This window comes from Colias philodice, chromosome 5 (genome assembly GCF_061535455.1).
Source record: "Colias philodice isolate Cphi_HAF_F1 chromosome 5, ilColPhil1 Martin Lab GWU primary, whole genome shotgun sequence".
NCBI classification, from domain to species: Eukaryota; Metazoa; Arthropoda; class Insecta; order Lepidoptera; family Pieridae; genus Colias; species Colias philodice.
In genome coordinates, this window is record NC_143090.1 from 5,017,175 (window position 1) to 5,089,263 (window position 72,089).

Genomic DNA, 72,089 nt, shown 5'->3' on the forward strand with positions numbered 1-72,089 from the left:
AAGAAAATGGGAAAACGTTTTTTCCATCTAAGCCTCTTGTGTTCACAGAAATATGTTAAACAAATACAATTTAATTAAACCTCCACTATATTATTACTGAAAGATTCAATTAAATAGGTATACTAGGACGATGTTATAGTTTGGCAAAGTTTCAGCTAAATTTGGGTCAGTCAATCGCCACCATTCAAACTATGAGACACTCAGGGCTCTCATAAACCGTGATTGCATATTTAGAGTATATCTGGTAGTGTACATTATTAATGTGTTTATTAAAACAGAAATATAACTCTCTTAAAAACACATTACAAGCGAAGACTTTCTTAGATTATTATAATTTGGAGAGATTATTAAGTACCTAAGCATTCAAATCCAATTTTCTTTAATAAGTAATAATATTATTTTATAAATACACCTAGATGCAGAAAAGAAAATATCAAAGAAAGCATTAGGTGAATAACGCGGTGGTGATATAAAAAAATAAAAAACGATTGCTCATTGTGGCGTGATTGTTTTAATTGAACTGCATCTAGATATACTGAGAAGAGAGAATATTAGCTCTGAATATTGTACTAATTAATAATTTCTAAATATAATTGAAGTAGGTGCAAGAAATGGAGAGACTTTTATGAGTCAATTATTAAATAAATCGTCTGTGTGTTGCAGACCGGAAAATTTATTCTTAGAAGTATTGAACAAGTAGAAAACAGTGAAAATAGTGTTTATCAAAACCAATACACAATTATTATAGTTTGACTTAAAACTTTCTACAGTATCGCAGTTTGATAATGACTTAGGTAATATATAAAGCTGAGAATAATATTATTTGAGATGTTATGTTTTATATAAGCCCTTACAAGCTTTCATAAGTGTGTACAAAAGCAAAAATTAATTATGAAACCTGAAACCGTGCTGGATTTTTTGAAAACGATAAAACCTGTGACCTCTTTGAGATGGTAGGTACATAAGTAGGTATACCTACAACAAATGTAGCATGTTTGTGAAGATATAAATGGTAAGTTGTCACGCATCCATAAATTCTAAGTCTGCTATGATATTAATGGACTGAATAATGTTGGATTACCTATTAACAAGTCCTCTATACACTTGACTGATTTTTAGACTTTCCTTTTCCTTTCTGAGGTCCGGATCCGTCTAAAAGTAAGTACCTATCTATGTAAGAAGTACCTAGGTATAAAGATAATTTAATTTTGAATTTGTTTTTTTTTATCATCCATTACAAATGGAGTAAATATTGTTTTTTTTTCTTTTAGAGAGAACTTTGCTTCAGAAATTAAATCTTTTTTGTTATAAAATAAATAGGTAGGTATATAATAAGCTACTACTCTCTAACTCACTACTTATTCTTACATCACTTCCTAGTTAGAACCGAATAAGAAATTTTCTTATCTAATAAGCTTATTTGCTGAAGAAAATTGCCAAAAATGGTAAAAATGTTTTTACTATTTTACTATTATACACGCCTCTTATATTCACAGAAATATGTGTACAATAACAATTTAATTAAACCTCCACTATACCTACAACTGAAAGATTCAATTATATAGGTATACCACGATGATGTTATAGTTTGGCTACGTTTCAGCTAAATTGTGGTCAGTCAATCGCCACCATTGAAACTATAAGACACCTAGGGCTCCCATAAATTACTACCTAGGTACTTGAAAATATATGACAAGAAGAAACTGGCCTTCTCTTGCTCTACGAAGCTTCAATATCGGATTGTAAATAAAAATAATACCTATAGCATTTTATAATTTCTAACTAGGTATCAGTATAACATAATATAAGTATATTTAAATGAGATGTAAAATAATTTGGAGAGACACGAGAAGACGATTCTTTAAGATTCTGTCATTTTCGCAATAAATTTGCAAAAGTAATCACTCGAATCAAAATTACCATAAAAAGACGAAGCATAATTTATTTAAGCAGATTTTACAGAATGTGCATAGATAAAAAATATATTTTAAGATTAGTGCTAATTAAGACGTTATTGAACAATTAACATAATCATTTATTATCTTAATATAATATATTAAAAGATAAAATTCTTTATATTATAAAAAACTCTACCTTAACGTTATTTTCTATGACTGGGATAATATATGTATTATTGTTGCTGAATACCGGTTATAATCAAAATTATTACTACTCATATACCTAATTATATAATAGTCAAATAACAGATCGTTAATTTTATGTAGGTCATTATTCTACAAAAATTTATTCTATAATTATTATAGAGTAAGATCCCAGAGCCGTAAGACACAACTTATTTTCTACTTGTTATGTTTGGTCATTGCAAGTTGTCTGACTGATTAAATATAACATTGTAATAATTATCTTAGTAACATATCAAAAAATCAGACATTTAAAAATAAATTAAGTTCATTTATTTGAGCTTTAAAGCGTCTGATAAAAGTTTTGGCTCAGGTGGCACAGGTGTCACTGGGAGAGCTCCACAAATATTCAGATATTAAAAAGTACCTACACTAGAGACTACTGTGAACCGAAACTTACATGCTTTAGAAAATAAGTTGTATCTTACGGCTCTGGAAACTTGGACCATTACAAGCAATATATCATTGACAATACGCCAAACGAATTAATAGATACCTATAAACAATAAGTTGTAACATAAGTACGAGTAACGTTTTAGTAATAATAGGTAGGTATATATAGGTTGTATAATCTATATATTGTACCTAATGCTGTTTAATAGTTCAATTACTAAAGATAAGTAGGTCTGTAGAGCTGATTTCCGATTGATTCTGAGTAATCAACTAATCAGTCTTTGACATTACCTTTCTTAAAAAAAATAGTGGCAAATTTATCTAGCTACATCATTAATTATTTTATTTTCAGTAGATATTGTCAGAGATGATGCTTGTTTGTGGGAACAACAAAAAAGGGATGAAAATACGTATAGGTAAATAAAACATATAGGTAAGTACTTTTAATAAGATTTTTAAATAGTATATGACATTTCCACAATTAATGTAGGTAATGAAATCCACCAAAAATATCAATGACAGAAGGTTTGTAGGTACCTATGTATTTTATTTTCATTTCCTAAAGGAGTAGGTAATTAAACTTATTCAGGCAAGGGTACTACGTAAGGCATATTAAAATTTTCGCTGTTTAAGGTAGTCTTAGTTTAAAATTTTACCCTTCAGTCTGTTTACTACATCTTTGAATTCCAGTAAGAACACATTGTTTAATATCTATAAATACAGATGATCTTAAAATTATAATTAGTCGGGTAATTATAATTTAATTGGAATCTTACGAGAATATAGAGTTTCAATTTTTTTAAAGGATAATTTTTTGTTCATACTCTTTGCGATTCACTAAAACTCGTCTTTTTAATATTATGAGTTATAATACCTATTCATATTATAAATAGTATAAGTATGTAAAGGTAATTGAGGTAAGATTACCTACCTACATACCTACCTCTAGTTATACAAAGAAGTTAAAATTACTCAATGGTAGGTTTAACTAATAATAAATATAATTTAGGTATATCAATTTCATACTCTACAAATACTTATCATTGAAAACAGATCTACCACAAATGATTGGCATTAACTTTGATTGAATGAAAAATTATATTTTTATATGAATAAACTACCATTTAGCTACGTTATGATCAAATACAATATAACATTTCAATTTTTCAATAACATAATGGCGATTACATAATTATGAAAAAATATGAAATTAAAATTCTACTTAAAACCTATACCTACCTAAGTTACATTAAGAGCAGATGTTAAGATCTTAAATACCAAAACTAAGTAGGAACGTTATCTTAGATACCTACCTATTGCTTATATTTTAATATACCTACCTATGGGAAAGATAGAGCAAAATCGTTGTTTTTTTAGACTGTTTTATTGGTGAAGGTTCCAAAAAAGTATTGAAAAATAATAAAGAAATCCTAACTGAATTGTAGGTAGGTAACTACCTATATAATCATGGAAGTTATTCAGAAAATTAATTAATATCTGAGAACAATACTGAGAAATATAACAATGATTGAATAAAAATGTAGAGCTCGTACATTTTATCTGTAGAACATTTGTGTAATAATTTATTTATTAACATACCTATAAGTAGATTTTATAAGTCATGTGACTAAGAAGTTAGCCTATTATTGCTTAAATAAAGAAATATATTATTACTATAGCTTTCCGCCCGCGGCTCCTCGTCCGCTTTTTCAAAGACAAACCCGCATAGTTCCCTTTCCTGAGGGATTTCCAGGATAAAACCTATCCTATGTGTTAATCCAAGTTACCTTCTATACAGGGTGTACCAAAAAGTAGTGATGAACGGAAGCTGAGAGGTAGAGGACCTAAAGGGCTATCCGAATCACCCCCATGTATGTTATGCGATTTTTCGTATTTTCGGAGTTATGACGTTTTTTTCAATTTTTCACCTATCGCCGAGTACGATGATATTTTCACTCATGCTGACGTCAATGATTGCGGAAGATGCTTGATTTTTTTTGTGTGCTAAGCTGAAAGATAGGCCAATTCAGTATGGTAACATTTACTATCGTTAGATCTTTGAATGGAATAAAAAAAAGAATTAAATGGCAAGAAAGATAAAATTACCCAGTATGTTCACCACTTCAAGGGCCCGTAAAAAAATAAAATCACATAAAAAAAGTTTTCCGTTTGACTTTTAAAAACTTGCTCTATCTATCAGATAGCTACCCCGAAAATTTCATTTAATTATTCAGAAGGCTTCAATCGAAAAATTTAAATCTAAATGTGGTAAGTGCAAAAATTGAATTAACTTGATGATCATTAAAACCAATAAATAGGTGTTTAATTACCAGAAATTTTTAAAATAACCCCGCTGTTGCTCAATGCAAGTGCGACATCACCGTAAAAAGTTGTCTTTTAAATGTCTGAATGCCCTTTTATCATTTTTAATGGTTTCTTCTGCTACTATGAATTTCCGGGTTATTTCGTCCAAATTGTGACATTTTCTCAAGTAGCCGAGGTCTTTTTAGTATTCTCATTGAAACAAATCAATGGGGTTTAGGTCGAGGGACCGTGGAGGCCAGGCTTTAAGGCAGGCATCACCGGCGCATGCGCAGGCTGCAACGACCAATCCATCTTTCAGGGTATCTTTGCCCTTTAGCCTGGCCTGCACGGTCCCCGGACATAAACCCTATTGATTTTTTTCCTTGGGGATACTACAAAGACGAGAGACTGCCACAATTTGGACGAAATAACCCGGAAATTCATAGTAGCAGAAGAAACCATTAAAAATGATAAAAGGGCATTCAGACATTCAAAAGACAACTTTTTACGGTGATGTCGCACTTGCATTGAGCAACAGCGGGGTTATTTTAAAAATTTCTGGTAATTAAACACCTATTTATTGGTTTTAATGATCATCAAGTTAATTCAATTTTTGCACTTACCACATTTAGATTTAAATTTTTCGATTGAAGCCTTCTGAATAATTAAATGAAATTTTCAGGGTAGCTATCTGATAGATAGAGCAAGTTTTTAAAAGTCAAACGGAAAACTTTTTTTATGTGATTTTATTTTTTTACGGGCCCTTGAAGTGGTGAACATACTGGGTAATTTTATCTTTCTTGCCATTTAATTCTTTTTTTTATTCCATTCAAAGATCTAACGATAGTAAATGTTACCATACTGAATTGGCCTATCTTTCAGCTTAGCACACAAAAAAAATCAAGCATCTTCCGCAATCATTGACGTCAGCATGAGTGAAAATATCATCGTACTCGGCGATAGGTGAAAAATTGAAAAAAACGTCATAACTCCGAAAATACGAAAAATCGCATAACATACATGGGGGTGATTCGGATAGCCCTTTAGGTCCTCTACCTCTCAGCTTCCGTTCATCACTACTTTTTGGTACACCCTGTATGTGTGCTTAATTTTATTGTAATTGTTTAGTAGTATTTGCGTGAAAGAGTAACAAACACACACACACATCCTCACATACTTTCGCATTTATAATATTACATATTAGTAGGATAGGATTTACCTAGGTTAAGCAAAATATGTCACCTACCTAGACCTGACCTTACTAATAAGAAAATATGTTTTTAATAATAAAATTACCACCATAGATAATATTTATCAAAAATAATGCACTGACTCTAGAAATAAAAAATCTGGGTATAATATATGCCTAGTAGATAAAGTACCTAGGCTGTCCCAAAATAATGCGCCCGGTGCCTGAATAAAAAATGTACCTAGTTTTTTTTAATTAGGTACTTAAACCTCTTATCTTTAAGATACATAACAGTACCTACCTACTGTACCTTTTATTACATAAACTGATACAGACATTATTTTATCAAAACAAGAATATTATAAAAATGTGCGTCTCCCAGGTTATAAAAGTACGAAATGATCAACTTAACTGCACGCTCCGCCTTTTTCATCATGGTGGTACTACTACCTTTTTAACATATTATCATACAAACTGACAAAACTAACAAACATACCTTTATCGGCTACAGAACGAGATATCTATATGAAATCTTACATGTATCAAACAGAGATACGGTATAATGCTAGAAAGAGACAGTTATATTTCTTAGTGCATTTCACTGGATGAGATATTCTAAACTCGGCGTGACGCATTTTCAATGCAACTGCACCTCTATTACCTGAGCAAAAGAGTTGTATTTAGATTGTGTTTTGACGTTTGCTTGACATGTAAGGGCTGAAGAGAAAAGATTGGATATATGATTTACGTTGAAGTTAAATAAGGATGGAATACGAGGAGACTACACGGCCAGTCCATATAATATTTCAGATGCATATAAAAAGATGGCGCTAGATGTGCCGTTTGAAGGAAAGTTTTGGGAGAGCTGAGATGTAGAGTTTTAATATAGGTATTTCAATACTAGACAGTAGGTTTAATAAATATAAAATTCATATTCTAAGAGTTACATATAAATATTTTACCTATATTATATACCTACTTACTTTCAAGTAATAAAATTGGTATCCGACATCCGTTATGATATTGATTGAAGTAGGTATCTACTAAGCAGGAAGTTTTATTTAATTATGACTTTTCCTTTCTGAAAGTAAATTTTATAAACAGCCGCATCTGAACTTTAAAAAATTGACCCTTTTAGTAGCTCATAATTAGCTTTGTATGTATTTTTTATCACCTACTTCTATCAGATATTTACCTACTAAGATATTATTATTAGTAAAGTATAATAGAGATTAATGTTGAACTATGGATCTATGAATGAAATAATGTTAGTAATCGCCAAATAGTTTACTATGTACCTATCAAGTTCTAATCTATATGTAAAGTTACATTTACCTATAGGTAAATCATTTTTGACTAGGTATACCTATCAAACGGTATACCTAGTCAAAAATGATTAGCCTAGGTACATTTAAAGCATGCATGGATGTCAGAGCTTTTCAAGTTGTAAAAGAATTATTAAATGTGATTTACATGAATGAAAACATGGAACCAATAAATAATCTAGAAAGCCTGCAGTATATGATAGAGCTGAAGATTCAATAGATTTATCTAGGAAATGATTGTTGATTTTGTGATGCTTGGAACTTCTTAGGATTTTAAATCAACGCTTGCAAAGTTGACGTTTAGTTTAAGTTGTTGAATAGGTATCTACATAATGAGCTTATCTAGATTGCAGAATCATGCCAACACGTAAAGCTGTATCAGGTTCCGTAGCGGAATGAAAGAGATAATGAGATTCAATGTCATTTCAATGTAAAATATATTCAAATTCACCACTTACTTTGAACGGCGCGGGCGTGGAAACGTCAAATCGGTGACATCGCGTGAGCGGGCACGGCGGCGCGGGAACTCGAACGCGCGAAAATGAAAAACCGCGGGTTTTCCGACGAAAAACACATAGTTTCACACAAAAAAAACAACGCCATATTTCGGTAAAAGTACGGAGCGATCTGAGATGTGTCGTCCGTGGCCGCGTTCGCATCTAAACGGCCCGAGTTTTATGTTAGATTACAGACGTAACTTTTATAGATCCTCGGTGCTATATAACGCGGTGGGCGTGTTTAGGGGACAGTGGACCTTACGTGGTAATGTTAAGGAGTAGATTGGTGTGGGGGTTGTAGTGCACGGGTGTCATTAAATGTCGCGCGACGAGGGGCGAGGCGGGTGGAGGTGTGTGGGTAAAGTTTTGGGTATTGATTGAATATATGAGACGGATTAGTCACTAATGATCAACAATTGGCTGGCGCGAGTCTTAATTGATACGGTGTGCGGTGTGACGGAGGGATCGTTGCTCTCGGTTATTTATATTTACATAATTTTTGTGAGGGTGCCTATATTTAAACTCTGTTTCATCAATTTACACTATTGAAAAGGCACCTATGCTAGTAAATTGTAGTAATATGCATGTTTATAATTATCATACTTAAAGTACTTCTGTATGGTTCTTTTAACAAAACAAAACTAAACTTTAATTTTTACAGTTTTATAGGTTAGGTATCTATTATTTTATCAAATATCTCATAGCTATATAATTTCTATTGATGTTTTGATATATTTTGATGTATGAAGAGACTACTTAGTTCAACTGAATTGATATTTTGCTCCTAGCTATTTAAAAGTATATTAGCCATTAGGTAAACAATTATAAGCATCTTCTTCTTTCTATTTCAACCCGGTTTAACCCAAAGTTGAGTAAAGCAAAGAGGACCTTCACCTTTAAAAGCATAGGTACCTACTTATATTGGTATACCTAGATTGAGTAGGTAAATGAAATGAAAAAGCTTAAAGATATTGATATTATTCTTGTTATCATTATAACTAAGTACATAACTAGTAACTACCTACCTACTTGCAACTTGTGACTACAAATTACAATAGAAGAAAAAACTAAAGCATGTCTTGATATAAATATTGTGAATAAGGATAGGTAAACACAATAGATATGTACCTACACACATCTAAAAGGTAAGTACATCATTTCTATAAGACTTCTGACACTAAAACTACAAAATACCTAGGTACCAAATCCATTGTTGTCTAGATGTCCCGAGGCACCCAGGCGCATTTTACTATCGCATTACAATGACAGCTTTTTGTCATAACCAAAAAGCTTACGAAAAGTTGGTAAAAAATTAGTTAAACCAGTTATAAAAATAAGTTATAATAAATAAACAGTTGGGTCAATATCATTATTTATATCAGTAATTTAGAAAAAAATATGTAACATATTACGTCACTATTACCACTTAGGTACCCTTACTGCACTTACAAAAAGAACATGATATTATTAAATTTTGGATGTTGGTACATATATTATATTTAAAAAATAGCTGATCAATATTGGATTTAGTTTTATTTACGTATTTTTACACGCATTTACATAAGTAGTAACCCAGGGCGGGCGGAATAAATTTAAGTATAGGTAGGTAAACTATATGGTTTATTTAATATGTCCGGCTAGTTTTAAATGTTATAAGACGAAGCTTTCTCAATACAAGCTTGATATCTTATTACAACTGACCACACGCATTTTTACCTCTTGTATTCGATATTTCCGCCTCACAAAAAATAAATAAACTTTAATCGCAGTACAAGACCAGTTTTAGAAGATATTTATTTTCAAATCTCATGTGTCTCTTACATACAAGACATTAATTGAACAAAAAAAAGGTAAAAGTCTGATGTCTATATGTTAAGTCTATGTTATGTAGACATTTTACCTTCTTGGCAATTGGCAGGTTCGAGTATCTCTGCACAGCCCCCCCTAGTCAAGTGGCTTTCTGTTAGCGTAGCGTTCAATAGAATAGACTACGAATGTACGAGATTGACGTAGGCTGTAGATAAACGTATCTACAGGTTACGTCAATCTCATACATTCGTAGTCTATTCCATTGAACGCTACGCTAACAGAAAGCCACTTGACTAGGGGGGCTGCGCTATTTTGATTTTATAAACAAAATTGCTTAAGATCTGCATTTAAAAAGTAATGCACTAATTCAGAAAATGCAATCCACATAATCATTTCGATGTCTTTGATTTAGGTATGCATTCTTCATTTGTTTCAATGATCGAGTTTAAGAAAATATAGAGGAATTTATTTTTTGGAAATAATAGTTAACAAAAGATATTCAAATTTGATGCCTTATTCTATCAAAACATATCTCTCGTCTATAAGCTTGTCTAATTCTGAGCATTAATTTAATCACGGTCTTAGGAATGTTCAAACTTAACCCTTGCAAGACAAAGGGAAGTTACCGCAGAGTATTAAAAGGTCTTAAGGTTTGCGCAGTTTCCCGGCTTTTGCCAAAAACAAAGCCAGTCGGGAGGCATGGGAGGTAGTAACAGTTTTACGATCGGATGTTCAGCGGGCGCATGCGTGCTGCAAGCGAGCTAGATATTTGCATTGGGTAATTGATACATTACCGTCTGATATTGGACAGGAATTTTGGAGAGGTATGAACTATGTAGTATAAGTATGCTATATGTAAAAATATGTATATTGCATCTATACCTATGAGTTAACGACATAAACAAACATAGGTAATACATAATATAGTGAAGAAAACAACTATAAATATTCAATTCCCCTTTCAATAAATTAATTATGCCATCCCCTTTTGTTTGATTTACAAAGTTCGTGTATTTAGAGAGCACTTTAATAAAACATTCGATTATAGTTTGCTATAACTCATAATAAAAACAATTGAGGAACGCCGCATAGAGCAATGCCGCGTTACTATTACTATGCTCTAGGGGGCAATTATATGGAGGTTGAATCAATGCTATAAATAATATCACGCATGAATGTTTATGTAAAGTAATAACGCGTATCAATGTAGATTCATAAACGTATAGTTCATTTCGAAAATTAACGTAGAGTCTTGTCTCTACTAAAGTTTAGAGGCGCTATCAGAGTTAAAATCATAGTATAAATGGCATAATGTAGTTAGGCCAAAAGCTAAACCATGTATTGTGTAAGTAAGTCAAACCAACCTACAATATAAAACAGAACATAGGCAAGTGGGCGATGCACTCCAAACAACATTGTAGCTACGAGAGTGCGTGGTAAATTCTCAACTTTATTTTAATTTAAACCGATCATTTGACATAAAACCGATACAGAGTGGGCATTCGATTATCTATATGTACTTACAAAGAATATTAAACTACAATTTATCACAGTGAAGCAACCGAATACATTGACAAAACGAGGAAAGAGATTCAACTGACCTTAAGTTAGGTATAAACATTGAATGCGACTCGACTTATAAAGACAATTTAAGAGACAACTCAGATACAGTCAGCCATACATGCAACAATCTTGCAAACATCGATATAGATTTTATATTCCCGTTGATATTAAAAATTTTAATATAAAAACTGTTTACACGCTTCTTTAATCGCGCCGTGTGTTTAAATAAGAGGTTTTATTGGGCTGAGTTTATCTGTGTTAAATTTAACCCTTAAATTGATTTCGTCCGTTTTAAAGGACATAGTATTTACACACATGCTGGCGCTGTTATAGCAGACCTAAGCTTTGCTAATCGGTATATTGGGAAGGTACTAGCTATGTCCATCGCATACATGCAGGTTTTTTTACCAAAGCGAAGTACAGTCGCGAATGGTGACCATTTGCAAATTGCAAAAAACGGATCTCTTGACTCTCCTGATAAAATTGATAATAACTGTAAGTATTTTGGCTATTTTGCTTATAATGTTATATTATTAGTTAGAATACGATTGTAAGTATAGTATTTTGACATAATTTTTACATATTTTACAATATTTGGAATACAAATCTTAGTTTATATACGATGTCCCATAAAACGGACGTTGACAACTTGGAGTATATACTAGGGTATTCTTCACATGTCCTATGTAACGGACGTTGCCAATAAGGCCATCCATTTTCAACGTCATCATTTTGATATATTTTTCTCTATTTTTAATATGTTTTAGAGGAGCATGACTTGGCAATCAATAAAAAATTCCCTACCTATCTCTGGCGGAAGCTGAAGAGTCTGGCGTTGAGTTGAGATGACGATTTTGAAGGAAATGTAGACCTACGGGAGTGATTTCACTATGATAACAGTGTCAATCATTTACCCCCAGCACCATACCTTCGGAATTATACGACATATTGATTTGAGACACAATGAAGACCCAAAAAGTCAGAATTTTTACCATCAACAAAATATTATTGCTGCAGAATTACAGCCATTACATGCGGTGCGAGATGAATCTTCCCTACTTCTCAGTAGTTCTTCAGCCACAGCATCATGTTACTTACCAGAAATACCACCCAATGTTTGAAAATTTAAATAATAATACCTTACAAATTAAAAAACTGGCAGAAAATGGATTTAATATATGCCAGAGAATAAAAAAAAAGCGATTTAAATTTCCTGTTTGTTTTGGTACTTCAGGCAAGGTATACGACTTCTTTGCATACGATGAAGCAAACACATTTCAATCTGTACAATATAAGGAATGGGAAGAGGACTTTCTTGGTGTATTAGATAAGTTCTCAGGCTATGTAATACTATTTATATTCCAATTCTTAGCATATTCTTTGGCTGTGATTTTTGGTAGTGTCGTTTTTTAAAATCCATTTTTTTAACGATATCGTTAAAGTTTTAACCAACATTTTAAGACAGATGTTTGAAAAGCTTATTCTAGATCGTCCATAATTATAATTTGATAATAATTTTGAATTACAGAGTTGAAAATGTGCATTGTATTCATGTACCACGGTTGCAGGAATTATGTGCAATGTCCGTTATATGTGACGGTTCGAACATGTACATATAATTGGCAGTGTCCGTTTTATGTGACATAGTGAAAACAATAGAAAAAATTAAAATTTTTAATTTTTTTTTTCATTTTCCTCTTTTCTATCCTAATTCCAACACATCCTCCAAATTTGGACATTATAAACACAAGTTATCTAGGGGTGACAATTTAAGGGTTAAATGTATGTATTTAGGTATCTACCCACTTAGGGAAAATGAATAAATTCCTTAAGATTGTATTAAAGATCTTACGCCTCTGTAATATAAGCAATTTGAATAATTTTACAGACATTAAAAGCAAAATGATATTCAATATAGCATTACATAGATACCGATTTCATACACAAATATCTTACCTACGTCCAACTCTTTACCCAGTAGAGATTATGACACAAGATTAAAAAATTTAGTTAAAATTTATCGGTAGGTAGCTGTAATTTACATAATATTTAAATGTAAATCATGATTTAATTAACTGATTAACTTCAATTAATATGCAAATTGCACTCGGAGTCTTATATATCTACCTACATACTCAATCGCAATGCAACTTTGTAAGAAATAAATGAAATAAAATATTTATGAAGCTTGCAGGTGTACGTGTTATCTTACGTGTATCTTAAGGTTCTACTTTGCTTTTCTTGGCTGTATATACGAGAATATATGTAAATGAATAATCCGAATACCTACACGTTTACAAGATAAATTTTATAGTCAAAGTACCTACTTATACAAAATATAAACCTAAGGTTTGTAAAATTGTATTTCACAATACCTAGCTGCTCCCCATATTTATCTAAGTAGCTTATCAAGACCAATCCCATTGGCAATGGGTTTTAAAAATATATAAGGGTTAAATTAGATATCCATGTCCTATTGTTTCAATTCCAATCAGTCTGATAAGGAATTAAAAAATCTTACCAAAGTTCAGCCTTTACACAACTGTAAACTCAAAAATCACTGAACTTGTAAACTATGTATAACACTTTCATTTCAAACTTCATATTTTGCACAAAACTACACGAATACTTCACAAAACATGCCACCGGTGTTACGTACAAACAACAAATACGATGATTGTTGAAACTCCAGTATTGTTAGCCCAAGTCAGTCTATTTGCATGAAAATGACAGCGAACCCTGCGACGTGAAACAAAAACAACAGCGTGCGACTTTCCAAACTCTTTGTGTATTGTACAATTTGCATATTTATCGTCGACTTGAAAGTTTAGGATTACTGCGCTTTGTCAGTCAACCGTAGGTAGGTACTCCTACGCTTTAACAATACTAAACCCGTGATTTATCTGCTTTATTAAGTGCTCTATACTGCAACAAGACTGCAACACATTTACTAGTTAATAGATACGTAAGTGATGAAATTCGTTTTATTTCACAATTTCAGTTGAGTATGGGTTAGTTACAATGTAAATAAGGGGCCTTTTTAAATCTGTAATAAAATAGATTTTTTATTTTGAACGTAGTAGGTAAATGGTATAGACACCTATATGGGGTGCCAAATTTCGGGTTCTATTTCAGCTAAATATTTTACAGTATTAATTAGTGAGAGAATTTATTCTAGATATAATTTGAAAATAAATGTAGCTATAGTGATAACACTATAGCTACATATTTACACTACTACATATGAATATTGAATAGGTTTTTAAAAAATTATTTGAAGTAAACATAGGTAGTCTAATAATTATTTTCATTACATATAATCATTAAAAAGGATGTTTGAACAGGTAAACAAACAAAGTATTTTGTGGACTACGGAATAATTAAATTACCGATCATATACCTACCTAGTTCGACCTATCTATAAGCGGATATATTTATCATTCATATACCTACTTAATCATTTAATCATAATAATTTGTCTGACCTTATAACGTAATAAATAAATTATAAACAGTTTACTCTTGATAAATACCTAAAATACCGGTAAATGTGTGAAATGTAAATAAGTAAAAGTAAGTATTTATTTTTTTTCTTCTTTTCTTTCATTACAAATATTTATTCAAATAAAAATTGATCAGACCTCGATACGAATTCGAATTTATATGACTTTATAATTTTACGAACCTAGATAAATTTTATGTCCCAGCATTGCAGCATAGTCAAATCTATTGTTGTAGGCATGACTGTTATTATTTAAAATATTTTGTATCTTTTTATCTTAAAATTTTAACTTTAGATTATTAATTTATTGAGATAGCACAGAACTGTTTACTTTTAAGTAAGAAAATAGTTTAATAAATTATTAAATTCAATCCATTTCTCGATTATTATTATCACAAGCTTTACGATAATCAACAAGTTTTATATAAAAATAGGTGGGTGAAATATTAGAACCCGCCTTTCGATGGTCAATACCCTTTGTTATGTTAATAAGAGAAACTCGAAATTCATTCCTTGGCCTGTCGATATTTATCAATACAGAGACAATCTTGTAAGATTATCGGCTTCGGATCGTTTGACTCGATACAACATCCCAATGTATTGTTGAAGATCAAGTTTATATAATGAGCTTAAAATTCCGATCCTAAAATTTATAGACGTCTATTTTATATACTTACACATACTTTATACTCAGAGAAGAACAGTAAATATGTATAAATATATTGTAAGGAAACTGTGATTTCATGAAAAGCTTCCAAAGCTCAAGCTATTTTTTTTGTTATTGAAAAGGAATAATTCGCAAAGGAATACTATAGAGAAATACCTATTACCGTCTATTTTATGTGTGTATAGGTATCCTAAATCCTAACACACTGAACGGTATACTGCAATCTATTCATTCCAAAATTTCATTTACAAAATTGTATCAATTATTATTGATATACCTACTCGCTACGATTTATTGGGAAATTTTCTAATAGTAGTATCCATTTCTTACATTCAGGTATCATACTATGATACTTGTATTATAACTATAGCTTATATAATTATTCATACATTCATTAACTTAATAATTATGTATTACTAAATAAATTTGTTTACAGAGCTTTTTCGGTTAGATATAGGCATTTAGCGTCGATTATCTAGCTCTACATAATATTCGGAAGCTTCCTGACTATAAATCCAAAGAAATCTTGTTGCTTTATCAATCTTCAATTCATAAATTCTTAATTCAGTCAATTAAATCTATAAACAATCCATTGAGTAATTAATTCTCATTGCAAAACCTGTGCTTGATTTATGATAGTTATTAAACTACAAGGTAAGTAAGGTCTCTGGTTATTTTATACATTATTACATTTTATAGGAATTCGAATTATGCCTATAGTATTGGAACTTTAGTATCTACATAATTTATCTACTTGGTTTGGGACAAATATGCTAATGAGATCTCAATAAGGAAAGCATTGTGTGACTACAAAAGGGATTTGGAATCTGTCAATGGCCTGTTGTGATACTTGGTCCTTGTTATGTTAATTTAGTGAAAGCTTGTCTGATTCTTTAGGAAAGGAAGGACTGATTTTATCTTTCGGTTATTTGAGAATGAAAAAAAAGCTGTGCCAGCAATAACCTATACCTACCTATTTATAAGATACTTAATATACCTAACAATTTTAACTATTAGTAGATATTCGATAGTATCGATGACACAATTATTGAAAAAGCTTTAAAATATAATATTATTCAGTTACGTAGGTTATACTTCACGTTAATTATAATCACAAAATATGTCATTTAATTCTAAGATTTTGATAAACATAGCTGCCGTTATTAGATATTAATTGTTTTGTAAACACTAAACATGCTTATAATGAATAGCTATATGTATCTATAGGTATATGATGCGTCAACGGTTTAGAATAAAGTCTGGCAGGGCTAAAAGTTACCTAACCAGTCCCCAAAGTGCACTCGTCTTCATAACTTCAGTATCAGTTAGTCACGCTTGCTGATATGACGTACGACTCTACATACGACAAAGTTTATTAAAGTCGACTTATTCAAGATTAAATAACCGTCAAATATACATAACATAATTAAGTACCTACAAATCGTAATTTAAATAAAATAAAAAAAATCGAATCAAATAGAAGCCGTTTATCTTTAACAAAGAGTTAAATTACGTAAAAATTTATAGATGAATAGTTTACTCTGAAAAACACACAAAAACGGTTGACAACTAAAGCTTAGGTATATGGCATTCTATGCATTTGAATACATGTAGTTGCGCTTCACTTTCGATTTGTAGAGCCTCTTCAATGACAGCTAACGGATTTACAATAGTAGGTACAACTAGTAAAGTTTACTTACGTAGCTCGAACGATGCATTGTATCAACAAGTAGCGTGCACGTCACGGAATACCGGTACCACAACACAACAGCTTACAAATATCCTTCCGTCTTGTCACTATCACTTGCGTATCTACGCTCGCGAATGCGAACTGATTTTTTCTCACGTAACAGCCCATTAAAGTCGGCGATTTCTATCTCGCTCGACACCGCGTCGATATTAAGACGCGAGACAAAGAAAGGTTGCGGTTTATAGGTTGTTGATAGAATTGGTATCCGCTTCGTAACGTACCGACGGACGGCGTGATGCATATTTTCGCGATGTGACCTTGTATGTGCATCTATATTCAGACTATTTCCTAATAGCTGTAACCTTTTACCTTACGCATACATTGGATTTAGGTCATATACCTAATGATATTTTTAAAAATTTTGACTTATTGGCATAATTGCTAAAATTAAATGGAAAATATGATTATGATTTTAAAGTTTAGGTACGAAAACTTACACAAAACTAAGTATGAATATGTCCAAGTATGAATAAGTCGATTACTTATACAGGGTGTCCCACTATTGGTATACTAAGCGCGAAGGAACTTGTAGTTTTGCATACACTGATCACGTAAAAAATACTTAAAAAAAAAATTACGTCCAAAATTTTTTGCTAAATTTTTCCTGAAAATCCATGTTTTCTTCTCTAGCTTCGCGTAGCCGGCATATACCGCTTCTCTAATATGAGCATTTTATCTATGAAAACATAATCTTAAACGATAGCTCACGTGCTGGTGGCAAAGTTGGGCGGCTCGCTTGTTATGGGTGTACACATAGAGTTTTAAGAATTCATCTATTTGAAAAAAAAATGCGTCTGGAATTTTTTAATTATTTTTTACGTACTCAGCGTTTGCAAAACTATAACCTCCTTTGAGCTTAGTATACCAACAGTGGGACACCCTGTATATCAAATATGGCATAATTGAAAAATTTATACATGCGTACATGGGAAACACATCTACCAACATGCTTAACAGTTAGAACTACAGCATTAACAAAAATTTGTCATAAGAAAATTGAAATCAAACGTACTTACAAGGTCACATCGCGCGGCACAATACCACCAAAAGATGTTTAGGAAATATAGGCGTCGCCAGAGCGCAGCCGTACATCTTACGTTATATGGGCTCTGCCAGCATTGGAGAGCAGACCATCAAACGGTGGCACGCTCCCCGACGTGCCGGCCGCAGGGGTGCAAGGGGAAGGGATTTTACGAATTCTTTTATTGTTTGCTATACAAACACCATCGTTTGGCACACCCATGCGAGCTTTCGAACGATACGGTGGCAAATATTGAAAGATACAATTGATATTTTTGATAAAAATGAACCATTGAAATTAAATCATAATAAAAAAAAATATGTTTAATACAATTAATTAATAGATTTGTTTAAAATTTTTGCTGTACAGCTAAAAAGCTCTACTTATTTCTATTGTGTCCACCAGAACCACACCTCTTACTCTGCTCTATCATGAAACTGAATATTACAAACATGAAACATGTTCTGTTCAACTCAAACTATTTATTCTTACCTAGCTCTTAAACAGTCCAGAAGGCATCGCCAACCCTGTGACGACATTTTATGCTTGAAAAAATCTTAGTTAAACTGAATTTTATTACACACTTATTGATAATTCAGCTCAGCGCCTTTCTGATATAATAAATCGAGATCCTCAAGTACTTCGCTGACAAGCGGTTTATTTACAGGCAAATTGAATCCTTGGTTACGCGCCAAGAGGAAACTCTTTCATATATTCATCACTCGGGAGTGCGGAGTGAGGAGATTCGATTTGCCTAATAGCAGCAAGGGTGGCTCACTCAATTACGTAGAGTGAGCTGAGGTGTCCCGTAACACTCAGTGCGTAATTACATTATCTGATAAACTTTTACAGCTCGGCATTCTTGAATTTGTTTAGTTTTCTAAGATTGTGAATGCATACTAAAATTAAGCTCTAAAATGTATAGGTCTTCATACCAATAATTATGTAAGGACAGTCCAAAAATAACTGTGTATTGTAAGCTACAAAAAAAATAAAACGAAATTAATTATATTCACAGAGGTTCTATAAAGACAATATTAGTTATTATTTTATAATACGGTAAGTGAGTAAGCGTACCTAATAATAAGGCCCATGGGTATTTACTATTTCTTTTTCTGTAATAATTAAAACCCAATACTTACCAACAAAGTGAATTATAAGTGTAAAATTATAATACCTACATACAGAGATTTGGTTGAATAAGGTGTCAATTGCGTGTAAATGTGATAATTAGTTATGTAAACACATAAGATAACAAATCATAAAATATGTGCTCTATTAGCACTGTACCTGACCTTTGTTATCCATGCATTCAAATCACACTGAAATGTCATGATTATTACCGTTGCTATTCAATTTGAAACATAATAATATAGTAGTTGTCTTAAAAGCATTCGTTTATAAATAAAATAAAAATAGTTTATTTTATATTCCAAAGTTACATTGTTGCATTAAATATCACTGCTTAAGATGTCAGTATCACATGTAGATCTAGACTTGTAAAATATCAACTACATTTTACGATTATAATCAGCCTGATTGGCGCAGATTAACTAGGAAGGTGTTCTGTTATGCTTGACCAATCGCAATGCTCACGTTGTGAGAGTAACAGGAGTTCATCCAGTTTTCCTTGACCCGTGCTATTCTGATACTTCACACAGCATTCGTCCTATTATTACAATATAAGGGGAGGTGTAAAGGATCTTTAACAATGGTAAGAAATATAAAGTTGTTTCGGTCGGGTTCATTTATATGCTAATTGGCGTGGAGGCGGCTTATTTCAGAACCGGTAGAGCGATAGAGCGCAGTCGCCTGCTGTATTTATAGTACTTCGGTTACTTTGTAATGTATTCAGGTTTTAAATAATACCTACGTATCATTTTCAGTAATATACTAGTAGTAAAAAAATTGGTTATTACCGATAAATTATATTTACCTAGAGCAAAGTATGAAGGTAAAACATTTTTAATATGGTTAGCATTGAAATAAATTTAAATAAAGGGATATTTTTTTCGAATGAAGCATTTTATTTATGTAAATTTATAATTATATTAATCTTTACCTTCCTAAAGAAAGAAAAACTTTTGTATTAATATCAATTTTAAAAAGCTGTCCACTAGATGGCATGGTAACTAAATTGTAAATATCATTATAAAAATGAGCTCAAAATTAATTAAATTACAAAATTAGCTTTTTATAATTCTATGCATCTATACCAATATGTATAAAAGTTAGAAAATACATTTTATATAAGGATTACATTACAAATTAAGAATTACCTGAACTCTAGCTAAAATGTAGAGATTACACAATATTATTTTTTTTTTGTAAGGGAAAATAATCGACTTATCATGCTCTTTTATTTATTACACAAAATTTAGTAAAGTACATGATAGATAACCTTTCAATGAAATGTAATTTTTGGTTCGAGATGAACAAAGCAATGTAGATGGCGCTAGTTAAGTTAAATGCCGGAATGGTTTAGAATTTAGATTAATAGGAACCAATATTTCTGTAAAAACTAGGAATCCATAAATAGTTAGTTTATTAGTAGTAGTATAAATTTATTCATGAAACAAGTATTCGATGATTCATACATATTATGATAAGAAAAGATTTTTTCCCTTTCACAGCTCTTCATATTTAACATTATCCTTCAGTAAAAGAAAACAAGTCTGTCCATTAGTGTAATGATATTAATTTTTATATGTTCTATTATTCGTATTCCTTTATTAACTTCCTTTTTTAATCTTTTTGAAATTTTTAAACCCTTAGGTTTATACTTATACATATTATAAGTAGTAAGAATAACGAATTTTGTAATTAATGTTCAATCTCACTCAAAGAAATTACCCACCTAACTAGCTATCTCCAAATAGGAGAAATTTAAAAAATCTATTTTATCTGATAGGTAGGTACCTACCTACCATAAATAAAAAAAATTAATCCATATAATTTAAAACAAATAATATTTCATACCTTATCTGGGGGCACGGTAGTGCCCCCGCCAAGACGAGCCAAACGAACGAAACGCACGGGCACTACCTACCTTTTCTCGAAGCGCTTCGACGTTTTTTTGAACCCTCATAACTTGGGTTTGGATTATGCTAGATCAACAAAATTTTCGGGATATATTGTCAAAAGCGGACTTATTGAACATATTAAGTTTTAATTACATTAGCTTTTATACTTCAGATTTTATTTATATCTAAAAAACGCTAATTTCGTCACTGACTCACTGATGATCATCAAAATTCTTAAGGTATTTCCTAATGTCCTAGAAAGCTGAAATTTTGTATGTAAGCTAGTATTAGCACACAAACAACAAAAAAATTATAAAACTTGTAACTTTCATCCCCCAACCCCTTAAACTAGGGGATGGGAGTTTGTATGAGACCTGTAATTTTAAATTAAATTTTGATGACGCTAGAGGTCTAATCTAATAATCTAAAACTTGGTTTCCCTAGATATATATATATGTATAGGTACTCCTTGTTAAAAAAAAAAATAACTAACTTACAAAAAGAAATGAAATCCCACCAAAAACATTTTCATGTAAAATGTTGCCAAGACGAACCCATATGACTCGCACTGTCAAAAAGTTATCAGATCTCATGTAGAGCCAAGCTTCTAACACTACACGCCCTAACTCTACAAGGCCTAACTTCACAAACTCTACACCTTAGTCAAAATATGTGGCTTGGCCGTTCGTTACTACAAGAACTATTGTATAACACAAAAGTAATGAACAGTGAATTAATTTTTCACCTTACGCCGATGTGAATGTAGCGAAATGGCCAAGCCACATATTTTGACTAAGGTGTAGAGTTTGTGAAGTTAGGCCTTGTAGAGTTAGGGCGTGTAGTGTTAGAAGCTTGGCTCTACATGAGATCTGATAACTTTTTGACAGTGCGAGTCATATGGGTTCGTCTTGGCAACATTTTACATGAAAATGTTTTTGGTGGGATACTATTACCTAATAAGGTAAACTGAAAAAATAGTTCATTATAATGTACCTATAGATACAAATAGGTACTGAATCTAGTAATTACGAAACTTTTGAACAGAAGGTTCTACTACATTAAATTTGAAGACAGGACCTAGGTAATAATGATATCAACGTTCATCTCCATTTATATTACTGAACGATACAGTCAAGGGAAAGTCTCGAAAAATTTCGAAATTGATAGATATAATTTTGTAATCACTCTCAAAGCAAATCTATGGTCATATTCACAGGTTTCATAAAAAAAATAAGTTGGAGAATGGAACCTACCTGTAATTTGGTAGATGATATAGGTAAATTCGATGTTTTTTGTTTCATGATGCACAAATTTTCACTTTTAATAAATTTGACTTAAAAGAAATGATTACTGATATTTAAACTTGAATGATTCAAGGATATTTTCACAATTAGGAAGGTACCTCCTTCTACATACGAATTTATGATATTATATAGTAGTTTCCATTACCATCCACGTTACAAACTCAATAGTGCCCATTAAAAATCTTACTGTTGATGTAAAATCGACCAATGAAATATAATTAATCGTAATCTTAATTAAATTGGTGATTGTACCCATTTAAGAATAAGATCTTTCGCAATTATAAGAAACTTTCATGCCCATTCCCTTTAATTAATTGCTAATAATACCTACCTACTAATTGCATTATATTAAAGTTAATATTTGAAACAGAAGCTTACCTACCTATTAACTTTTTACTTAAAACGAAAAATGAAAAAAAAATGCAGTTTTTCTTTATGCATAGAAAAGAGGGTTTAAACTACCAAGTACCTACATATCTATATTTAGTTGCAAAAAAGGATTACGGATCTGTTGTCGGTACCTAGTACCTACCTATATCTTACTTTATAATTTACTAGCTGCGCTCCGCGGTATCACCCACGTGGCTCCGTTCCTGTTTGATGATATATAGCCTATAGCCTTCCTCGATGAATGGGCTATCTAACACCGAAAGAATTTTTCAAATCGGACCAGTAGTTTCTGAGATTAGCGCGTTCAAACAAACAAACAAACTCTTCAGCTTTATAAGATTAGTATAGATATGATGATCATCATTATAAATTCTACCCACTTAAAATTGAGTAAAATAAATTAAACATTTCGGTAGGTAAACTCAGAATAACTGGGACACCACACATAACACAGAAATAAAATAAGCCAAGACACGACGAAATATTTATTTTTTTCCCTTTCATACATTCTTTTTCTAAATTCGTCAAAAACTGTCGAGAGCACATTCATTTTAATTATACATCGTTACTTAATAAAACTTCACACTTCAGGCGTGATGTTTAAATAACTAAATTAATTAATTTATCTGTACAATGTTTATTTCGAGACCTTTATTAGTTACAATAAGAAGAAAATATATTACTATCAGAAATTTCTACTGAAGTTACAGTTTGAAATATATAATGGAGCTTATAATTAAGAGAGCCTGAAAAGCAATTATTTTTTGCTAAGTAATTTTTGTGAACTTCCATAAAAGGAATAAGTACTTTGCCAACGTTCTATAAGATTATTTTTTAATTTTTGTAAACACATTCGTGGATAAAGTTAAATATGTGTATAATATGTAGTAATTATTTCCAATAGTTTATAGACAGGTATTCATAAATTGCTTTTCAGGAACGAGACCTCTGTTAATATTAATTTTAATATGAAGATAAAGAAACCACACCTTTGTCTGTGTTTGAATTTGCTTCAATAATTTTACACAAATTATTTCGATTATCAGAAGAAATTTTTCACAATTAATAGTTATAGCTGTTCTCTGGTTTATAGTGCATAAGATTTGAGTTTCACACAAAATAATAATGTGCGAATCTCATTTTTATGGTAAAAGTGAGAATGATTCTTAATAGAATGGTGTGGTCTTATCGTATTATTGCAGGTCAACACATAAATAAGCAGAGATGCGTTGCGCTTATGTAGAAATTCGGTTACCTAGACGAGGTCGCCATTTTGTACAAAACACCTAATCATCTAAATTATTACAGAACAATAAAGATTTAGCGATCTACTAGGTTTACGATAGAACATTTATTGACATACGATAAAATAGGAAAGATGTACGAATAAGTAGCTAAATAGTAACATGACAATTTAAGACTGGTATGACTTTATTCATATCACTATCAATGAATATTTTATATCGATACTTACATTAGAATATTTTCAAATAACTGTACAAAGTACACCTACGTTTTCACGATTTTATTCGATGTACGAGAAGACGAAACTTATTTATGACAATAGTATTAAAAAGACTGTAGATAAATTCGTATATAAATAAATAATAAAATATTTAACTAAAACAAAAAAATATAAAAGCAATAGATCGGCTTAAGCGAACAGTACAATGAGTCAATAGAGGACAATAGTAATGCACTTGCCCATATTACCTAATTAAATTGATTACAACATCAACTTCAATATTTTCAAATAACAGTAACTTAATGTATATATATCTACTAGAACTGAGTTAAAGCTTTTTCAGAAATCCATAATTTAAATAACAAAATGAGATAAGAAATTAAACAGTAATAAATATTTGATCATAATTAGGTAGATATATGCTTTCATAATAGCTTAATTTATGAGAGAATAATAACCATTCTTTTAAAATTTTAAGTATTATGATGCACTTATTTCCCTACATGGCTGCTCTCTTAAATTTAACTCTACGTCCAAAGAACACGTCGCAAAAATATTAATAACTGCCACCAAAGCAACCCGAGTAATTCAACAATTTGGTAACGAAAATAAATGTAACTGATTAGGTCTTAAACACTTTCCAAACAGCGTTAAGAATACAACAATAAAGCAGTCTCACAAAAATATTTTACAAATTTATTTTAATAGATAAACTATCTAGAAATCATAATTCATCAGCTGAAAATATTATTTGCATTTTAGATACTTAAATAAACTTTCAAATACATCTGTATTACACTAGATTCTATCAATATCAGGAATCGTAACTACGCATACACTTAGTCTGCTTAAAATTACAAGAACATTTCGTAATTAATACTATACACAAATCGACAACACAATGATTATCTTACTATGAGATTCTCTGGGACTCGCGGCGCACCGGCACCGTTCCGGCGAAGCGTCCGTTTTACGTAAACCACGGTACAGCTCAATCGCAATATCTATTCGGGTAACAAGCGCTGGACGTCAATCCTCTTAAGTACGACCCTCAAACACAACACACTCGAGTCAATCGGAACTTGGCCTTCCTCGGATTTAGCTGGCTATACCGTGATGAAGGGGGTAAGTCCCAGAGAAGGGCGCGGGTCACTGATGGTGTTTGGCGGGCGCCGCGTGGTGCAGCGCCACGTGGTGCGGCGCGTGATGGTGGCCGGCGTGGTGGTTGTGGTTGTTGGCGTTCGAATTGTTGTTATTGTTTTGGGCCGCCTGTGCCGCCTGCCTCTGCGAATTCTTCTTATTTTTCATTCGTCTGTTCTGGAACCATATTTTCACCTGCCTCTCGGTAAGATTCAAATTTCGTGCCAGTTCCCACCTCTTCTGCTTCGAGACGTAAGCGTTGAACAGGAACTCTTTCTCTAGTTCCAAAGTTTGGAACTTTGAGTAGGGTTTGCGCTTTTTCCGGACGGTCACTTGACCTGTCCAGTCCAAAGGATTTGATGAGCCACAGCCTACTCCAACACCGACTGACATCGACAGCGATCCTGCACAGAGAAAATTGAATTAAATATTTTGTTTTTAATTAAAATGTTCTTTTTAGTTAAATATCAAATCGTGTGCCTAATAAATATGATGACGATCACCACTTATATTTAATTTCAATGAGCCATTTCTATGCAATGGTGACAAATAAAATTGAATGCACATTAGATTTTCATATAGCGTGATTGATTACCACAAGCGGTCCCTTTGATGAGATCACTATATAACTATAACTTTGTATGCGACCGCCAACCTCCTCGATATTCGATGCAGGCAAACTGCACCATTTCCTATTATTCAAACGGTACTATATGTGAGCGTTGTGAAATAGATGCCTCATTGTCTAACAAATTAATGTTTATGCTCTGTCGTAAGAACCTTCACAAGAAACGTCCAATTATTTATTTAACTCCGACGTCTTAGTGGGTTTCAATCATATTTGACACACTTAAAACACGTTAAACAATTAATTTAATAAAGGAAACTAATAAAATATGTTACTTGTTACTTTACGTGTTAGGTAACGCTTAGAAACAATACATTATCGTTTATAAGTTATGTTGCTATAATTTATCATTGTAAATGTTATTTTGTGATTGTCTAATGTCTCATTTAATGTATTTACATGTTTCGCATTTTATGCATTGGCGTAATTTGACGAAAGAATTAGATAAGAACTAAGTATTATTTTTGCGTCATAGATTTGCTTACGTTACTCAGTTGGTATTTTATTTTATACGAAAACTGCTCCAAAAGGACTTTGAAGAAGACTACCTGCTCGGCACGTACTTATTAAGTTATTTCATTATTAACCTTTAGATGTATGCACTTAAAGTATATTATGGCATGACTAAAGAACTTCATTGACATTTTTGTATTTAAAGTTGGTTGATTTTATAATAATGTCATGTATAGTATAAATAATAAAAGTGAGGAATTCATTTTAGAACTACAGTTTATAGATTTAATTTTCTGGATTGACATTTTTCATAATTTATGGAAAACGAAATGACATAAAATACAAGCAAGTAAAATAATTCGATCTGAAACGCGGTCATATGAATTTAGCAAAAGTAGGACAAGGCATAATTTAGCAAACGCTGGTACATCCAGTTGTGGTGTTTCCACGAACAATACAATTGTTTAAAGGGAACATAATGACAAGTTGAGTTGTCAATTAAGAGGGGATAGGTAGCGATCATCGGTAATAAAAGTGCGGGTTCCGTTCGCCCATAAAAGTTACCTACCCGACCGCGGGCTCAGCGATCTTGTGAGAACTTGTCAAACGTCAAACTTTTTCCTTAATGCAAAGCCTCAAGGTTGAAAATCATTCACAGTGACTTCAACTGTTATGACTTTCTGAAATTTTAGGTTAAGTGTCAAGAATTCGCGATTTTAAACAAGATGAATTTATTTTTATATCTGAATTAAAGCGTCACTTTATCTGTGTATTGTTCGACCTTCAATGATAAGTTGTTATTACGAACGAGGAACTAATTTGTTAAAACATTGTTATGAATTTGATATTCATGCCCAATTTGATGTTTTTAAAACCGTAAATATATAATATATAAAATAAATGCTGATAAATTGCTATTCTACAGGGTGTCCCACTGTTGGTATACTAAGCTCAAATGAGGTTATAGTTCTGTATACGCTGAGTTCGTAAAAAATACTTATAAAATTCCAGACGCACTATTTTTTCAAATAGATGAATTCTTAAAACTCTATGTGTACAACCCATAACAAGCAACCCGGCCAACTTTGCCACCAGCACGTGAGCTATCGTTTAAGATTATGTTTTCATAGACAAAATGCTCACATTAGCGAAGCGATATATATGACGGCTGCGCGAAGCTAGAGAAGAAAACATGGATTTTCAGGAAAAATTTAGCAAAAATTTTTTGACGTAATTTTGTTATTTAATTATTTTTTACGTGATCAGTGTATGCAAAACTACAAGTCCCTTCGCGCTTAGTATACCAATAGTGGGACACCCTGTATAAATAGCAAAGGACGGCAAACGTCAATTGCTTTTAATTGATTTAAAGCTGGCTTTATGAATGATTTTTATAACAATTAGGTACAATAATATGACAGTTAAACTAAAATGAAACTACACTAATGAGAGTCATTCTTTACTTTGTACAAAGTCATAAATGTTCAAATCAAAGTCAATGTCAACCTCAGGTGGGCCGTAAACATACAATCATAAAGTGACGTGAACACCTCGTATAACTTTTTCAACAATTGTTTCCTTTTAATGGGCCATTATATGCACGTTTTACGCAAAATTATGTCAAGTTACACGTCTGCTGTAACAGAGGCGCGATAAACTCATCTTTATGGTTAGTCAGCAATCGAAAGCAAAGCAAACTGTCTAGCGTGTACAAACGTTTTATTGCTATAATAATTGACCGTTGTTTACTAATTACTACTACATTTTCGGGGACGAAACCGGTGATGTGGCATGCCAAATTAGTAACGGTTTATTATATCATAAAACTGATTGACAAGAAGGGAATAAATCTCGAACGTTTTGAATAGAATGCATCTGTCCCGTCCATTCTAAGATATGGTTTTATAGCCTCATCAGCTTCTAATCTATTTATTGAAGCACAATGTTTGGTTTATTGCTAAACACCATTTATTGTCTTACGCTCAGGTATCGTGTTCATTTATTAGTTATACCTACCTACTTTTTTATTGGCGTCTTATTTTACGTAAACTTTAATTTATTGTCGGTAGTATAGCGCCGTTTTACATTGCCTATAAAACGGCGCTTACGGTTCGTTTTTAAACATTTGTAGCACGTGTTTCGTTCATTCATCAAATTTATGGTGCTGTGTGGGAAAATGTTTTGATTGGTTGATTCTTTTGGTATTTAAACTATTTTATCATTATTGGTATGCGACCTACTATATTATTATGAATCATGTTGAATTTTCTTTATTTTTTTGCAAATGAATTGACTGTAAGAGCAATTATTAAGGCTCAAAAATGTTTATGCGCTATTTTAAGCATATTGATAATAAGGGTCACAATCATTTACAATCTACTCAGAGCAACGATCACTGCGCTATACGCCATTTTACATTATGAGTGCAGCAAATGCAACGATAGCTGTGTCGCACTCTTGCAACGCAGTGATAATACACTCCCACAAGCACGATTACCACGCGCCTGTGAGCGTGAGTCACGCAAACATCTTTAGAGCGTTGTTGCTGTGTGCGTGTGTATATCGCCCTCTAGTGGCAAAAGGAGTACAACTTTACGTGTAGAGGGGTCAAGGTTGACAAATCCACCAAAAATGATTATTTCAAAAGAAAAAAACATCTTCACTCCATCATCAAAAAACAATCAAATATTTTTTTTTTATATATATAAAAATTAAACAGCTATGCACAACAATTAAGCAGTATGAATTAAAAATAGATGTCGAACTTAACACTCGTATCTATTCGTATACAGGTATTTGTTTACAAATTAAAGAATGTTTTGGCTGCACATGTTCAGGGCGATAAGTTAGTTAAAAGATTACAAACATGACGTGAGGCGACCTAACGTCAGAAAACGTGAGTGTAAATTCGACATCAGACGAAATAAAACGATTATGAAATAGACTCAATGTAAATACTGACCTGGTAATGCACTAGGAGGCGGATAAGGTGCACTCGATACTGTGTCAGGTGCATAATTACGTAGGCCATAAGCATCATGTGAGAACCCGGATGCTTCTGAAACGGCAGCTCGTCGCTCTTCTCCCCCAACGTAGGACAGAGGCTGGTCTCCTCGCGGAGCGCCATATGGATAATTCCAACAAGGTTGTGAGAAGCCCTGATGACAACCATCGGCATAAGGCTTGTACTCTCCACCGCTCGTCGGCCAAAATGGCAAAGCAGATTTGCGCTCTCTTTCAACCGGGAGGTTATAATACGTAGGACCAGCTGGATACTGATGCTCGAAGGAGGCAGCTGCATCAGGCGGGTAACCCCACGACTGCTGAGCGTGTCGTATGACGCCCGGTTCGGGTTCATATCTTTTGGCTGGTATATGCAGAGGCTGTGGTGGGTTCGAACCCACGGAGGCCGGGGACGCACTGGAGGCAGAAGGCGGAGCCGCAGCTGGGGCCGCTGGAGGCGAGCCGCCTGGTGGTGACGGGTGCGGCTCCTCGTAGAGCGTGCCGCCGACACCGTTCATCATGGTCCACCAGGCTGGCCCGGCGGAGTGCCCGGAGGCGGGCGCTGGCGACGCGGCAGCCGCGTCGCAGGGCGCGCCGAGGCCCCCGACATGGTTGTCAGGGTACAGGGTGGCGGCCGGGCAAGCCACGGGGGAGCAGGAAAGGAGGCCGGCAGTTCACGCGCGCCGCGGGCACATCGCAGCACGCGCACACGCGACCACAGAACAGCGGCACATGAAAGTCAAAACGCGGTTCCCAATTTAGCCAGGCGACCGGACGAGAAACGACCGCAACGGTCTGAAATACTACTAAAGCTAACTGGAAAACTATAGGAACGACGCACGTCAATGTTATGACGAGCTCCTGCAACTGTAACCTTATAGAAATAAAGTCCAAACAACACTTCAACGTATGTTAATTAATTTAATAATCTCTATGATTATTACTCCTTATTGGAAAATTTCATAGGAAGTTAAAAAAGTTCGTATTAGACACTAGTTGCGAAGTAGTTTACAGCGAAGTAAATTTTATGAAGTCACGAGTGTATCGTAAGGTGTCCGCGTGAACAGAGAATAAATATACGCGAGGCGCGCGATCGGCAGCGCGGTCGAGCGCGGAGTGGCGGCGCGCGGCGGTGTGCGACGCTGGGAGCACACAGGCGCACGCCGAAACTCCATCTAGTAGCGGGCGGCTGAAGCAAGCGTTATTCTTTCTCTACGCCCGCCCGCCCGCGACTCACATTCCGTCCGTACATCGACTAATCAAATATTCGTTTTTTCTTGATCTGATATTTTTTGTATTTTTAAAACGATTACAATATTTTATTTTATTATTTAATTTGAGAAAAAAAAAACGAAATATCAGAATAAATTATAAATATAATCACAGTTTTATAAAAATTATAATAGATATATTATTTAATTTAATATACGACGAATTTTCTAAATAAGTATTTAATTTTATAAACAACCTATTAGACATTAGTGTAAAAAGAATTGAAAATGATCATATTCGCAGTCAATGTTCCTGCTCTACGTAGGTAGAGTTGTCACTACTGGGTGCGGACGCGGGTGCGTAGAAAAGCGATTAATGGAAGCAAAATAGCCATAAACTGCCGTTTAACCAAACTGCAAGCGTCACTCGACCATCGTCGAGTTACCATCAATAAAAAACGCGAGACTTTATGACGGCAACTCACTCACGTTTTATTGTGAATATAAACTTAATTTTATCGTCTGTTAATTTCACCACGAACAATCCTAGACTGTAGACATATTAAAATTATAATTATAATCTGTGTCAATGGCAAGGTCGCGGTCTCTGACTCATACTACTTTGGTGATCTTATAACTTTCACTTACGATGCAATCATGATCATAACGTCCAAGTTTCCTACTATTATACTATCTTTATCACATGTACCCTTTATACATATTATTAGTAGCAATTACAAGGTATCCACGTGGCTTAATAAATTCGACCTTACGAGCGTCAAAATAATTCGTAAGACACCTCCCCTCAACACCGTACAACCCTCATTGAAATACCAAAGAGAAACGAACAATGTAGGACACCCAATAAATCGGCTTACAATATTTCACACCTATACAAAATGCATGTTCTGTTTACACAAGAAACAGCTATAAAATATGTCAACTTAACAAAGGAAAAAACATACATAACACGCTAAGTAATGTTATAACTCTTATTACTCTTGTACGTGGATTCTTTCAACACATTATGATAATTGTAACCGCCTTGTCAAAATAATATATGTGATCGGGTCAAAGAATTAATTTCCCACACTAAGCGAATGAATAAAAGCAATTATAAGGTTACAACAATACTTAAACGACTAAGTAAAAACGTACCTAGGTACATTAGCTATTCGTATGGATATCCGTGAACTTTAATTTAAAAGGTTAACATTTTACGACGATATCAGTAAATATAAACGATAGTAGGAAATTTTGATAAATTAGAAATATTTATTAAATTCTATGAATATTATATAGAAGGTACCGTACTTCTATTAATATCTAAAATTGACGATTTAATGTAAATGTTTTATTACTTACAACCCAGTATTGAGCATATATAGACCGGGAGATACTGACACAAAATTTCGAGTCATTTGTAACAGGATGGCGGTTCTACAGGGGTCTTAGTACGCAATGACAAAAAGAAAAATGATGGTGTGAACGCTGGTACCGGTGGGTTAGTCGCGTGGGCGTTAGTCGAACTCGTCGGAAAAATAGCGAAAGTCAAACGATTTGTAACACAAAAATTTTAGAATTTACCGATAGCCCATAAAAAAGAAGTAGGCGGTAGTGTCATGCCATACTTTTCCGGTGTGACTTACAGCCCGCCATACCGACGCGAATGTGTTGATTTAAAAAAAACAATTATTCAACCATTTGTACCAAGCTAACTTTTGCACAGGTAACCATCGTCGTGCAGCCATTTACGAAAATCGCCATGCCATACTTTTCGGACGATTCCAAATGGTCGCCATACCGCCGAAAATCTGCAAAATTTTTTTATTTCGCCTATCTTTTTGTACCAGTATTGCATTTGGCTTTTTGGAGAGTATTTGATAAAATGTGACCATTATTATATTTGCCATACTTCTAGTAGGGGGAAAAAGTGCTGTCATACTTGAAAAATAAATTTATTATTAATTTATATAAGTGAAGATTTCCAACACCTAGATCTTTGAAATTTTGTATTTATATTCGTTGATCCTCAAACTTACAGGAAAAATAAGTGCCATACTGTTACAAATCGTTTGACTTTCGCTATTTTCCGATGAGTTGGACTAACGCCCACGCGACTAAGCCGCCGGTACCAGCGTTCACACCATCATTTTTCTTTTTGTCATTGCGTACTAAGAACCCTGTAGAACCGCCATCCTGTTACAAATGACTCGAAATTTTGTGTCAGTATCTCCCGGTCTAATAGCTTTCGTGAATAGTAAACAGAAGGCGACGTTATCGTAATTTAATCTATGCGCAGATGAGGCCGAGTACAGACGCGTTGAATGACAGACACAAACATAGGAACAAGTGCGCCTGAGCCGCGCCCGTCTATAAATATTTACGTTAGGAAACTCTCCAGGCCAATGGTCGGTGCGCTGCAAGTAAATAAGAACGCATTCTTATCTTTACATTTGCGTATGAAATTCATATACCGTGTAAATATATTAACTACACGATTCAAAGAGCGTGCGTCTGTGCAGCAGCTGTCTGTGCAGTGTGCTGTCTACATGAAGCATGAACTTTTAATCTAAATACAAATGGATTTAATATTAAAAATAATATTACCTGAAACCATTTAGTAGTATCGAGATTATTATTAAACGCCTGCATGTGTGCGTAAATGATTATTAAAAATCAGGACGCAATTTAAAAACTCGTTGCACTCGTTGTGAATTAATTTCTGTTAAACAACCTTTCTCTTATCACTTGGTACGTAACATCATAAATTCACGGTTTATGTACCTACCCTGGATCTTGCTATTTATCGATCAGGCTACATGATCTCCGAGATTAAATTGTGTGTAAATTATTAAAATTGTTTCGTGATATTTGGACTTCATTTCTATAGGAAAGCTCTTTTTGGTAGGTATTACAGATAAGTAATACCTAAATGAATTTTAACTAGGTGCCTATATTATATAATAAATAATAATGTAGTATCATCTAAAATTATATTAAAAATATTTATTCAATCAAAATATCATACATTTCCTTCTATGGTTAGATAAGAGTCAATTTTTAATTATCATCTCAAGGTTTCTAGTATGTCATGAGTTCACGACCAAGTCAAACAAACACCATTGCCAAGATAAAATTTATCGTGGCTTAGAAGAGTTATTTATTCTCTTTTTCATATAATTTACTGTTATGATATATATTACAATGTCTACGACAGATTTATCACGTAGCTTATTTTAATCTACAGAATATTTTTTTGTTTAACACTTTTATCGGAAATATAATATTTACGCAACATATAACACAACCAGATTAAAAACATGACTCTACATTTCTATTTCTCAATATTTCCAACTATATTATCTCCTATGATTACATAGAATCAATTATTTTATTAACATATTTCCTATATACATTATACATTTAGCATATATTAAAGTATAATTATATTATTTCACAATATTCACCTTGTCGTAAACTAGCTAGCGACGTCTGCGTGAACGGGCACTGTAACCTGTAAGCAAAATGTTAAACACAAACTTATAAATGAGATAACTATTTATATACGAATAGTTTTTTAGGCAATAGACATATACATTTGGTTTTCCAACGCTTTTCACTCATAAATATTACTTATTTATTCAAGTGCATTTAAATTATAGTTCGCTACATAATAATACATAGGTAGGATAGATAGAGATACTACACATTATATAGAGTACCATACAGTTAAATAAAGCTCTTAAGGAATATTGGTTACATAAACAAAGTGTGTTCTGTATGCATTTAATAAATTTTGAAATCAATAAGTAATACGTAATAAGGTTAAAAGCAGAGCGTTTTAAATGTACTTCTAGTTACAGAAAGGTGAACACATGCCGGTCTATTTCGAGATGCCGTACTCCACCCATCATTCGCATTGACAAAGCCCTGCCATTCCCTACTTTATTTGTTGGCCTTACTTCGATACGAATATAAATAAATCCTTTCTAAGTCATTCGATACGGCGGAAAGTCACGAAGTTTACATAAAATAGGTGATTTGCGCCGAATGCCACGGTTTTTTCCAACCGTCATCGGGGTGTGGAACGCACCAACCCACTTATATTTGATCGAAAAAATATGTTTACAGGATTTTTTCTTTAACGATTAAGAGACTTGGACGTGTTAGCGATCGTAAATTCTGTTTTGTGTTTTGTAACAATTACCCGTGTTTCCGTAGAGCTTGATTTTAAACAGATTTTTGCTTCGAAAATAAATGGCACTATGATTAATGATCTTGCTATAGACCATTTGTTTACTGAGTAACTATTACATAAACTGAGGTAAGTTTATTTTATTTAACAAAAATACCAATTTCTATAAAACAACCTTGTACACAAGTACAATTTTGAAGCTCTACATAATGTAAACTTTGTTATCGACCTTTCAATTCTATATGCCACAGCCACGCTCCTATCACGATCGTAGTCTGAAGTATTTTTTTTGTTATTTTGATTCAAGTATGGGTAAATAGCAGCATAACTATGGCACGGAGCACTCGACGCGACATTTACGACTCAATTCCAAAGCAAAGGCAGCCGCAGCCGGCGACTATTTTCATTACCAATTTAATTAGATCTATCGCCACCGCTACGTTAAAAGAAAAGCTGCGTGATATTGAAGGGTCTTCTTACATTGGATATATGGAAAGGTTCAATGGTGTGGTGACAGGACGAGTTTGGATGCACATATCTCAGCCTGTCGGGTCTCGTTATCTTAACAATTATTATTTTTGTTTTTTACAAAACGCTCCCACGCTTATACAAAATGATAGTTTAATATTTTACCTTCTGTTATAATACTATGAGCTGTCCAAGAATGTAATCAATACGTTTGCGCAAATTTGAATATTGCGAATAACATGGGATGATATATCGTAGCGTAAACAGATCTGTTTACGTAACATAAAGACATATTTACAATAACAGTAGGAGGGGAGTGTGAGACTGTCCGAGAGTTTAATGGCGCGAAAACTGACTGGATCATATCCCTGAGTTTACGACATGAAAGCAAACGGCCGATTCATTTGCAATTCTAACTGCGATTTAGCAACGGTTCAACGGCGATATTCCTACAAACATCACAAACGAATTTCATATTGAACATTATTCCTGAAACCAGACATAAGATATTTGGACTCTATCGCAGCGAGTACTCCGAGAATGGCCGCGTAGCAAATATTTAACTACGATGTAATATCAGTATGTGTATTGATTCATGCGATTTGTTATTCCATAGATTAGTTTAACCATATTTTGCTTTATTCATGCAAAATGTGGTTAAACTATTATATTATATTTTTTTATTATGGAGTCCAACGAATTAACATATACATATCGTAACGTATATATCTTAATTCATTCGACTCAACATACCTACCTGATAGCTTGTCGTAATATAATTTATATCTTATTTGAATAATAAAGTGGATGCAATGAATTATTTAATAGCAAAAGCCATCGACCACCTAATGTATACGAGCGCAGAAATGAAATTTCCCATCGGAACTCCCTCGATCACTTACCTACCAGATTAGGTTCTACGCACTTGACGTACATACTAAGCCATGTGTTACTCGGTGGTCTAGCCAATCTGTATTCGATTCACTCATGCAGCTGATATTATCGTCAAGGACAAGATTTGTGATTCGTTCGATCGCCCGGAATAGATCATCCGTTCGATATACGAGTCAACTGATGAATTAGAATGTCAGTTTGTAACATTTTCATGTGAATAACCCAATTTCAAGCGACAATTCTGTGCCTCCAGTGAATAAGGGAATAACTCAAAAACAGCACTTTTCAGGAGAGACAAAAAACTATATATCAATACTAAATATTTATTAATTCAAAATTTTAAGCTTGTATGTGTAAGATATGATGTTAGACTATATTTTTACATATGAACACATATTGTAACAACCCCATAAATATACTTTTTTCGTGTTTTTTTGTAGTTGTGGCCTTATGAACGAGTACTTCATGCAATAACTCAATGTATTCACATACTTTTTTTTTTACTCTTTGCAATATAACGACTTATGCCCTTATGCACTATGTTCATAATCGCACAACACGACTTATATTATTGCCAGTTTTGGTTTTATAGAAATGATGTGACTTATTATGCTTGAAATTTGTGTACTTTATGACTCAATTGAGGCATTTTAGTGGAAAAACTATGCACGTAGCTTGAAAAACGAATGAAATAAACGGGTTTTTTTATCGTTATTAGATAATAAAAACAAAACAACATTTAGGTATTTATGCATTTAACCCTAGAAGTCCAATCTACGTAAATTTGACGTATGAACTCTTCTATATTTACCATCGAATCGCTGCAAAATCCAGAACCAACTTATTAGCAGTCTAGACCTAGCAGTACATAGTTGGCTCATCCAGGTAAATTCCGCAATTTGGTTGTAAAGAGGATGTTGTGCGTCATTTTTACGTATAATTAGGCTTTTCGTAACTTTTAAGATTGTTTCAAATTTTTATTTTGTGATTTATTTGAATAATTTTTTTCTAAGTTACGTTTCACATGATATCTATAGTATTATACTATAGATTGAGTATAAAATGGAATCCAGACAACTTTTATACTAGGACGAAAAACCTTCAATTTTAGTACCTAAATGACGATTATTGTCCTCCGCTGGATTTGGACTTCAAGCAAGGGGATTGGGTGGCTGAAGATGTTGTCCGGAGTAAAACCGAATATGTTATGGGGTTTTGTTACCCATGTATAATGAAAGTCGTAGATTGTAAAATAAACCTTTAATCGATCTTTCAATAATACAGTACTATGTTGTTTATGCTATACAGTGTTTCACCAGTCACCACAATGAGTCTAGTCTGTACAGGTTAGCAGGAGACAATCATTGAGTATTGGTATTTAATATTGTCCTAGTGAAAATTAATCGTCGAATCAATTTAAAATTCGATCAAGTGCGTTCCGTTTCGGAACGCCACAGATAATAAAATATAGATAATAAAAGAATTTTAGCAACGCCACAATGTCATGGTGGTATACATTGAGGATACAAGCAGTATAAAGAGATAAGAGAAGCCCGAAAACCATATTCCTGTATGTTCAGTTAATACAGGAAAAGTTATAGGTGGTCAGTGGCGATATTTTACGGTATGGTATAGAATTTTAACAATTTCTATATCATATGATATTAAAATAATGTAGATAAATAAAGAAAATACAATGAGCCGCAAAGATTTTATGAAAAAATTAAGCACAGATTTGAAGGTGCCTTGGATGCAAATACGACTTGTGGCACGCACTTTGAAGAGACTCTACTGACAAAAGCCCAATTTTTTCAAAATATGTGGTACCAGAGTATCCATAAAATGTTTACAAAAATGCAGGACCAAAGAAGTATCGATATTGCGGATTTTTTCCTATAAATAAGGCAAATTACCAAAGCACAGTGGCTAAAACGCTATAAGCGGAGAAAACGATATTCATAATAATTGTCAAGACTGGTTATAAATACTTTTTTTTATGCGACTATTATAGACTATAGTATTATTGTCTTGATTATTGTAGTTAGATAATTAAAAAAAAAGATTAAAAACGAGTTATTTTTTAAAAACTTACCCAATTATAAGAAGAAAATATAAGTTTTACATTTTTGTTGGTTTTTTTTAGATGATTCAATTATCGTTCTGTATTTATATAAACAAAGAGTATAATATCATTAAATGCACTTAATGTGTTAACTGTATTTTTAATATCTATTGCAAAAAATAGTTAATTTCCATAGAAATATATTAGTATCCCAAGTTAACTGATAAATACCTTTTTTTAAAAATATAAAGATTTGTTGTTGCAGATTTATTGAAAAAACTATTTAAAAATAATAAGGAATAGTGTGTGTTGTTTCCGTGCAGTATTCAATTAATAGACCAATATCAACACGGCAATAATGCCAAACTGTCTCATGTCGTCACTTGAACCCAAAGAGTACTATAATAATCTTGAACCAATGACACTAAAAGAGTTGTTCCTTTATGCTCATGTTAGAAAAATGACACAAATGCGTTTATACTAAAATAGTGTTAGGACTGATGGAACAAAATGAATTAAGTCTTTATTCAAAAAGTATAACTACACATACGTCTTTGTGTTCGTGGGTACTTTTGACTCGAGACGAATAGTTCCTTTGCGATTGCCTAAAATGATGGATAAGGTAACTTATACCGTTAATCACACCCTACTTATACCGTTTGGGTCATTCGAAAAAATGGGTTAGGACGCAGCTAGAGATATGACCTTTTGATATGTTGTGTATTTTGACGAGCTGAATCCAATGGTGCAATAAAAACCAAAGGGAATAACTCGTCTTACTCCCTTATTCACTGGAGGCACAGAATTATTGATCGCCTCTTTTTTATATTCATTTAAAATATTTTTTTTCAATTAGATCATTATTTCTAGTATGGATATGTCGGTAATATCCATACATACTAGAAATAATGTATCTTTTTATAAAAAAAAAACTTGTTTTCCTAATTATCCTTCTATGTAATAATATATTTTATTAATAACGGAGCTATTTGTGTAATTTAACAATTAATATGATGATTTATTAATATTTGTCTGACAAGTTCATGCACGACGATGTGATTAAAATGTCCCCGTCGACATTACAATCGCTACAATGTTGTGTGACTTTTTGTATATAATTTGCTCGGCGATAAATTAAAGCATTAAATTAACATGCCGCGGCAAACTTAAACAGTATAATGGTACCCTTTCAAACCATAATTTCCTTAAGTTATTAACCATGTGATACAATAAGTTCTATGTCTTTCAAAGGGACGGCTTTTTGTCACATAAGATTAATATACAAGCGTAGTTGTTATATATACAATACAAGTTTTACCTATATAGACATGCACGTATTCCTTCTTCAGATTTTACGTGCATTTTAAAGTAGGTATATAAAAGGTCTTTAACCTTAAAACACACATATAAAGTAAATTTTAAGGCGTAATCCTAACGTAATAAAAATGCAAAAAAAGCACAAACTTTGACAACGAGCACACGTCTTCTCATGCACATTTTATGCATTTCGTGCTTCTACCTGACCGTTTTATATCCACACTACAAATACTCGTGTGAACAAAATATTCGTTGACATATTTTAATATCGTCCCAAGTTTTGCAATAAAAATGAATAAATTTGGGAAAGGGAAGTGAAGTAAAGTAATAGTTCAACCACAAATTGAAATATGTACGCACTGCGTGTTACATGCAAATAAACTACCTATTTTTATTGCTAAAGGAAAGTTGTAGCATGTTTGTAATCTCCATACTATATTATTTCGTTTGTATATTCAATATTTATATATATTAAGCAATATAAGTAATAAACTGCCCCAATTTTTTGTTCTCCAAAAAACGTGTTTATATTATACGCATCGCGATCAACTGTCTAGATAAATATGAAGCCATAATAGAAAGCAAAATAAAAACAAAAATAAAAGATCAAATTCAAACCTTAGTATCATGTTCTGTGTGGCGTCGTCGCCTCACCTGTTAGTAAGGGCCGACCGCGAGGCTCACCGCGCTCGAACCTTACCCCCTACACGTCTGAAACAAAAAATACAATAGTAAGTTTATTTATTTATTATATAAATAAATAATATTATAAGACAGATATTTGAACAGAGGTTGAAAACTCATGAACTAATAAAAGCTGTTCAAATGTAGAGACCCACTTACGACGTTTAGGACTTATTAAAGTGGTAGGTACATGCAGAGACAGTTTGGAATATAATTTTCGTAACATAAACTAAGTTTAAGAAATGAAAAAAAAAGAATAAAAAGGAGAAATGTCAAAAAGTTCTAATAAACTAGTTCAGAAAATAAGTTCATTCTAAATAAAGTATATACAAGTACAAAAATTAATCTAAACTTTGTAACTATTGAAAAAAATAACCAAATTTTATAACGTATAACGTTACAATATTGTAAACAATGATTCCTTTAGTTCATTCTTAAGTAATTTTATGAACATTAAAAAGCCTACACAGTTAATACTCATTTAAACCCAAGACGCTTTTTTACTAGTAAATTATGTTTAAATAGGTAACTCATTATTTGCGACATTGTATTTAATGGAATACATAACAAGACACGGTTGTTTTATTTTTTTTCTTAAAAATACGTAAGTATCCATATGATTGAAGTTAATACGTCGGTAACTTAAACATTTACAATAAACATATTATATTACTAGCTTCCGCCCACGACTTTGTACGTGCATCCCCGTTTTTCCCCGTTCCCGCAAGAATTTCGGGAAATCCTTTCTTAGCGGATGCCTACGTCCTAACATCTACCTGCATGCCAAATTTCAGCCCGATACGTCCAGTGGTTTGGGCTGTGCGTTGATAGATCACTATATCAGTCACCTTTGTGTTTATGTACCTATTATACTATATATACGTATATAGATATGTCCCAGAAAGAGAAAATAACAACTTTATTAGTTTAGCATCCCAGCAATCTTAATACTATTATAAAGGCGAAAGTTTGTTTGGATGTATGGATGTATGGATGTATGGATGTTTGTTACTCTTTCACGTAAAAACTACTGCACCGATTACAATGAAATTTAGCACACATATAGAGGGTAACTTGGATTAACACATAGGATAGGTTTTATCCCGGAAATCCCACGGGAACGGGAACCATGCGGGTTTTCCTGAAAACGCGGGCGAAGCCGCGGCCGGAAATCTAGTATATTATATTTCAATCATTTCGTTGTTTTAACTATATTAAGAATGTTTAAAATAGCTCATGCCTTCATAACAAGAAGATCCTTTTGGGGTGAAGTAATTTTAAGAACTGGTAGGGCATGATATTTATCTGATTCTTCGACACAGCACAATAATATGTGGGGTAATTATAGAGTGGGTTATGAATACGTGATGATATGCCTGTATGATTATTTTTAAAATATGAAGCGAGATGGATATCATCATCATAAGAAATATAGGACTATTTTAAGCTCGTCTTCGTATGACGGTGGCAGATGAAACTTGAAGATTTCATACTGTAAGTAAATGGTAAATATATAATAAGATATATATTATACCTACTGATCGATAAATAATACGTAATTTATAAAATTGTATACTATCAAGGTTAATTGTTTGAATAAATACGATCGTTTTAAACTTCCTTACCATTTTACAATACATTCCAAACTCATAAAAAATGAAGTGAATTTAAAGAGGGTCGTAGAAAACTCAAGAAATCTCAGTAATAAGTGCCCACGAGTACTGAATTTATTTTATCGTTTGTTCCACTCAAGGAATAAGACTGTAAAGCATTCCCAATATTTTCTCGTAATTTGTCTTCGTATTTTTTCGTTGTGGTCATAAAATATTTACGGGGATTGAATGAATACAGGAGTGGTGAGGTACACGGTTTCCACTTCAGTAAATTAATTTATGTCCCGAAGAAAATATTATTGTTTACAATATACTTAATCAGGGGAAAGCGGTAGTCAAATAATTAGAATAATGTGCATTTATTTCACACCTACATGGTAAAATAATTGTGTGACTGAAGTGACTGAAATTTTACCACATGTAGGTATTTGCTCCGAATCGTAGTTGAGTATTTGAATGCATAAGGTTCCATAAAGTATCTATATAAAATGTACATAAGGAGTCATACAAATGAAACCATAGAGAATGATAAATGACTCCACGTCAGAATGTAGCGAATTGCATCCTTATTTGGGTACATTGCACTTGAAGGTTTCGAAGAACTGCAGTATCAAGGATCTTGCAAGTCGTTACAGATGCAACGATGTGCTTTTAGATAGCGTTTAGCCTCGCCTCGAGCATAATTAGACAGGTTGTTGACTGCGATAAACCGTGCCTACATGTTATATGTTCTTGTCAACATAATAAGTATTTACTATAGCAGAACCACTTCAAGCAAACCACCACTTATTCACATCCTGACTTGTTAGCGCGAATTAAAATAATGAAGACAACTCAGTACAAAGTAAATAGTTAGCGGTCGCGCTTTGTAATCAGACAGGTAGAGTATAAAATAATACTCATTAATCAGTATAACTTGCTAATGCTCCTATTATAATAAAAGAGGCGAAAGTATATTACTTTGTAACTAACCTACACGGCTATGAGAATAATTGTAGAATGTAGAGTCTATAATAATGTCACACCTACACTCGAAACAGTGTTCTTTTCAATAACGACTAACAATAATAATTAACAAGCACATTAATTAATAATATGTAGCGCTATGGGTATAGCTATTTTGTTTTTCTGAATAATTTAACCTTTTCATATAATTTCCCATTATTTTATACTTTAAAAGCTATCTTGTTCCTTATGCACATATCAAATGAAATTAAGCAATTTGCTCTGAGAGCCAAGATACCTTAATATTTATTTTGGCGAGTGCATAAGTGCATTACGTGAAGTTTTATGGAGTTTTATGTCATATTTAGGGGGCGGAGATAAATGCATCTCTTTGTTTTGCAGGTTTATGTCCGAGTTTATTACGATATGTAACCGCTCGCTGAGAATAATCTTTATATTTACATAGAAGTAATGCTATAAAAATCCAGGACATGCTGCCTTCTAACCGTTGAATAAATTATAATACAGATTCATTGAATAATATAATATTTTAATACCTACATTTTATCCTATAGGAAGGTTCCTTCATTTATTAAGCATCAGATAAATAAATACATGTGAATGCAAATATTGTTTCTATTGGCCTTACTATCAAGCTAGTGGTTGTATTATTATCTTAGATTATCATTTATAAACCATATTAATTTTATTACAGTTTTCTAAATTCATTTTGTTTTAGAAACTCTTTTACTTCGTACGTAGATATCGTAGCCAACTTGGCATACATTTCGAAATTTAATTTTCAGTGAATGCGAAACCCAAGAAATTGCATTATATCGGTTATTGCACATTGCAATATGAGATAAGCAGGGAGGGAATTTGACCGCCCGCTACGTTTCAATATATTCTGACGACATGTGTCCACGAGTGGTTTTGTACACTTTTATTAAAACAACTCACTTTGTTTATTTTGGTTTAAATTATTAATATTCCTTGTTATTATTAAGATCACGTATGTCTATTGCCTTGCATAGACATAAAATAGTATTGCGTTTAATATTTTTATACCTATGATATAATGACAGAAATTAAAACAAAATATGTGATTTACATTCTAATAAGAATTAAAACGAAGAAGAACAATTAAGAAACATACACTATCTATTAATTAGGAGCACACACGGAATTCTTAAATTATCTCACCACCATGGCTTGCATGAAAAAATCTTGTTACGTTGGTTACCTACATCTGGCCTGAAAATGATTTTAGCCGCGCTCCTAATTCTGCTACATTTGCGAAGAACGAGCGAGCGGCGCGCTTTTCATCTCAGAAGCGCAACATTTACATTTTCGTCTCATTTATTTGCTATTTCGGGCCAACTCAGCCCTCCCCTCCCCTCGCACACCCTCGACCTCCCTACAATGAATAAGTCTTTCCGTGCGTCAGACGAGAGTAAAAACGGAATTGGGAAGGAACGCTCTATAAAGTCTAATTAACTTTGAAGTGAAGGCACAAATGTAAGGAAATATAAAAAGGTCCGTAGGAGAGATGAATTTACAACGAAGCTTCCTCACAAATTCTTGTACACAACACAAATTAGACAGGCAACAATGAACATCCTTTTAAATAAAAATAAATCTTGTTAATAAATAAACGTAAATCAAAACGACAATATTCATTTAGCTGACGCTTGCTAAAAAAGGAAGCGGGGGACGTGATAGGAATTTAATGCATTTCTGTTTATATTGAGATATTTTCAAAGAAAAAACCCTACGTTGTTATTCAGCGGTCGTCTCATATAAAAGTAATGTATCCCTTTTGTCTCGGGGCGGCTCCCGTTTCCTAATAGAAATTATTATATTGCCACCCCCTTGCTTGTCATTCGCGGGCCTACCTTTTAGCAGGAAGCAACTGTTTTTCGTGATTCAACTATAAATTCGACCATTGAGTCACTTTTTAAAACCATCAAGCTTCCAAACCATAATGGCATAATTAAAGATTACAAAAAATATTATATAAAAGCACATACCTAACCACTGTAATTAGGTTAAAGCATCTTGAAGTAGGTATATACGAACCCATAAGCATAGGTAGTTGTGCTAATATAGAGTTCCTACAGATAATTTTATACCTGCGTAGTGCGTATATTTATTTTCACTTCTAAAGTCTAAACTTACCATCGTATCTAACCTAACTCTGAGGTAGGTAAATATTTTACAATATATTCTACAAATTACTTCAATATCTGAATGTTACCTACATAATATATTTTTATGTTGCGCGCACATCTCGGGCCAGATTTCTGATAGAAAAACGAGTGAGGCCCAAACCGCCCCCGAATATAAATCGCCTTGTTATATTTTCCGGGACATTGGGATTCATGGAGTTTGTGAGCCCTGACGACAAGCTTCTGCGAGAATAGCTACGTTTCCATATATTAACGTCAGACTTTTTTTCTATTATTTATGATAAGACAATTTATCAGTTGCAAATTATTAGAATCAGGAATATAATAACTTTATGTTTATTTAATTTAAATGCATAGCATTCATAGTTTTCATCGAAAATTCAGCTTAGATAAAGAAATATAAAATTTGCTTTTGATATTCATTAATTTTCATTACTTCTTTTAATTAATATTCACGTTCTGTTTTATCATTGCCAAGACATTATCCACCATTGCCCCAAAATATTATTCAGAAATATAATGCAAATACAAACATCGTCAAAATATGTATATCAATGTATTTCTTCCCTCTTTAGGCGAGGGTGCTTAATAGCCCTTATTTCGTCCATCTCCTTTGTAATTATAATGCAAAATTATTTCATAAATTTAAGCATTGTAATAAGAAATGTTTGTTTTTTTTTCGGATTAAACGTAACATAAAGTCCAGGTTTACCTGCTTTCGGATTATACGTAACATAAATTCTAGGTTTACCTGCATTATATCTTATTTTGGTAAAATAATTATAACAGTATCTTGATTATGTTATAACCCATTATCCATTAATTATAGAGGTATATTATAGTGAGGTGCCAACAACTGATTGCTTTTAATCCTGTCAAGTAAGTTAAAAACAAGTTCTGTCGTTGAAATTAAGAAATAACAATTTGCATTTAAATTAGATTGTCGTTTTTCCATTAGTTAGGTTAGTTAGAAAACAACGACTTCAACACATTTGACTACATCTATCAATCATTTTCTCAACGTAGATACTTATGCATTTTTGTAAACATTTTTTTGTTTTCTATTAATGCAGACTCTAACAGTAGGCATACCTACATTCTTGTGTGTTGAACTGACTTTACTACAATATAGCTTATAATGCATACTAAATCGTTTCATATTATTCGATGTGTTAAAATAATACAGAACAGGACTTTTGGGCAAAATAATTTTGAATGACAATGAGTTGATAGCGGGTTACAAATGAACAAAGAAAGGTACAAAGGACGGTTACGCAACACGACAAAGGGTGAAAGGCTCTATGAATATGAATGAATTGCTTGGCGAAATTGGGCCACATTTCAACTTTCCCATTTTTTGCCGACAGTGTGACCTATTGTTTACAATTTATCTGGAACAATCTGAAGAACAGACATTGCAAAAAATAGATACAGATTGTGGAATATAAATTGGAGTGTTCGGCTATTTTAACACTTTTGTTATATTTTATACACTTAATTGTAATAAAAACAAACAGAACAACAAAAAGTGTCATCGCCGCATCTACAAAATTAACGACATTATTTAGTTTAAATGTTTTATAATTCAGCCAGCTCCCTAGTGTGAGAAAATCATTTCAGTAGAAAGTTTTACTGCCGCTTTTGTGATTCTCCGGGCGCCTAATTTTCTCGATTTTCCCAGTTCCCTCGACCGTTTGGACCGGGTATTTATTAAACGGCCGGGTAAGGGCGTAACTTTGTGCGGACCGCAAACTAAGCCCGGCTATGCTTCTCTAAATGAAGATTTGGCTTAATATCGAGTGTACGTTGAAACGTATGTGTTGTTATACTTGTAATTTCTGAATATATTTAACTAAAAAATTTTTCCAACTGATATTTATAGCTATTTGTTAAAAACAGTTCGTAAATATAAATACCTAAATAGTCGGCATTATTCTCATATTTTTAAACTCTATCTTTATAATATTATTGGTAAGCAGTATTAGATAGAGAGTTATCAGTAGGTAACACAACTATAGATTATACATACCTACCTACAAAATATAGATATTAGTTAAAAGACTATATACCTATTTGGTAGAAAACTTTGTATTTGAATAATAAATGAGAGATATAAAGTTTTAATTTACCTATCAAAATAGCGCATTTTCAAAACAAAGGATAACTTCTAATAGAGCATATATACATAGTTATACAAGAATATCGCATCCATAGCTTCCAACTCGCCGGAAACCTTATCTCAACTCAACTTAAGCAACTTACATCGTACAACTTTTGTCATAACGAATCCCGGGATATGTTTGGAAGCTCTAACAGTAATCTCGATTTACTCACGTCCTAATAAAGTATAAATTCTAATGACCTAGATAGGTGGGTACAGCCTTTTTGAAATAGCATGTAAGCTGAGCTAGATATACATAAGTATAGAAGTTTCAGTTTGTATAAAACTTAAACCGACCGCATTTTAATCTTATAAGTCCACATTCATTTCAGACTAATGATAAAAAATAACTAGACGAGCAGGTGCTTAGTTATAAGCAGTTAGTACTTAAAGTAGGTAGGTACTAAAAAAATATAAAATCATCATTACAGATTTATTTTTTTGAACTGTATCTAAATATATTAAAATAATTGCTGTAATTTAAATATTCGTAGTATATAGGCAACGTATTCTGTATAGTTACCTACCTACATTGGGCTGAGGTGTAATGAAAAACCGTCTTCCATTCTACCGAGATGTGGATGTTGAAAAAAACGATTTAATTCATAAAAATACGAGACAGACGATTTTCAGATATGTTTGCGGAGGGCAAATGTGCCGAATCGCTGAGCGAGTAAGACGATCGTAAATCGTCGAACCGCCGACGGATGAAAATAAGCGAGCGACACGATTCACTTGGAATCACAAACAATACTGTCTGTTCTTGTTTATTTTGCTTTGCTGGATATATCATTGTTTTTTTACGTTTTAAGACTTGAATGATTCAATGATAGCCTTGTCGCCATTCCTAAATGATACCTATATATTATAATTAATTTAGTAATTTGTGTCTCTATCGACGTCTCTACATGAAAATAATAACGACGTTTTACTTTGTTTAAGGCCATGCGCAGACGACAGACTATCCGTGACGCACTTTTTAGTCTGTGAAAATAGAACCTATGAAATTATATGCAGTAACGCACACGACGCGCAAAAAGTCCGGCGCACAAAAAATCCGTGTAATTCGGGCAGACCGCACCGCGCCGCTCCGCACAAAAGTGTGTGAAAAGAATTGAACGTTTGCTTCAACGCGCGCTAACGCAGACGGCGCACACTTTACACGATTTCCATAGCGTCTACGTCCCTACAGCTCTGCCGACAAAATGATCGAAGATGTGCGTCGTGTGCGTTGAGTCTGTGAAAAATCCGCGACCGACTTTTTGCGCGCCATGCAGACTTTTTGTGCGCCGCAGACTCGATCGCACAAAAAGTGTGCCGTCTGCGCAGGGCCTAAGAGGAAAAACAAGATAGATAAACTTAATATAAAATATTAATCATTGACATTTAAAAAAATATAGCTAATCTTTACAACTACGGAAAATAAAATTGGTTTTATTCTACAATTATGAAATTTAATGAGTTTTATGGCATAAAAAACGAAATCTCGTGCAAATTTGTATTTTCCAATTTAATTCCACCCATAAAAACACAGGTGTTTTAAACAAAATACGTTATATCGATTACGTTCAAAATGACATTGGATTATAAAAATACAATAATCATAATCCGTAAGAAGTAATCAAATTTCACCGTTATGTTATTAAGATAAGGTGGATATTAGGTTGTCAGGTTGGTCGATTAGTTTGAAAAGCTCCAATCGTGCCGGTTCGGACGCGCGGCTTTTATAAATACACCGTGCGGCAACCATGTTGCCTTGCGCGCCAATCACAGAGCATCCCGACGAGATGGAGCATGGCGGATACCTATGGGCATAATCACTCCCTATTATCATATCAGATCAAAGGATGGCCGTCTGGATTCGGCTTGGACCACAATCAAGAATTTTAAAATGCACTGAGGTCAACGGCGACACTCAAGTCTCAACGATCATTTTACCGTGTTTACGGAGAGGAAACATGGATTTCGTTTTAAATTTATTTTTAATTCTCATTAATTGAAAAATTCTGTATCAGAATTGAGACATGTTGAAAATAAGTTATATTTCTTAGCTATGAAAACATAGTTTATGTAAAATACTAGAATGTAGAGACTCTCATTAATAGGTCTAATATAATATTATGTTGTAGAGTTTTGATAAAGTTTTTATATTATTCTTAGGCTGTAGAATAATACAAATGTCTCCAATAAATGAATTTATTTGTTATTAACCTATTGTTATGTTTAACAAGCGAGCAGAATTTTAAACATCCACAACTGGTTTTAATAAATTAGGTGTTAACTACTTACTCATGTATCGATAGAGCTAGTTTAATAGTTGTCTAATGACAAGATAACGAGTCGAGTATGAGTGCAAGTAGATATTTACATTTAAACGAGCTTGATAAGTCTGTGACTGAAATATGGTAACAGATGTTTAGGGTGAACGACCCTCAGTACACTCCCGCGGCCCGCCCGCTCGTCCGTGATTTATACATGCGCCTACGCAGCTTGTAATCGATGTCGAGGAAAATTTCTTAATTTGGTAAGAGTAATGGTCCCTGCGGTAAATGAAGTCATTAACTGAGGTAATTAATTGAATCTGTTTGTATAAAATAATGTTACGATATACAATATAACGCGGGCACCCTTTTAATTTTATATCGAAGCTCACTGCGATCTGCATTATCATAAACTGTCATTAAAATTTTAAATACAACCTGAATTTCTTTGAAAAATTTTACCTCTCTTAATATCGCTCTTTTATTCAAGAATAATGCGGTAGTTAAGCAGATAAGTAAGGAAAATATAAAAGAGAAAAATTCCTTCCTTTGTTTCCATCACGTTATTATTTGGACGATTTAATAGACAGGTTGGAGGGCCGTGGATTGCTCGAGGTGATTTAAGAAAATTACATTATAAAAAGTAAAAAACGAATGGCTAGGGTGGGCGCGGCGTCTCTCAAAGACATTATTATAAATTTACCAATTTAAATTCAAATATGAGCCCGTCCATCCGACGCTCGAATCGAATTGTATTATGATCCAATATCTCATATTTCGAACCCATTGTTGTTGTTATTTTATGTTAAGATAATATAATACCTATGCTACTTGTATAAATTGTAAGTTTAAATGAAAACACGGTCTTTAAACAACAATATGCTAGTCAGTATTATTTACGTTTTACTACCGTCTATTCTCAAATTGGAAAAGAAAACACGAGTCGAATCTACGAGTAACTGAAGTTAAACAGTAAAAACTTTCTTTGTTACCCGATACTATCGGTAACTCCTCGAACTTAATTCTCATTTCAGAGGAAAACTGCGAACGAAGGGTTAAATGACATTTACGAGACCCAATATCTACCTTTACCTACATTACTTTAGATTAACGTTATATTAAAACATGGCAGCCGGATTAATTTGATCAAAATCGTGGGCGGTATGAAAACTTTTTAAATTAAAGTCAGATACGGTTAACGCTGGTAGATTTAATCTTTATTCGGAATATTAATATTCGTTTTATAACTTTTTGTGGGTTTGCGTTATGTAAGTTTATTTTAGGAATTTCCCAATGTATTGGAAAATAACGTATCAAATATCTACCAGTGTCCATTACCTACTTATAGAACATCATGGGATTTTACAATAGGGAAAATAAGTATTTGTTTTTTTACCGAAATTCACAGGAAAGACGAAGTTTTATAAGTAACTACTTCTAATACTTTTACAGTTACTGTTTTAAGGAGTTTCTTAACTTTATTCTTGTTTTTATATAGCTACCTATATTTCCTAGTTAGTTGTGAGCATACAACATAATTTCAAAAACTAAATGTATTTTAAATTCAAGACTCTACATTTTGCTTTACCAAAGATTTTACGTTATATGAGCACAGCTAAAGCGGCGTTAAATTATAAGTCTGATTCCGAGCTCCGGGTTGCAATTACGAAATATCCAAGCGATCCAATTAAAACGTTTATCCGCAGAATTCCGCAGGCAAGGAAACTTTCCAAGATTCCTTCATCCACGCTTCGTCGGCTAATGACTTCGGAATTCTTAAGATATCTCTCACTCGCAATGTTACTCGCTCTACGGCACGTTGATATAGCACTTATATCGATGTAGGTTATTACATTTTTATCGTACAATAATATTACATGGATATTTACATGCATAGAATCAATTAGTTATATGTACGTCTTTATCAGTGTACATCCTGTAGTGTCGTTTAGTTTCAATCGGTATCTACCTATAGGCATGGATAAGAAAATTATCCAGAACAATTTTGCGTATCTCGTTCATAATAACCCTGTGCATGTGGTAGATAAATCATCGAAATAATGAGATGTAAACATCGAAAAACCGTCTTAACGTTGATCTATGAAAGTAAACAAATGGTTTGGACTAAGTAAAAGGATAAGGAAAGTAAAGCTATTGCGGTAAGAGGGGCCATTATCCTAAACGCAGAGCGCTCGGCACGCATCCACCATATTTAACTAAGAGTAATATAAAACAATATGAGTGTATCGCTTAAGAGTTCGCTACATAAAGCTCGCCCCGAGAATAAATGGATTACTTATGTCCGCGGTGCTCCATCTAGCGGGGGGCTTCCGAACTGTATGAGTTATTGTTATTGCGTGGATTTCCCCGCTTCCGATGTGTTGCCACTTACGCCCCTATCGTGAGGAAACTCGTAAAAATCTGAACGTCTTATTAAATTGATTACATTTACAAATGTGTACAAAAAGGTACCAGAAAAAAGCATTTAAATCATGTAAGTATCATGAGATTTATTTACGCATTTCAAATAAAAAGGATTGTATCAAACTGTATAGTATTTATATATTCTAATTTGTAGATCCTGAGATCGTGCCCTTGATATATAATGATATTGAAGTTAAAGTACAAGCCGTTAATGTTTGTAAAATAATCTATTCTGGGAGAGTGATAGTAAGGTCTTATTAGTGCGAGGCCGTAAACCCTTCGTTACAAACGCATATTTCATTGAGAACATTAGAACACCCGCGTAGACGCTACTGCAACAAGATAGTTAAATGCTTACATTGATCATTGTACTGATTTCACTCAACTACTGCTCATATCAAGGGATCTTCAAGATAGTGCGAATAAAAACATACATAATGATACGATAAATCAATGTAAAACAAATCTGCAAATATAAGTAATATATATTATCTAGTTAATGGTAAGCACGCGAGCTCTATTCATTGTCGTTTTAATAGCGCAGATTTCATTATGTTGTTGAAATTCTCAAATAAATGTAGACATGTCTGATATTTAATTACAATTATATTATCCTACCTAGACGGGTAGGTTCTCTATGGTTACCTATTCGGTTTATGATAGGAAAATTAATTATTTACAAAGAAAAAAAAATGACCTATACCTACCTTCTAATTAAAAAGGGTAAAAATATTGCTTCATATAGGTAAGTATTATGAACACTGCAAAATAATAACATAAGTTTATCGACAGTGTTTTAATACATGTTTACCTACCTATTGTCTCCATAAAAACGTTTAAAGAACGGCAGATAATGGGTAATTTGTTCATACGTGGGAATTAACTTGCCGTGAAGTAAAATCATAAACTTGAAGCGAAGTCCGTATCAGTTTTTAATAAGATTATATATCCGAGACCACACAGGATGCCACAAGACTGGTTACTTTAACTTGATAATTCAATTCAAACATCCATTAAGATGCCATAAAACTGACTTTGGTATATTATTTCTTTTAATGCAAGCTCGCTTGTGATACTCGACTCTATGATGAAAAACTTATACGCAAGTTGATAAAACGCAAAACTTCATAAATAACAAGTCTCCTATTTTTAACGTATATTTTTTTATATGCTAGAGGTTTTCTTAATTAGGTCCATAGGTAGGATATCTACATTTAAAGTCAATAAAATGGAAAACATTTTACCATTACCACTACATTAAATTGCAGGTGTACAACGTACACCTGAATAAGTAATTCATACCTATATAATTTCCACCGTACCATCCATAGGTATATAATTTTATCTTTTAGTACCTACCTAGATATCCAAGTTTAAAATTATAGGTTATACGAGGATATAATACTGCCAGTAATTATAAAAATTTAAATAAACCTGATGGCACCTTTTTTTAAGTGGGGAAATCTTGCCTAAGATACCCACGGCTCCCGGGGAAGGAGCCATGGGTTATGTCGGATTCCTACCGACTAAAGCCCCACCGTGTACCTACCAACGCGCTGCTACGGGATGCGGGTACACTTTCGCCATCTTCCGCATGAACCTGATGACACCTAATTTATGTTATTATTAACACTATCTTGAATTTTTAAATAAGAAAACTCTCTCCTGGAAATTGAACGATAATAAACATAACGAATTAAACTTGAGATAATTGCCTAATAAACACGTAGGTATTTTAAAAAATGACGAATAATCCGGATAATCCGGTAATCCTCTATAATCCGGTATAGAAAATTTGATCTCTAATTTTTTAATTCTATCTAAAATATCAATCGTTAATTCATTTACTTTATTTACCATTTCCTACAGAACGCCGCTCGCCTCCGGTTTTTTACCCTTGAGTAAAACGTTTGAACCAGCGCCAATTTAACACACACGCACGCACTCTGTTTATTTTATTACTGGATTTTAAAAGCAACATTAAATTATTAGTCAAAGCTATCATTTTAAACACAACACAACTGCATTAAATCTAACGGCGTACTGACTCTTTGCAGCTTTCTCTTTACTAGCAAAAAACTAATTTGAATTTTAATAGAGAATTAGGTCAGAATTATTTTCTAAGAATCGTACGCACAATATGAGCAAACATAAACTATAGTTTAAGTAAATATAAATATAAATCTTTAATAAATCTAGAAAATTAGTAAATACGCCCCAGTGAATGCTGAGGCACTGATTATCTATACCTATATAATATGATAAGAAATATTATTGTATTTTAATTGAAAACTATATGAAGTAAGCTCGTAATTAGTAGTTAGTTATTCTTAGAAGTAATCATAATTTGTTAAAGTGAAGGATATATTGCTTACAATTGATTAGAGTATTTTTTTATTACTTTAGTGGCCACATAATTTGATGTTTTGACGTAGGTAAGTAAGAATTCCAATGTACTGTGTGCTTATTATTGTAAATAAAATTTAAACACATTAAAACTGTGACTTTTAAAAACACACATAGTACATCTGTGTAGGTACGTACATAAATTGACATAAAAAAGCTAATTTTATTAGATAAGTACCTACTTAGGTTAGCTCTACCGTGGCTCTACCTATGGTTAATTATTTATTTTACCTATGTAACTAGTAAATACTTATCAAAAAAATATTGGCATATTGTGTTATATTATAATAGAAACTTTTAGCCCGGTTTTCTCAAAATTTAAAGTAAGTACATTAAGAATAATGATCCTTATACGATTATTTGTTACAGCGCCACCTTGCGTGTACTACTTGAACTTCCATGATTAAATTCGGTACTGCGAGCTTTTTGGAGCTTTCATTCACATACATTGAAGCATAATTGAATTTGATCAAGAATTCAAACTTGATAATTTTTATTTAATTTAACATGCCTTCAATTATGTTTTTATTTTTTAATTATGATAATAAAAAGCGCATTTATGAAAAAAGGAATAATTTAAGTTGAGTAACTTACTTTATTTTTAAATGAAGAACCCATTTAAATTTTATTATATGATATAAATCAACAAATTTCAAATTCTGGCTTGGTAAAAAATAAGCTAACTATTGCTTCTATAAAAGAAATATTTCAAAACTAACAGGCAAAATAATTTTAAACAAAAATATTTTGCATTGTTGTTACTTTGATTTATCCCAAAAAATAATACATTTAATGTAGCAATATAGAATAGTAAACCAGTAAAGTTTGGTTTCAACGCCATCTCCTTAAAAGTAAGCGAACTAAAATCATTCAGCGACATCAGAGAATGCAAACATTTATTCCAATTTATTATTTTTGAGATTGATTTTTTGCCATGCGCTTTGTGAACAATAAAACTGTTATTAATAGAAAATATCATCAAGATTCATCCTGAACATTTAATTTTATATATTTTGTGCAACATGTTGATGTAAGTAAAGTTTCTTTTAGGTTTCTGCTGGCGGCTTGGCACGCGTCGTTAAAGGAAATTCCCATGGGGATGAGTTGATTCACCGTTGTTAAAAATTATCCTATTTCTAGCCTCCTAATTATTTGGACACAAAAATACGTATCATAACATGAAAAAAAGACAGCAAATACATTTTCCCATATTTGAAATATTAAAGTAGGTTATATTTTTCATCAATTTTAAATGCTCAAAATGCATAAAAAATATTTTCAAAGTCATGTTTTGTAATACTACCTAATAAAATAAATATTTTAGAATGAAAAAATTAATTAAAAATCAATCCCTCAACATACTTATTGAGATACAATAGTGAAATTATTTTGGTACATACATATATGTACATATTATATTATACCAAGATATAATTTATTATAAGATTGAAATCATTCGTCGTTTTTTTTTTATACAAAAGAACCAAAAGTTTTGTATACCTGAACTTAGAGCCGTCCCAAATATTACAAAATGTAACGCACACACGTTTAAAGTTTCAATGTGTGTTTATAAGTGATGCTATTACTTGTTTCGAGGCGGCGCCATATTTGTTTATCATCTATCTCTTTTACTCGTGTGTGAAATTACATTGGCTGGTGAAATAGATATTATAACATTATCTCTTTTTCGTAAGGTAAAAGCTCAAGTTCAAGAAGGGGAATGAAAATTTAAAAGCTCTACATTTTGACGTGTTTATATTGTTGCACTTATATTTTTTGTTTTTCTGCTCAAAAGAAACAATTAATTTCACAAAATTATTGTTTTCCTTCAGGTATTGAAAATTGTTTGTTTTTTACCGTATAAATACAAAATACAAGAAAATATAGCAACAAAAAAGTAAAAACAAACAAAGACCCAATGAAAAGTTCAAGTTCCTTCATAGTTACTTAATAGTTAATACATAGGTCTATTTGCTATACCTACTACCTAAAAACATTTTCTACTTACCCAAAAATTAACACGTGTATGAGTTGATTTACTTTTCCCTTTTACACCATCTTGAAAAGATCTGAAACAAAAAAGTCTCCGATAAAGTTTAACTGATATTGCATACCAAGATCCAATAACCTACATGTACATAAGCATTTTTTTTAATAATTTATAATCAGTAAACATTATTATATCAGTGTGGATATGGAAACAATCTAAAAAGTTGATAAGTACCTACCTATAAACTTTCGTTATATTAAATAGTTTATTATGGTCGCGTTTCGATTCTATAAAGTTCATATCTCTACATAACCACAGGCCGCTCTATCTAATACTTATGTAGGTACTAGGTATATTAGTCTCGGTATAGATGAGATAGGCGTAATTTATATTCGTAGCTATCTCGTTACTCAGATATCCTATATAGAAGCAGGTATACACGGCTACATAGACACCAGATACTAGACATAAATTAACTCTAGACTGCACTAACCGGGAATATTTACAACCGCAGCGCAAGATAATCTTTACTAAGTGCACATTTTACTGTCTTCGCGAGACCTCAGTCACTACTCCGCTTTATGGTAAGTTAAGCAAATATTAATGGCGGCGGATTTATGGCTGCACTCAATTACTATGCTTTTGTTTTAAGTTCATAAGTATTGGTAGCTCATAACAATAACCATTTTGTTTCATTTGAACGGTTGAACTGGACGCAGCTGAATTTATTTCGATAGATACTTGAGCTACCTACTTGAAAGCGTCAATTACTTACGTACTACAAAATCTGTACTTTTACGCTACCGTAATACCTGACCAACAACACCAATATGTACATATGACTGGAAATAATGAACAATTAAATGATGGAAAGTAGGTATCCTTATCTTGTAAATGTCGAAAGTAAAACTAAAGTTGGATTGCTAACCTCGAGGAAGTTGAAAAGCTCTCATACAGAGAAAAAATTATCAAAGTCCCGTGAAAATTTTACAAAGATAAGCAAAATTTGTATTAATTTAGACGCTTATGTAAACGTCAATGAACTTCAACTCTGATAAAACTAAACCAATCCTCAATCTCTATTTTATAATTTGTCCAAGATAAACGCCGTCATTGCACTAGCAAGTTATTAGTCGATAAAATTTAATTTACAACATATTTGCGGAGGTCAAGACCAGGACCGAGGGCACTCGTCCATACTCATGATTGATACGCAATAAACTCAATTTATTACTATACCGCTATAAACGCGATACTGAATGCCTAATCATCTATTAATCGCAATTTAACGCATCGACACTGTCAAATAATACTAAGGAGCGAGCAATAAAAATTTATTGCGTCATGAGGAGCGGTTTCCACTTTCACGCTTTTAAATTGTCTTCCTTGTAGACATTTTCTCTTAAATATAGATATGCAAAATGAGCATATCTATATTCAACAAAAATCTTAATTATATTAGATTGTAGGTGCCAAAGGTAAACTAAGGTTTAAAGGTATAATAAGTAGGTATTTAATAAATCTAATATCAAATTAATTAGAAATAATCGATAAAGTTGTATGACAATATAATTCAAAATTGTAAGACGCAATAAATAAAACCAGCTACATAAATTATATATTTTAAAGAGTCAATCATTATTTGCGTAGCATGAAAAATCAATTAAAACACGGAAAATGTAATAAATTCCAATAAGAACCACAAAAGTGACATACAGAACCATTACGGTAGCGATTGTTTCATTGTTTATCGAATAAAATTTATAGTGGTTGCAGGTTTATGAGAGAACTATAGCCGGTCGATGACCTTTAAATCACCTGATTACGCTTTTTTAATGACTTTGCGGCGTATTTGTTAATATTTCATTATACCTATATACCTACCTATAATTTTTGATTGTTCGATTGGGTTTATACTTTACCGTAACTTTTATAGTAGAGCCCTGAAAATTTAATGGTTCTATTGCGATAATATAATTTTCTCGTTATTTATATACTTAATCATTGCGTTAAATTAATTGCAAATACATATTTTCTTAAAAACAAAAACATGGCTTGAAGGTACGCCTGTTTAAACTAACTTATCGCTATGCCGCTACCGTGGAACTATTAAATAGGAAAACCTCGTCACCAAAGTAACAGCGACGGAATGTGGAAGTGTAACCTAAATACAAGAATAGTCCAAGGAAGACACAATCCGTTCCATTCAAAGGCTCAAGTCTTAGCCCAAACACCGGTTGTTTAGTGATGTTGTAAATCAAATCATCAATTATCGACAAGCGTTTACACTCGTGACGCCGCCATGTAAACAATCCGAACATTAAAACTGCTACCTACATTTTACGAGTATTCAATTTGGGGGAAAATCGATTTTATTCGCTCGATTTCTAATCGATTTATGAATAAAATTGCTCGTAGACGCTACGGCCTACGTATGGTAAACGCAGGCTGAATTTTAGACAACGAAGTGGTTACAGCCGTTGCCACAGTTTAAAAATTCTTTAAAAAATAGTGTACATTTCAAGACTTACCAATCCTCTATATCTAGTCGAAGTATTTATATAGGTACCTATTTAAACTAATGGCAACTGAATCACGGAAAATCACTGTTATGTTAAAGGCAATACACAGCACTTGAGTATCCAATTAAAATAATGTGTGAGAAAGTCCTCACTGCACTGCAGTGTATCGTTTAAAGTCGTCATCTAAACTGAAGTCATGCTAGTCCACAATTGTTACATATTTATGCCGCTAACAAAACACTAACAAATTGATATGTTTATCTACAAAGGACAATAAATTCATTCGTCCCCGGCCCACCCTTTAGTGAGGGGATCCACCCTTCTGATTAAAAAAATTGCAAAATATTACATAAATAATAAAAAAGCCAGTCGTCCCCTGGTTCTTTTGTGATAGATATAATTTTGGCCAACTCATAGTTCCGAGGAAATGGTCTGTAATGCTTAGAAAATTTAAAGGCCATGCATTATTCATGACTTGTGTTCAGGCGATGTTTCCAGGCGAAAGGAAAATGGTCCGTATTTTATTAGGTCATTTTTTACCCGCGTCTCTCTAATATTCTAGGTATTCGTATTGTTTACGAATAATACATAATATTATATTATTTAATTTAACACATCTTTAAACGAAATCATTTTTATGCAATGTTTATGAGAACAAAAATCTAAGTGAGCTTTTCTATTGAACTCGAGTTATTTATAGGAGTTTATAATAGAATAAATACTTCCCGCAATATATATCTTCATATTCCCTTCATTTTATGAACCTTATTTTTAACAATGCCAATAAAATTCAAATCTTTTATCCCTATTTGTACGTTTTAATTTCGGGTTTGATAGCTTGATGGGAAAAGTTATAATGGTTTGAGTGTGTAACACTTTCGTGAAATAAATAGACTCGAGAGACTTGTAAAATCTAGTAAATGGAAACGATAAATTATACCGTTAGGTACTTTTACGAATAGAAGGTTTAATTAAAACACATCCGTTGTCTGAGAAGTAAAGTAATATAGGTAGAAGGTATAACTAGACATGGCGTAGAAGGCATTAATATATTTGTTTATTTGTCTGTCAATAGTTTTTGCGACTAAAAGTTAAACTTAAAACTTTGGTAAATATAAGCTTAATGTACCTATGATAATTATTATAAGTAATATCGTTTCTGTTTACAATATTTTCACTTGAAGAGTGAAAGAGTCATATGCACATTAATACCCTTAGAGAACCTTTCTCAAATACCTAATAGAAAATAAGCATTGATATTACTTATATTTTAATTATAATCGACATGAATGAAATGAAATTGAATGAAATGACATGAAATAATTTAACATATTGTTAACCTACAGCAAAAATACTTCAATACATTATTTTGAAACATTTATATTTTGTGCTCAAAGGTTCAACTACACGAAACGCGGCAGTTGCCTTTCATTAAAGCATTTCGAATGCCCTCCAGCGATTCGAAACACGTTCAGCGTCCACGGATGGCCCTGTCTCTAAATTTAAACTGCATTTTTTCTTCCCAGTTAGTTGGAGCACTAATTCTGTATGTTTACGACTCTGTCCGCCAGATCAACCCGTTCCAGATACCGCTCCCACGCCGCGAATGTCCCTTCGCGAGACGTGGGCGGCGCGAGCGTTGCTTTATATAAAATATGTGTAGGTATGTTGCCATACCTATCGTAAAGTTGATAAAAAAAGGCTTTTTATTTTCGAGTTTCGGACGTTCTTATTTCAAAATGTAGAAATGTTTGAGATGTAAATATTCTCGGTTCAATAGATATAATATGTATTATGTATAGCTTACGGCTAAATAAATAATTAAGAAATAGATATTAAGTCGACTTTGATTATTAAGAAAAAGACATTCACTAACAAATTGATAGTGTTACTTGATCAAAGAAATTAAAAAAACGTAAAAAGACTCAAGAGATAATGCAAAATAAAAAGGTATGATTTGCAATAGGTATATTCACGAAAACATAGACTTCAAACTAACTAGTCCATGTTACAAAGTTATCACATGCTAAAATATAATCTTATAAACAGTGTACAAAGCATAAAACAATTTGATGTATTTTAAACGGGCAGTAAAAATATTACTACAGCAATAGACTTCGGAAGTAATAATCGCAAAAACAAAAGTGTAAGTCAATGAAACTTGAACTGTAGATCATAATCACGCTGTAAATCGGCCACGAGTCTAGCAATCGTACCTACTGGTAAGTTATTCGTTATAAATCCAAACTTTTATGTACCACTAAACTGTTTTATTGGATATTAACACGTGTTGAATGAGTAAAAGACTAAAACATTTGTAGAAAACACCGATCATTAACATATGAGTGTGATGAATTACTATTCAAATACCTCCACATTATAGTTTGGTAGTAAAGAGCATATATCATTTTTATATGTTTATGAATGAAATTATTGTAATTACATACTCAAGTCGTTATTATTATTTAATAATAGTATAAAATTTATTAACGAGCGAATTGAATTTATGACACAATTCAGCGTTTTATTTGGGCAAGTTTATCTATCTGAATTACAATGAATCTTAGTTATTTTAATAGCTTATTTAGCATTTTTGGAAGTTTTATTTCTTAAGCAATTGTAATGATACAATATTTAAAATGCTTTATTTAAACAGTGCTTAAATTGTATTTCTAACTCATAATAATAAAATTTACATTTAAACGTCAAGATGCTCTACTATTCAATAAACTGTACCTAACTGAGTCCAATTTCAAGAAAAGACTAAATGATTTTGAAACAATAAATTCTTCCAATTAGGCATAGTCAAATAAGTAATTTAATTAAGTCGTTAATAAACATAATAAAAGATTTTATGGTAACATTGTTTGAAATCACAATCAAACAGCGAAATTAGTGTTACTTAACACGGCATCAAATTAACATTAATAACCGGCATAAATCAATTATTCGTTTCAAACATTCATCGACTTTTAAATCGTAATAAAATGTACAAACGGCAGTCAATTTATTTATTGCCTTAAAGTTGTAAAACGATATTATACGCCATTATGACGTGTGTTATTGGCATTTATTTCAACCATTTTACCATCAATGACCGCTTAATATATAAGCAATTGTTTTACGAGACATTTACTACGATCGATTAACAATTTTTTCCTATACTTACTAATGTTTGAAGCATTGTAAATACTCAGTACATCGCTCTTTACAATGCAATACTTATACGCACTAGGTACTTACTGAACAAACTAAGGAAAATATAAGCGAATACAAAGTTCACGCATTACAAAACGCCTTAGGTACCTATAGTCACATAAGCAACAATGTGGTCCAATATATACCACATGCGACGGACCGTATAAAGTTCTTGATTTATTTATTACTCGCTCGAAATGTCAACAATTGAATGCTTTAAAAGTGAAACGGAAAGGATTGAAAGGGTGTCCGAGCTTTGTGCCTTCCCTGTTATGCAAATCAGTACGCTGAAACCGAAAGTGTTGTTCCCCGTTAACAATAGGGTATCTTGCGTAACCTTTTCATAAATTATCGATACGCATTAGGCAAATTACTGATTCCTTTGTGTACAACGTCTAACCAAAAAAAAAACTCGTTCCAGTGAAACAATAAATACAATTATTATTACACTAGGCATTCTGATTCACGATCGTGTGATTTGCATAATGTAACCTTTTTCGGTAAAATATTTTGAGTTTTGTGGGAAACGAAAGCCATTTCGTTTTCAAACTGTCTCCAATTTGCATAGCAATGATAGTTTTGAGGCAACAGTGTACCGATGTGGGTGCGTGATTTTCTGCTATGATCAACATTTACGTTGCCATAAGATATCTAATACGAGTGTTTTACATATATTTTGTGAGTGCGGTACAGTTTGTACAGATTTGTATTCAAACTTGTTCGTGTTATTCCATAGTTATGTTTTACTGTCGCGACTCACGACATAGGGGAAGAGTGGAGTCAATTTGTTTATCGGTTATAGCTAAGCGACGACAGCCGATGACGCGGTATCAGCTCTATGTAAAGCCGATCTACATGTAAGTGTCACCTTTAATGCCCCATTTATAGCTTTTTGGTTGCGTTGAGTTAGTGGCGACAACACTATAACGTCACACGTAAAAAATCAATAAAATATACACAGGGTCTTCGCTTGAAAGATTTTTACGTCATCGTAGCTTACTAGCACACAGTAACATCATAAAAGATAAATCCTTAAGAATAAGAAAATTAAGATATATAATTCTGATAAAGACGTTTATCTGGTTTTCCACTGAGAATGTCAACCGCAATAGGTCGGTCACAAGATGGCGGCGTAACCACACGGAGCGCTCATCAGGGAGATTGTCATAAAATAGAAACAGTCCGGATCACGGGCTGTCCGGACATGATTACTATGAATCATCATAAATCACTCCCGCAGAGACCCGCAGGCTAGCTCTAATTGCGTTGGATCTAAGTAATAAATCAAACAATTCGGGTGCGGGCACATTTTTTGTTATAGCACAATGTCGGCTTTATATCATAAATTTTCTCTGAAATTTTCGAGATTAATGTCGTGGCTAAGCTCAATTTCAGAAAACCTTGTTTTATATAATATTATCATCCAACTTCGCATAATATTTAAGTATTAAATATCTAAATGTGTAGGCATATTATAAACTTATGTAGGAATAGATATCTCATAAAAATTGCTTGTGGAAAATTTGCTCTACATCATGCGAGACTTCATTACAATTTTTATGTAATTCATTTAAATCTTCTACATACTTAATACATTATACTTATACACATTAAACAATATCCTTTGTCAGTCTTTCACAATTTACATATTCCGGATTGTATACAACTTGTTAATTAGATAGGTAGGTATATAAAATATATGAAGTTTATATGTAAATCGCAATTTTATTTATGAGGCATTTATTCTTATCTACGTTGGCCTTTGACAAAGACCAAGTCTACATATTTATAAATATATTAATATTCAATTAGAGCGTATCGAGTAACCTTTAGGTTAAATTATAGTATCACAGATTTTCATATTGTTTAAATAAAAATCTACATTCGTGTCTTTGCAGTTTGCATTAAACAGATTAAAGAATTATTTGAAGAATAAAAACGAATCGCTAGGTTTTATATTATAGAGCCGTTATTCTCAAAAGAGATTGTATTCAGTATCAATCAAGTAAAACAAATTTACTCAAGAAGAAGCAATTTTCGCGCGCCGACCACATCTGATGAATTAATCCATCGTAATTGAGCCTCGCTGAGAAAGCAATAAATGACTATTGACTTTGCCAATAAACCCCTCAATTAATACCTTCTGTACCTAGAATAGACCATCACAGCTTCATTTCCTCTTGTATGTACTTAAGATTTTGTTTATTTTATCCACTCTTATGAAATTGAGTGTTGTTTGCACATAATATAGATATAATTAATAGTATTTATATACAACCGCTTGCAGAATAATGCTCAACATATAATCTCTATCTCAAGTAAATGTTGTATTCATGCAAATATTAAACGTTTACATGTACCTACATACTTATATGGATATTTTAATATGTTTCTAGATATTGCCTTAGGTATTATAAATATTATGTACCATCTAAAAGTAAAATTTCTTTTATAATATTTTCTTTGTGTGTTGTATATTCTTTGTAACAGTAAGTATATAAAGAACACATTTTCTTTGCCGTTCCTTCGAGACCGTATTTTAGGCGAGCTATTATCTTTCGGTGAAGTCATTCGCCAACAACGCCCTCGGACCATAAATAAGTTTGGCATTTTAAGAACCTAGCCTAGTATTTTACGTGCATTGGCAAATACTTAGGTACAACGCGACAATAAACCCTTCGAATTCCTGAACGTAGTAAACAATTACAATTCGCCTTCGCAAATTAAACTTTAAACCTATTTAATAGCGGTTTAAAATCGCATGTGGGGCAAGAAGCATGTGCTTGCAACCTCGCAGCCAACAATGGCGACTCACGATTCGAAAACAGATTTATGATCGGCCACGATAACGGGCTTGCGATAAAAATTTTGCCGTTTCAAGGAGCACGTATACGTAGGTAGGTAGGTACATAGCAGATCGCACACGACTCCGTTCATACTGACGAGCAAAATGGTCCCTTTTCATGCGAACGTGTAACACGAACCGATTTAGTAGTGCACTCACGAATTTCAGTCGTGAATATTTAACAATTAATAGCTTTTAGGATATAGTTTATAGTCACGATTGCGTAGCATGCATGTGATATATTATTATAATCCGTAAAACTGGACTGTGATACTGACTGTGGCACACGGATAATTCTCATGTTTTTTATCCGTGAGGCATGTTTTTAAACCATTTATATCAGTTTATGCGTTCCATATACCTAGGTATTTATTCATTATATTATTAATATGTTTCATGAAAATTATTGTTTTAGTTCATCAAACAGCTATGCGCTTCATCTCATAATATAAAATTCTTTAAAACCATAGGTATTATTTCATATAGGTAGGGTTGTTCTTTTTCCTCGTGTTCAACCACTTCAAAAGTAGACACCTTTGCCTCTTCAACAATAAATTATAATGGAAATTATCATAAGAACTCTACAATCTATTTTATATTTTCTTATCATATTCTATTCATTTATTATCTAATTTATATTTGAAAAAACAATTTACAGCTACTTAAAATACTTGTTAGGTTTAGGTATACCTACATAAAACAAAAACTATACTCACATAAAATTTCTAGATCTCCTTAAAGTATAACACAGAACCATACTTGAGTCATAACTATGTAAAGAGGTTATTAACATGCTCTTACGCTCTTGAAAACCAATGTCTATGGAGCACCACTGATAAGGGAGCCAATAGCGCCGATTATACAACCGAAGAGTATTTCTATCTTTAGAACTTTTATTTCGATTCGTATTTCGAAATTATTGTAATGATAATGCCGCCATCTTGAACCGGCGTACGCGCCTGAGCGCCGCGAGCACCGCGAAATTACAGGCGAGCGCGCACCAACGCCTGGCGTATAAAAATAAAATAAACTTAAAACAACGTCATATTGTGCACGTGTGAGTGAGCCGGTATTTATTTATAGGCTAGTAGCTATGTAAATAACGAACATCCAAGCTCAAGCTGCGTTTCTTGTGGTTTGCGAAACGTCTTAATTCGATGTCTCCAACCATTTCATAGGTAGGTATGTAAATTTCTTAAAAAGAGCCAGTCAAATCTTATACATTATTTTAATTCATACAAAAATTAATCACTTTTAATTTTAATAAGATAATTTTGTATTTTTGTTTAAATAGTTAATCTCTACTCTACAACTCTACCGATTCCCAAACACAAAATAATTCTTTTCAGATGCTTTTACGACCTGCATTTAAACTGAATTTAGCTTGGTCAAATTGTTATTAAATAAATTACAAAACATCTAAGCCTGTAGGATATTATTATTCCAGATATAATTTTCTTATGTATGAATACTTCCTATCTATTTATTCCTATTAATATTATAAATATAATTTTTGTAATCCTCAACCATTTAACAAACGTTATAACCTGCTAGAGTGTTATAAAGGCGAATAATTCATCGTATAATAAGAAAGCTTTATAAGGCCCAACGCAAACTCACGCTTTACGGGATTAAGGCAAGCGAGATATTGCGATATTTCAGTGAGCGCACGGCCGGTCGACGACCCGCGTTCTGAGCCCAAAGTCGTTCGAGCTTTCAGGGCTGCGTATCCCTTGCAAACTATATACAACACGTATTCTTTGAAGTATGTAGTAAAATAACTTATATAAAATACAGAAATATAATGATACCTAGAGTAAAATAAATCATATTTTTAGTAACTAAGGCACTACAATTTATAAATATGAATTTATATTATATACCTACTATTGAAGCAGTTTTCAATAAACATTTTTTATATTTTTTTACGTATAAATTATGAGACCAATGAGAACAGCAAGTACCTTCTTGGCTTTAGTTACCATAAAACTCGCATGACAGGCTACATAAGCACACGACTATATTTTAAATTATGACAACCTGTTTATGGCCCACTATAGATAATCCAGTTAGTGCTCCATTCTATTAAATCGAAGGAGCAAAATTCCTGAATAAAAGATTAACGATAGGTACACGTCGTTGTACAGTTTTTGATAGCCCTGACCAACTCGTCCGGTTTTTAATTTTACTCTGCAGCTGACAGACGCCTGTATAAACACACCCTAACCATACAGGAGGTAACGTAGCCAGCTCCGACAGAAATATCGACAAATACCAAATACCGACCACTTTGTTAGTCATAATTATTTTTACGTCTTTATTAACCTTCTATTTCTGTAGTACCTACTACCTACTAATTTATTCGTCATTGTTTAACGAAAATTCATAAAACTTAATGGAATGACACATTTTACAGGTAGATTTCCAAATCATAAATGAAGCCATAAATTTTATAAATAAATGACAGTTTTAAATTAAAATATTTGTATGGTTTTTATGTCTTCCTCAGCTTCTTAATTATTGATGAAAAATAAGATACAAAAACTTTTGTTAGCAATTTATTTTGTCATGATAGAGATCGTGATCACGCAGCCATTTTTTCTTGTATCTTGTAAGAACGAAATAGTTATTCGTATAAATAAGGGCTCCCCTTCAGAGAAGAGTCATCCCCCGCCCCTTTGAAACAATAAATATGTCAGTGGAAGATATTACAAGACGTTAAGACGTTGGCTCCATCTTCGGGTAAATTATTACTCTGCAACTTTTCTGATGAGTTTCGTGTTGTACCTACTAAATAACTTTTTACTTTTTATTACCTTGTTGGATTAAGCGTAGGTCTGGTTTTATTTTTATAGGTGGTAAGACGGTACTTATAATTAGAAGTTGGTATAGAAAAAGTAAAGTTTTATGAATTAGGTATACGCTGCGATAGGTATTGATATATATGTATATATCTAGATACTTGTACTTACCTTGAGGTAATAATTACAATCGTTATTCTTGAAAATAAACATTTATTTATTTATTTTAGATTTAGGAATCTTCTATAAAGTAGTATAAGGATTAATTAAAATTTTCATTCATACAGTTCTTAATAACTGTCACATTCAGTTTACAATTTAATGTGATAGAGAGAGTTACAGTAAATTGTAGAGCTATTTTAACTTAGGCAGTTAAAACTATTTACTATATTTTTTTTTTATTATAGACCTTATTTCGTGATGTTAATATGTTTAGGAAATAAGATCTATATTTTTTAAATACATATTTATAATACTTTAAGAAAACATACAATTGACGAACGCATGAAAAAGCAAACGTCCCGCATTAAACAGCGCTGACAAAACAAAAGCTCTAAAAGACACATTGTAGACATGAACAAAGCAAACAAAATAATTTCCCGCAAAAAAATCAGGAAAAAGCGCGCCGGAGAAAAACAACGACCATAAAAGAAAGAGCAGAGTTGGCGGGAGAATGCGTCGTGCTCGCTCAGCGCCGCCATTGGTCCGTGGGGGCTCCCGCTCCCCACACCGACCCACGCGCCCGACCGGCGACCGTAACTCACTCTTCACTTGTTTTTACGGCAGCCATTTTGTGACGTTCGCTCGCGCGGCGACCCGCGCTAATCCATACACACACATACAAGCAAACCGGTAAGGTTTAACTGTGTGTGCGTGGAACGAATGCTTTTTAGAGGTACGTCGTCTGAAGGTTGGTAGCACCGGAATGTTGAATAAATTTTAAATATTTCTGTCTCTACATATAGCTATGTATCAATTATTTGAATATTTTATTTTTAATCTGGTCTATGTACCTATTTGTAGATACCATATTTAATTGACTTGCGAGTTGTGTGTAAATAGAACTTAGAAACTTAACAAAGTCAATCAAATTATTTTGTTTTGCCTATGACTTCTTTAATCATTGGTTCTATAAATATAGGTATTATTTATTTTATTTTATTAGAAATATGTTTATTGAAGTGAAACTTCTTTATCGGGGTTGGAAAAAAATTTAGTGTAACATTTTTCGTTACACGTGACATTTTTCCGTTACGCGCCATCTTTTTCTTATCCCTACCACGCGTGATTCGACGTATTTCTGTAAAGTTGCATATAGTAAATTATTTTTTTTTAAATAAAAAAAGTTTCACTTCTTACGTGTGTACACTAGTACACGCACACATTTTTTTATTAGCCTGTACCTATTTAAAAAACATAAATAATATCTAAAATCAATATTTAAATACCGTGGAACACTGGAAGAATTATAGAAATAAAATAAAATTAGCTCTATATTTTAGGTTGGTAGAGAAATTAACATCTTTTATTATTATATTCTCTTTATAATATAAATAATATGTATCATTGTTTTGATTAAATAAGCTCAGAACAAGAAAACTAATAGTAGGAATTTGAAAAATCAATTAAGCTCATCTCCTAATTAATTAAGTTCTACCTACAAGAAATTTTATTCCTCTATCTTAAAACTACCGCATAGCACACTAATAGTAGAATTCCCATGATAAATTCTTAAAATATTTGTCATAAAATGTAACACTATTGTATCATTATCAGATTTATTTTTCATTTGGTTCACAACAAAAGTCGCTGATGAGGTAGTGAAATGGTTTTTATAGTGACCGTTTATAGCTGTAAAAGCGAAGTAGGGTTATAAACTAGACGATTGTAGCGATACAACCCTTGTGTTAATGGTCTAGCTTCATTTTTGACCTCTACAATCGATTTATAGCATTTATTTTTATTAATTAGGTATACCTAATAAAAATTTATCGCTTTTTGATTGACTTATATGACAGATATACTGCTATATTGGTAACTAGCTTTCCGCCCGCGGCTTCGCCCGCGTTTTCAAAGAAAAACCCGTTCCCGTAGGATTTCCGGGATAAAACCTATCCTATGTCCTTTCTCGAGTATCAAAATATCTCTATACCAAATTTCATACAAATTGGTTCAGTAGTTAAGGCGTGATTGAGTAACAGACAGACAGACAGAGTTACTTTCGCATTTATAATATTAGTATGGATATTCGTTAAATTAAATTAGTGAACGTGCACTTCGCGTCCCACGCTCCCATTTAATTATTATAAATTAATAAATAGCTTGTCTTTTTCCAAGTTCCCATTAATATTCAACGAATAATTTAAATCCTTTCAGCGATTTGTATTATTTTCAGCACATTTACTCTGACCGGCCACTAGATCACATTAAAAAATAATTATATTTACACAAATATTATCACTCACCTACACTCTACAGATAACAAAAATACCTTTCTCTAACCAAAGAATGTGCTTGCTCCAAATAATGCAAATTACATTATAAACGAACAAACGTAGGTACTTTAAAACCGAAGTATATCCAAACAACAATAATGAGTGGAACCAATTCTCGTAAACAAAGCTGGTAACATTGTATTCGAATGAGTAATGTTCTAGTGATTACTACACTTAGCAAAATAAGGCTAGCGTAAAATTGCGTGTAAAGCTTCAACGATTCTTATGCGAACAACTTTTAGTTTTTAATTTAAATAAATACGGTTTAGTGTGAATACAAATGCAAACTAAAAGTTATATGTATGATAAAATTATACTATTTTATTTCGAAGACACACGCCACTTCATGCATTTTATTTTAAGTAGGTAAAGTTAACTTGACAATTGTCAGTAGGTATTAAAATAAGATATACTACACATTTTATAACATAGGTACTACAAAACCACTGAGTATATACTTTTAATATTTTTATATAGGTAGAGTGTAGGTATAATGTATATTCAGTAGTAGAGTGTATAATGTATTATCGCATCACAGTCACTTATTTATTTACCTTATAAGGAAAACATTGTAGGTAACTACACACAGAAAACAACGTCTTCGTTTTAAAGTACATATTTGTTTTGTAGAGTATCTAAATGTAGAGCCATTACAATGCGATCCTATCATTAAATTTAATATCGATTTCACCTGAAAGATTGATGACTTTTTGAGCACCGTTCCCAAAATATAAGCTTGAGGGAAAAGTGGGAACATACGGAAAAGCACCATATGTTGCGATGAGCAAGGCAAAAGATGGCAGGAGTTCAAAAACCATTTGATGAACGAAATTAAATCTTATTTCCAGGCCAGTAAAGATGTTTCGTTTTATAATTTAGGCACCTTGGTGGTGGATAGGTCCACCTCGAAGGTGACATCCAAACTGTCGATACATTTCACAATTGTCGTAAACTCGAAGACGGAAGGGGAGCGCAATAAAATTATCATTTTATGCCGTTCGACGACTGAAATGACACGGGAATGCTGTAAAACTGATTTATTGGGTACATCCCGGGAGTCACATGCTGAATTTTTGAAGAGGTCTTTGTTTTAGACTAACGGCATGTATGCGGATCAAGAATAAACAGTTAATAATATTTTTATATAAAATATTAAATAACTATAAAACAGTTGAATAATTGTCATTTCAATATAGGTAGCACAAATTCTACCATAGGTTTAGGTATATTATACAATACATTTTTAGTGAAACTGTAAAATAACAGCACAATATAAATCAAATAACAATTGCATACAGTACCTACCCATTTCTAATTTTAAATTTAAATATCCTACTTCCCTTCCCCAGAAGTACTAAATACTTAAACTGACGCAAGTGCAGCGGCTCTATTCAGCGGAAAAGCTTTTACATAGAAAACCTTATTCAATTAAAGTAAAAGACTTATACGATCTTAGCACGTCTATATAATTCAGAATCTAACATACTGAGATTAAATTAGTTCCCGCAGAAACAGATGACGTCACGAATAGGCCACGATTGTCGTTTCGACAATTTGATTAAGACACCACTGGCCAATTTTATTACCCTGTATTTCCTGATTAGGCTCGCCGGCCTTTACCTTGTGGATATTACATAAAAGTGGATTAGATCGAGTCTAAATCTGTACCTAAAATATTTATAAACATGAGCAATCTCATGACGTGATTTTAAATTTGAGTTACCTATGCGTACTGACCTATTCAATGACAAACATTTACACACACATTAACATTTAAAGTCTTTTTTGTATAGGTAGGTATATAAAAAATCTGAACAGCAAACTTTTATATGACTGTCT

The 72,089-nt window shown here is 32.7% G+C and overlaps 1 protein-coding gene and 1 long non-coding RNA gene across 2 annotated transcripts; both read right to left on the minus strand.

The window, feature by feature from the left end:
• Window positions 1-23,347: 23,347 nt before the first annotated feature.
• On the minus strand, window positions 23,348-30,158 carry LOC149488409 (homeobox protein abdominal-B-like). Its single transcript, XM_089695536.1, has 2 exons — window positions 29,526-30,158; window positions 23,348-25,886 (listed from the first exon to the last, which is right to left on the minus strand). Exons 1-2 carry the CDS (start codon window positions 30,085-30,087, stop codon window positions 25,492-25,494), a joined length of 957 nt encoding a protein of 318 aa, XP_089551662.1. The 5' UTR covers window positions 30,088-30,158; the 3' UTR covers window positions 23,348-25,491.
• Window positions 30,159-34,205: 4,047 nt separating this feature from the next.
• On the minus strand, window positions 34,206-56,470 carry LOC149488410 (uncharacterized). Its single transcript, XR_016315652.1, has 3 exons — window positions 56,408-56,470; window positions 40,335-40,427; window positions 34,206-34,294 (listed from the first exon to the last, which is right to left on the minus strand). It is a non-coding gene; the product is annotated as an uncharacterized LOC149488410 (long non-coding RNA).
• Window positions 56,471-72,089: the final 15,619 nt, after the last annotated feature.

What these genes read in the sequence shown, in the direction of transcription:
- LOC149488409 (XM_089695536.1), bottom strand. Translation starts at nt 30,087, where the DNA reads ATGATGAACGGTGTCGGCGGCACGCTCTACGAGGAGCCGCACCCGTCA. An exon ending in GCCTCCTAGTGCATTACCAG is followed by an intron (nt 25,887 to 29,525) that starts GTCAGTATTTAC and finishes TTCTCTGTGCAG; the next exon opens with GATCGCTGTCGATGTCAGTC.